The sequence below is a fragment of the Camellia sinensis genome, unplaced genomic scaffold (genome assembly GCF_055761805.1).
Source record: "Camellia sinensis isolate YWXY unplaced genomic scaffold, ASM5576180v1 Unanchor1, whole genome shotgun sequence".
In the NCBI taxonomy this organism is placed as follows: domain Eukaryota; kingdom Viridiplantae; phylum Streptophyta; class Magnoliopsida; order Ericales; family Theaceae; genus Camellia; species Camellia sinensis.
In genome coordinates this window covers 5,503,285-5,568,981 of record NW_028128987.1, presented here as the reverse complement: position 1 = coordinate 5,568,981, position 65,697 = coordinate 5,503,285, and the positions used below count along the sequence as shown (strand labels likewise).

At 36.7% G+C, this 65,697-nt stretch overlaps 2 protein-coding genes and 3 long non-coding RNA genes across 5 annotated transcripts in view; 3 read left to right on the top strand and 2 right to left on the bottom strand.

Annotated features, from left to right (window-relative positions):
* The first annotated feature begins 5,172 nt into the window (after positions 1 to 5,172).
* LOC145814245 (uncharacterized) lies at positions 5,173 to 6,617 on the top strand. The gene is made up of 2 exons (XR_014357591.1): positions 5,173 to 5,604; positions 5,701 to 6,617. It is a non-coding gene; the product is annotated as an uncharacterized LOC145814245 (long non-coding RNA).
* Positions 6,618 to 30,001: 23,384 nt separating this feature from the next.
* Positions 30,002 to 32,945, top strand: LOC114256473 (pentatricopeptide repeat-containing protein At5g27110). The gene has a single exon (XM_028196126.2). It carries the CDS (start codon positions 30,190 to 30,192, stop codon positions 32,272 to 32,274), a length of 2,085 nt encoding a protein of 694 aa, XP_028051927.2. The 5' UTR covers positions 30,002 to 30,189; the 3' UTR covers positions 32,275 to 32,945.
* Positions 32,946 to 41,809: 8,864 nt separating this feature from the next.
* LOC114301439 (uncharacterized) lies at positions 41,810 to 43,580 on the bottom strand. The gene is made up of 3 exons (XR_014357600.1): positions 43,431 to 43,580; positions 43,252 to 43,304; positions 41,810 to 43,102 (listed from the first exon to the last, which is right to left on the bottom strand). It is a non-coding gene; the product is annotated as an uncharacterized LOC114301439 (long non-coding RNA).
* Positions 43,581 to 55,234: 11,654 nt separating this feature from the next.
* On the top strand, positions 55,235 to 58,725 carry LOC145814049 (uncharacterized). Its single transcript, XR_014357503.1, has 2 exons — positions 55,235 to 55,604; positions 55,647 to 58,725. It is a non-coding gene; the product is annotated as an uncharacterized LOC145814049 (long non-coding RNA).
* A 2,703-nt stretch (positions 58,726 to 61,428) lies between these two features.
* LOC114269060 (putative disease resistance protein At1g50180) overlaps positions 61,429 to 65,697 on the bottom strand; it is an 8,192-nt gene continuing 3,923 nt past the window's right edge. Inside the window, exon 2 of the mRNA XM_082910578.1 lies at positions 61,429 to 63,284. Coding sequence (XP_082766704.1) covers positions 61,429 to 63,284 — 1,856 coding nt within the window. The remainder of the gene's footprint in view (positions 63,285 to 65,697) is intronic.

Sequence of the window (65,697 nt, the reverse complement as noted above, 5' to 3'; positions counted from 1 at the left end):
TAAAAGATTTTCAGACCTAAAATTTAGCTGAATTGCATTTAATGTGCACAAGAGCATGATCTTAATCCTAATAAATAATGTAAAAAGCATAACACAAGAGCATGATGTTAATTTTGTATGTGTTGTAAGATTTGTTTCTTAAAAAGCTAAAAAATCTAAAGCATTATCATTATTTTAACTCATATTTTAATTAAAAAATCAATAATGATTGTTGGATTACAATTGCTGATTACTTAAATAAAGTTTTTGCGTCACAAGTAATTGTAATTGAATGAGTTAAAATTCATATAATTCTTTTACAAGTACGAGCAGATATAAGTATATTGTTGCTATTTTAATATTTTTTGTCTTAATTGAAGCAAGTATACGGAGACTGTTCCAATTATTTTCTACTGGGGAAGAAACATAATTCGGGATCCCGATGAAGGCGTCTCATATGATGTTGAGCCGAAAGGGATATATGCGGTGCAAATTGGCACCACGCTTAGCAATTTAGAGGAGATGTTTATGTCAAAGGTGGCAAGTTACGGGGAAAGTGTCCGATTGACCTTCAAATGTAGATATCCTTATCGCTAGTGGCAAGCACACAGCAAATAAAAGACATTACCGATCAATGACGATGAGGCATTGAACACCGTATTAAGTATCGGTGCAAGTTTTCAAGCACCAAATTGTTTGGAAGTCTACATTGATAAAGCGGTTGTACACAATATCCCGAACATGACACAGATGGATTCTCGTCCGTTCACTACATTGCTGACGCATGGGATTAACACAACAGCGTTTCAGTCTCCTATGTATGAATCAGATCAATGTTATCCACTAGGCTACACACAATAGTCATTTGAGGGCCATGGTGTAGAATCAAGTTCACGTAGTGGATATGATTATGAATTTGACAATAACACACAAGATGTGCCCACATGCAGCCATCATACCGCTCTGGTTGAAATTGCTGGTAACATGGCAGCAACAGTGAACAATGTGCAGTTTGCTGACAGTGACATGTACGGTCCTGATGTCGCCCTAAACGATGATGACAATGAAATGTGTGATGAAGAAAATTTATTGGGCGGATCAGATGATGATGATGATGAAGAAGATGACGCCGAGGCTCCCGTTGACCCTGAAAATGCCCCCATTACACCTAGAGTTGAAACCCCTTTCTATGACAACATTCACATGGATGGTGATTTTGACATTAGTACCCGTGATGTCGTTCCCCGTAACTGGATCTGGAGTGCTGAAAATCCAGACTTGGACAGAGGAATGGTTTTTTTTGATAAGAAGCAACTTGTACATGCTGTGAAATTGTACCATGCAACAAATAATCGAGAGTATAAGGTCGTAACCTCCAAGCGAGACGTTTGGGTGTCTACTTGCAAGCACGATTGAGGTTGGTGGTTGCGTGCATCACTTAGTAGGAAACATGGTCTTTTTGAAATAAAGCAGTACATGGGTCCTCACCATTGTTTATACCCACGAATGAACAGGGACCACACTAATATTAGCTCCAGTTATATTGCTTCTCATATTTTGGGACAAGTTGCAGTTAGTATAAAAAATAAATGTTTACATATATATACATATTTGTTTGTTTATACTGTTCACACCCAGGTAATCCAACTCATATTGATTGTCGTATGCAAAATGAACCTGATATGCCAATTAAGAATGTCATCGAAGATATCGAAAAGACCATGAACTATAGTATATCATACAAGAAGGCGTGGCATGCAAGGGCAAAGGCAATTAAAATGGTATTCGGTGATTGGGATGAATCATATAGGCAGTTGCCTAAATTCATGCATGCATTACAGACATCTAATCCTGGCACCATCGTCAAATGGAAGCATAGATATACCGGGCATACAACCATTACGCCCGTCTTCCACTTTGTTTTCTGGTCTTTCAAACCCGTCATCGATGGCTTTAGATATTGTAGGCCTGTTATAACTATAGATGGTACATTCTTATACGATAAATACACTGGTGTGTTGCTTGTAGCAACGATTGTCACTACCAATGACAAAATATTACCGCTTGTATTCGCTGTTGTCGATAGGGAGAGTTTGGAGTCTTGGTCGTTCTTCATTCAAAATATCAAGGAACATATTGTCCTGGACCGACAGGGAGTGACTTTGATATCTGATCGAGCTGAGAGTATTTTCGCTGCTGTGAAGCGGCATTGGCTGAATCCCTCACTCCAATGTGTTGGATATCATCGGCACTGCCTTCGACATGTTTGTAGTAACTTTAACACAAAGTTCAAAAATAAGGAGCTCAAACAACTTCTATGGAAAGCAGGGAGTGCTGATCAACAACGAAAGTGTAATGGTTACTTAGAACAGATACAGGCTATTAACCAAGAAACCATCAATTGGGTCCACAAGATGAATCCTGAGGACTGGGCCCTTGCATATTACGGTGGATATCGCTGGGGGGTATTGACCAGTAATGATGCAGAGTGATTCAACAACGTCTTGAAAGGTGCAAGGAACTTACTTATCTTAGCTATGGTTGAATTTACATTTCGACGGCTCGTCAAATATTTTGACGAGATGGGAGCCCAAGCTGAAATAGATGTACGGAATGAGTTCCAATACCCTAGAGAGATACAAAAAACTATCGAGGAGGGTATCGCAAGGGGAAATACTTTCCAGTTGATATCGTATGACAGTTTAGTTTGTAATGTGAAAAAATTGTTATTATTATGTTGTTAAGTTAATTACACCTAAAAACATGAACTTGATTAGTTTGTATCAATATTGTCTTATAGGCCCCGCCACGTATTTGAGGTGCAAACATCTTTTCGCCGTGGACGAGGTCGCAATAGACAGATTGTGCGGATGAATCAACCCACGTGCAGTTGTGGGAAATATGAGATAAGACACTATCCATGTTCTCATATGTTCGCTGTAATGTTTGAATGCGGTGACAATCCATTCGAGTATGTTGATCCAGTATATAGGCTTCCTGTATACATGAGGGTTTGGGAAACTAAATTCAATCCAATACCACATCAAGATTATTGGGATAATCCGCAGTGGACCTTAATGCCTAATGTACTTCGTCTGCGAGAAGTAAAACGGGGTTGTACATCTGTGGCTCGTATTCCGAATGAGATGGATATATCAGACAGGTGTTTCACAGCTCGTTGCAGTCAGTGCCAGCAGACAGGTCATGACAGGCGAACATGTATGGTGCGACTTGGTCGATGAAGACTATGTAATACTTACATATTGTAATATATCATTTTGAAATTCTTTATTTGTAATAGATCATTTAATTATGTATTTTTAAATTCTTTATTTGTAAACGGGGTCGTACATTTAAAATGTGTATTACAAAATGTGTACTTGATTCAAAATGTGTAATACAAAATTGAAAATGTGTATAATTTATTCAAACTTGTATAATTTATTCAAAATGTGTACTAGTTTTTCACTGTGTACTTGATTCAAAATGTGTATCACAAGATTCTATACTTAATCACGTAGTTCTTCTACCATTTCAAAATTTCATATTTTTGAATAAATTTAATATCGAATGCTGCAATCATTGTTCACATTTTATAATTTAAAAAATTTACAAATTTTAAAAAAATTAACCTATTATAAATTAAAATTTTAAAAATTGGAATGCTGCAGTCATTGTTCACAATTACAAATTTTATACGTAATTTACAAAATTTATAATTTATTCAAACTTTTAGCATTACAAAATCAATATTTAAGTTTTGTCAAATATGCCATAAATGTAATCATTAATTTCGAATTGCTTCCATGTAAGTGGCACATAAATTTGTCTTTTCTCGAACCCATAAGATTTACTTCATTGTATTTTAAATTGTTAAGTACAAAATCAATAATTACAGTTTTCTTGTTATTATGTTATGATTAAATGAGATTTTGATATGGATGATCTAATATTTCAGTTGTACAGGCTTCATGGCACATGTACCTGAGGAGGTTCCACTGTTCAGACAGGCACATCGGGCTGACAGTATATGGGAGCGTCCAGTATGCAATAACGTTTGTTGAACTTTACGCTTACAATTAAAATACATTGCATTTTGTTGTATATTTCGTGATAATGCTATTATTTAAACTGGTCATTCTGTTGTGCAGGATGAGGCACGCACCGTGTTGACATGCCATCGGGCAGATTCTGGATTGTGGGAGCATCTATTGAATCATAGAGTCTTGCAGTATGTATTACGCACGGGATTCTATGGTGTGTATCGTATCGGGCACATTCGACTGGACCACGCACTCATTACTGCTCTCGTCGAGAGGTGGCGCACAGAGACTCATACATTCCATTTCCCGATCGAGGAGGCCACCATCACATTGCAGGACGTATCCGTCCTATATGGTCTTCGGATTGATGACCGAGCAGTTACTAGAGTTGACCCATCTTTCGCGACAGAGCAGTGGATAGCCCTATGTGCTGAGCTATTGGGAGTAGCACCTACACCAGCAGATTTGCAGGCAGGTAGACTGAGGATCAGGTGGCTGGTCGAGCAGTTTGCTCATCTTCCAAATCATGCTCCAGATGAGTTGGTACAGCAACATACCCGAGCATATATTATGTGGCTTATTAGGGGGGTACTTCTCCCTGATAAGTCACAGAACCTGCTCAAGCTGATGTACTTGCCACTGCTGAGAGACATTGACGAGATTGGACAGTACAGCTGGGGTAACGCGGCTCTGGCATGCTTGTATAGGATGCTATGTCGAGCAACTCAGGTGGGTACGAGGGAGATTGGAGGACCACTTGTGTTGCTACAGGTTAGTAAGAATTTTATTACATGTCAATTCATATTGTATGCCATATATCAGTATTGTAATTGTGTTCAAACTATTGCAGATTTAGGCATGGGAGAGATTGATTCGCATTGCCCCATCTAGGCGGCAACTGGTTGGTCCTGGTGAGCTTCCTATGGGTGAGGGGGACATGCAGTTGCCCCCCGGACCGCGAGGTAGCTGGTGAAGGGTTGACATGGGCCACGAGGTCGTCTCGACCCACGTAGTGGTAGTTTATAGAGACCAGCTGGACCGGATGATCGAGGGCGAGGTATGAAATTTTTTGATTACATTTTAGTTGTCTTCTTCATTGTATATGTTTTGAGTTCATGAGCAAAATGTAATTTATTTGTCATTATTGTAGTTTATCTGGCAGCCTTACATTGGGGTCCTCGGTACGCTCCTCGACTACTGCCGACTGGGTCAGGAGATATGGATGGCGAGAGTGCCACTTATTTGTTTTGACGTGGTTGAGTGGCATCTCCCCCATCGTGTCCTTCGACAGTTTGGTCAGGTCCAATCCGTGCCGGATCAGTTCGACACTGAGTGGCAGTTGCACGTCACTGATAGGCGTGGCCGAGCTGGCACTGACTGACATCTGTTTTATATGCCATATATACAGTTGTGGGATGCCCGTCGGGATAGTATTGTACAGGATGACTACAACGATGAAGTGATCCCCTCTTCCGACCCTTATATGTTGTGGTATCGGCGACATACACACCTACTAGTCGGGAATCCGAGCCACGTGTCTGAGTCTGGATATCAGGGACTTGGGCCTTATCTTGAGGCATTAGTGAGTATCATATTATGTGTCAGATAATTATTAAAATCATACTTGATTTACTTTCAGTCAACTGTAGCCTAATAATACGTCTGAATGTTTGTTCAGGTGGCTGGAGCTGGGAGGTCGTATCACTTGGCTGAGGACACCCATTTCAGACGTGATGGACAGCATGCCTTGCAGGCCGTTGCAAAGATCCGAGAGTTATTGTACCAGGCATTCCAGGTTGCCCATCGGGGAGATCGTCTGCATTACGGCCACTACAGTGTACATAGTTCAACAGCTGCTCCAGACACATCAGCGTCGTCCACGTCAGTGCCTTCCACTTCAGCGCCTGCCACATCAGCTCCTTCGACATCAGTCACCCCACCACATACTACCCCATACATATCTGGCATACCTTATGTGCCTGAACCTGATTGGACACCGCCCCGATACATGCATGACGTTGTTATCCCACCCACCTAGTTACCACCACCAGACAGTTTGACCGCAACCATGAGTACACATGATGCAGTTCTCACTGACATCTTCCACGTTGACAATGAGGCCCATATTGAGCCTCCCCCCCAGAGCGCGCGGGAGAGGCCGAGGTTTTGGTCGTGGCGGACGTTGCGGCCGAGGTCGGGGTGCGGGCAGAGGCAGAGGTCGAGGTCCAGCTGCAGATCGTGATACAGTTACACCAGATGATGGAGTTTCACAGTTCACAGCAGTATCCGATCTTTGGCCACAGACAGGATCAGGGGCAGCACATGCAGTAGAGGGGGGGTCACACTCACAGGCTCCACAGGATACGCATTTACGATTGGAGGATCCAGATATTCAAAGAGTCTACCGCAGGAGATCGAAGAGAGAGGTCCACGGTCGGGATTGTGGGACTAGGGGCAGGTTAGTGCATTAGCAGGTGTGATATGGAGTGTATTGTTTATTTTATTTATAGTTTTTGTTATAGTTTTTGTAAATCAAACTTGTACAGATGATGTAAATGTGTCATACTTACTTATTCCAAAAATATAATTTTACAATTTTTTATTCTTACTTGTTTTGATGATTTCCATAAAAATGAGAAGGAAAACAGAAAAAAAAGGATAAGAATTGATAGGATTTTATTAATGAGGGAGATTGGAGGACCACTTGTGTTGCTACAGGTTAGTAAAAATTTTATACAAAAAAAATCTGGAAAAAAAATGTAAACATTGCATAATGGATAGTTGTGGGGAGAAATATGAATAAAAAGAAACAAAATAAATATCTAAACAAACACATAATTTTGTTTTTCCTTTTCTTTCACTTTTCTGAATGATTGCATTCACTGTCTTTTTTTCATGTACAAACCAATGATAACCAAACAAAATGTAGACATATATATTTGTTGTTCATCTAGCTTAAACGTGTATTTCAACTATTTGTTATATGAACCTGTAGTTCATTAAGTATCATTATTATATTCCACATCAATAATGCATGAAATCATGAAAGTCTAGTTCAAGTAGCGTTCTTCAAAATAACAATAACGGATAGAAAGTAAAGGTAGAATTACAAGAACTATTCGAAAACAATTGAAATATCTCCCTTCATTGATAAGTCGTGAATGCATTATAGAAATGGTTTGGTCGTTCATCCAAAAAATTTCATTCATTATCATCATCATCTGATATCTCAATATCAGATTCATACATAACATCCATGTTCTAGGCGAAGTACCGGTGTGCATCATTCATTAACCCATCTTCGGCACACTCATTTGCGGTCTTCATTAGTTTGGACCTTTGCAAACGTTGGGTCATGCGAATAACCTCGTCGCGGATACGATGCAATGCCCTTTGCAACAACTGTGGAGTGTCAGTTGGCATACGCATGGCTAACTGGCGAGAAAATTTATGATTAACTTCACGACATAGCTCAACGAGAACGTTTGCTCGAGTTTTGCGAAATTCCCACTCAGCTCACATGGTATTGACGGTGGCACGTGAGTAACGCAAATTTGGATTTAATGAGTATTCAAATTCATCTCCATCTGCAATCCAATAGCGACCCATTGCTGAATATAGATCAACCATCGTATATCTCATGATGATATCGCTAGAAACAGCTATAAAACTTTTGTTGTAGTATGATGCGATATTTATACCATATATACACATGGTAGCTGTATGTATGAAATTATTGTAAACAACTGTGCATCAGAATTGTCACGTCAACTTTTATGACCTGAACAACTATGCATCAACTTGATAAGAGTTGTCACTTCGACTTTTATAAATTGCATAATTTATTGTTATTTCAAAACAAAAAGTAAAAACATAAAAAAAAAAGAAGTAAAAACGTCTAAATTAGTCAAATTGCTTAAAATATTTAAAAAAACCAGTAAAAACTTTGGAAAAAAAAACACGAAAATTAAGAAATTAGAATTTTCTGAAAAATATTTTATGAAAAATGAGAAGAACCAAGCTGATCAACCGACTAAACGTCTGAATTAGTCAAATTTCTCTGCTTGAATTTTTTTTTTAAAAAATAAATGTGAAATTACAATTTAAAAATATTTAAAATATTTTAAAATATTTTGAAATATTTTTTCACAAATTTGTTTTACTTTTTAGGTGTATTGACATATTTATTAATTTATTGTTATTGTGTTATGACACCCCTTCAAAATTTTAATAAATTGCATAATTCACAAGGGCACAGTAGGTATGGTACGATAATAAATTGTAACTCGGCGCAGTGATACGTCCAACATTTCTCAGTGATGCTCGCCAGTGACTTGAATAGACGTAATAATTTGGATGCTTTGTTTTTTTTCCTCAGATGCTATGTGACTTTGTGCAGTGATGCGGTGATACATGTGACTTTGTACAGTGATGCATGTCACTTTATGCAGTGATGCAGTAATGCATGTGACTTTCTGACTTTGCCATGCTTATTAGTTTGTGACTTTTTTCCTCACATTACGTGATGCATGTGACTTTTTGCAGCGCAAATAAACGCTTTCTTTTTTTCTCACATTTCAGAATTCATCTAAGTCACATCAATACGACCACATGGCAATAGTGTTGATAAATAATTATGTGATGGACTGAAGGAGTAAAGTGTAATTTACCGAATATAAAAAGAAGCAGAAAATGCAAAGAGGAGAAAATGGGATGACTGTGAAGTTCATTAAGTGAAAATAAGATAAAATATAAGCTGCAAAGTTCCAATCGTGTTTACATATCAGGTGACCATTTTATTATTTCGGTGAAAAAAACAATGATAGTTTTGCAAGTCGAAGTGAGTTGGACAGTTGTGTATTTACTTGCACTCTGTTTCATAGTTGTTTATGAAGAATATTACTTTAAAACAAAGAAAATTTAAGCATTTAATTTCATTTATAATTTTTTGAAAACACCAATTTGTACTGAAATCGTCAATTCCAAGTGACTACTTACTGTATTAAAAAAGTAATCATGAAAAATTAGTTTCATGTGGCGATGTGACAACTCACTGCATGTTGTTTTATTTGACAACTCACTGCTCGAATATGAAGGGATTACATTGTCATCCTCTAGCCTACAATTATGATTTTATCTGACAACAACGTCCGTGACTACATCACAGGTACACAAAGTCACGGGTACTTAGGATTGCATGAAATGAATAACATAAAATAATATCACGGGTATCACTTCTTGCATAGTGCCCCAACATGCATTATCGTCACTAGATCATCTCTAGTTAACCCTCAGTATGATGTCTATAAATAGCGACACCCCCAATATGATGTTTGTTCAAGTCATAATAATAGTAATATATCTACAATTACTATTATTATTTGTTTGTTTATTTTATGAACAATGTCTTCAAGAAGTGTAGGAAGTTCACGCCGGCAAAGAAATCCAAAAGTGTGGCTGCTACCTCCATTTACTTATGACTACAAGAGCGAAAAGTACTCGAGTCCGAAGGATTATTATGCTGGTATCCGAGCAGAACAGGCATTCAGGGTAACGGAGCAAAAAGGATTGTTTAATGATCTACGTAACTTTGGGGCATCGGTACCTCATCGTCGTTCATTGACCATGGCTAGACGAAATGTGAGTGACTATGAAAAAGCAATTAGCAGAATTAAGAAGGAGAACAACAGAATGTTGATGCGGAGATGTCGACATTTCATGCTTCAGCTAGCCACCGAAATGACAGAAGCAAGCAACAGAGATTTGATAGTGATTGAGCGAAATAATGTCTTAAACAATGAAAAATATCTCTCTGACTACTACATGTCAGATGAGGAATGAGAAATCAAACACCTTTATCTTTCATATATGTTTGTATGTAGTCTCATATCTTCGTTACTGGAGTGTAAGACAATGTTATTGTTCATCTACCGTACGGATGTATTTCAAGTATTTATTTTATGAACCTAAAGTTTATGAAATAACTACATTTATAACTGCACATTTATTAGTTCATGACTTTCTTTATTGAATTGCAATGAGTTAATGAATGTTCTAGATTAATGAATGGATTAATGTATGTTGAATTATGTGAATACTTAAAACACATAAAACAGAACAGATAGCTCGGTGAAAAGCTTCCCTTAACTGGGGCTCGTGAAATAGAGATCCTGTACGTAAAGAATTTCAATCTTCATCAGAAAAGAAGAAAGAGTCACCTTCCAATTCCTAGAAGTCCAGTCAAAATGATGACTCTGGTAAGGAATGAGGGGTTGATAGATAACTAAACTTGAGGGGCCGGACAAACAAGCTCAAAGCCAAGTGGTTGGTCCAGTTGGGGGACTAATAAAGTTCATACAAATGAACTACCGCCTTCAACAACACATAAAACAAAACAGGTAGCTCGGTGAAAAGCTTCCCCCTTAACTGGGGCTCGTGAAATAAGGATCCTGTATATAAAGAATTTCAATCTCCATCAGGAAAGAAGAAAGAGTCGCCTTCCAATTCCTGGAAGTCCAGTCAAAAGGATGACTCTGGTAAGGAATGGGGAGTTGACAGATAACTAAACTTGGGGGCTAGACAAACAAGCTCAAAGCCAAGTGTAGACACCCCATTTTTGACCGACCTTAAGACTCAGACGTCACCGATTGAGCGCTCGGTGATGTTGCATATTGTGCTCGTTCAGAAGTTTCAGAGTCTCGGCTGCGAGCCTTGTCTCCGGACTTCCGGACTCTTTTGTGCTCTGCCTCGGTTTGCGAACCAGGCTCTGTTTTCTCTGTTTTCTCTTCTCGAAGGGAGAGAGAGGTCTCGTAAATCATCTCTCAGTTGTCGTAGGCTACGTTTCGTGGTCGTAGGCCATTTTGCCCGTTTGGAGCCCGGTTTCCGGTTTTTCGGAGCCGTTGGCCGTGTGCCTCGGTTCGGGACCGCTTAACCACCTCCGTTTGCCTCAGTTTTTGGCATACATCTTATTTGCTCCCTTTTGAGGGACACTGTGGTCCGAGAGACCAACTTCGTGGTCGGACACCACTTCCGGTGCCTAACAGCCCACTTTCGGGGCCCCGAACTGCGTGTTTTGGCTCCCGAACCTTCATTTTGCATTTTTGGGCTCCGACCCGAACTTGAGATAGTCATATTTTGAGGTCCTTTTCATGTTTTATTAAGGACCTTTTGCTGTTTGAGATCTCCTCCTATCACTTGCTTCTTTAACACTCTTTTAGGCCTATTTTTGCGCGGTATTTTAGGCTTACTTGTGAGCTTTTTCGGACTTGGTCATAAACTACAAAGTGTCTTGTTTTGAGCCCCTCTTCAACTTTGTTGAAGGGCTCTTGGCCATTTGGGTCTAGCAGCTACCACTTACCTTTATATCCCACTTTTTGGCCTTTTTGGAGGGAAACTTGGATTGTTTTCCCTCCATTTTTCCCTCCATTTCCCCCCCCCCCTTTTCCCCCCATTTTTGCCTATATATCAGCAGCTCCAGCTTCTGGTTTAGGGTTAACAAAAAATCCCCCCTAAGCCCTTGCTTTGTATCTCTCTTTCTCCCTCTCTTCCAAGCTCCAATCCTTCAAACCCTACACCATTTTACACTACACCACCAAGCCTCACCCTTCCATCTTCCATTCCAGCAGCTGGAGGATGTTCTTCAAGGCCTAGGAGTGCTGCAAACTCAAGCCAAGAGCTACCAAAGACTTGTCTTCAAGGGTAAGTTCCATTTCTCATTTTTTTGTCCATATCTTGTATCATTTTTAAGCCATACATGCTTGCTGTTTTGAGCTCCGGCCCTAACTGAAAGTGGCATTTTTTTGAGCTCCTTTTCACTTTTGCTTAAGGGCCTCTCACTGTTTGAGGCCCTCTTGATGCACTTCCTTCATTATCCCTCTTGTATGCCATTATCTTGTGTAGTATTTTTGGCCTACGTATAATCTGTTTTGAGCTCTGTTATGAACTGAGAAGTAGCTTATTTTGAGCCATTCTTCAACATTGTTGAAGGGCTCATTGCTGTTTGAGGCTTTCATTCATCACTTGCCTTTATATCTCCCTTTTGGCTCTATTTTTGCATGATTTGTTAGCCTATTGTGCTTCTGTTTTTGGGCGATTTCAGAACTGAAAACAGTCTTATTTTGGCCTCCTCTTCATGTTTCATTGAGGGTCTTTCATTGTTTGAGGCATCCTTTCTATATTTTGTGTTATATCTCTCTTTTTGGCCATATTTTGCATAGTATTTTTGGCTTGTATATATGCTGTTTTGGGTCTGGCCATCAACTGTAAAATGCCATGTTTTGGGCTCCTCTTCAATGTTGTTGAAGGGCCCCTTTGTGTTTGAGGCCAGCAACCTTCACTTGCTTCTTTGTCCATCTTTTGGTCCATTTCTTGCATAAGAGCTTAGACATACCTGTGTCTATTTTTGGGCTCTTTTCAGAACTGTAAAATATCATATTTTGGGTCCCTCTTCAACATTGTTGAAGGACCCTCAGCTGTTTGAGGCCTACAGGTGTGGCTTGCTTCATTAGCTTGCTTTCGGGACCATTTTTGCATGCTAGTTTAGCCCCATTTGTGTTTGCTATTTGGCTCTGTTATAAACTGGAAACATGCTTGTTTTGGGGCTACCTTGAATCTGTCTTCACATGCCATGATCAAATAATGCATGCTTGATGTAGCTACAAGTCATTTCATGTGCTTAATCTTGCATTTCGGGACCATTTCATGCATCGGGTGCTATATTATCATGATTCGGGGCTGTTTCGGGTCGTATTTTAGCGCTGTAATTTTCATGTTTGCATATCATATTCCATGCCTTGCCCTGTCTTGTTAGAGTGGCATTTTGTGCCTTAGGGTCGGTCCTCGGTTTGCGTGCATGTGTGCACGCATTCCGAATTGTCTCATTTTCATCTGATGGCCTCTTATGTGAGTGTGGCTGAGGTCCACTCATGTTAGTGTAAGTCCATTGCGCATTGTGTATGCCATTTTATTTCATAGCGTTGCGTATGCTAGGGTGTATGTTAGCGCATTGTGTATGCCATGTTATCTCGTGCATCGTGTATGCCATTTCATAGCATGTTGCATGTTAGGTTGTATATTAGTTGCATTCATGCATATCATGCATATTGCATTGTGCTTGGGATAGGGGTTAGCCCGAGCACGGGAAACGAGGTACATTTCGTACTCCGAGTGACGGAACGTGTCTCAATTCCCCAGTCACCGACACTCCGAATTATCCATGATGGAGTTAGGTTTTAGTTGAGTTTTCATATGCATTCATTCTATATTGAGTTGCATAAGTCGACTCCTCGGCCATCATGCATCGATATGCGTGATTGGTGGCACGAGGATCGAGGCATGCATACATCTGTGAAAATACATTGCTATGCCCCTCTCCTGCTCTCTGTTGCAGCAAATCAAGAATCAGCAGTCTTCCGGAGCTTGGCGCGCTTCCCAAGAATAATTGCAAAACAGAGGCTAATTGGGGCATCCTAGTGAATTTCCGCGCAAGGCAGCCCAAACATACATCATTCATCAGAGTCGAGGCAGTCCCTGGCTTGTATGCCGGTTTATAGCTTTCTTAGATTAATTTGTAAATTAATTAGGATTTTTGTATTTATTCGGGACTGTATTATTCATTCATTCGGGACTGTATATTATTTTATTCGGACCCTCTGCGCGAGGGCACAACTGTAATAAGTGTGCGTGTGTGTGTTATATGTCTTCCAACCCCACGTCTTTCTTCCCTTTTATTTTACCTGCTTATGATGGTTAGATTAGGGCATGTTTCAATTAGCATACAGTATGACAGCATGTTTGCATCATTCATCTGTTTTGCATGCACCGGGCTCGGCGCATCATACTAACTGCATTGTATTTTCAATTCCAAGTTGAATACATGTTAGCTGTAGCATTTCATATGCCATTTTAGAATAGCCGAGCCTGCTATAGTTGCATTTTGCATGTGTTGCATTAGGCATTTCAGTATAATTAGGATCATGCATGGATTTCTAATAAGTTTCTGTTTTGGCTTGGAGTACTCGGTAAGTTTTATGCTTTAGCATCCTTGCATGCGTGTGAGTGACTGCCATGAATAGCATGCTTACCATGAGGCTATATGCTTATGTGATATAACTGCCTTGAATGCTTGTGGGTGAAGGTTGGGTTACTTGGATTGGAACAAATCATCAACTGTGAGTTTTAAGCCCACTAGATAGTGGCAAAACCATCTTTTCTAAGCCCACCCGAGGGTGGCAAAATCTGCATTTTAAGCCTACTTGCGAGTAGCAAACCATCTTTCAAAAACAAACACGAAATGTTTTGTTCCAATTCAGGCGACCCAGTCTATACTTGTATGCTGTGCGCATCACATAGTAAATCTAGGCTAATAACCGGAATAAGAACACACAATGTTTTTCAAAACTAGATATCATGGTTAGTAGAGGCCGATCTTTGATCGGGCGAGCGGGGGTGCTCACGAAGTGACCTTCCCCAATCGTACCCAAGTTCCCGAGCCGAGGCAACTTTGGTGATGACGGACACGTGGCCTTAGGCAACGAGTCAGGGTTTCCTAAATTTCCCAAAATAAAATATTTAGGTGGCGACTCTGTATCTGGTAAAGCAGTCCATGTTTGGCACTTCTTTCTAAAAATCTGTTTTCAAAACGATTTGCTAGATTTGGACTCTTTGGTTCAGACTTAGAACCGTGACAATTTTAGAGTCCTGAGTTGTAGTGACCCCAAATGAATAGAACGGGACTCACCCTCCCGGGGCGTTCGGGGACGTCTACACCAAGTGGTTGGTCCAGTTGGGGGACTAATAAAGTTCATACAAACGAACTACCGCCTTCAACAACACATAAAACAAAACAGGTAGCTCGGTGAAAAGCTTTCCTTAACTGGGGCTCGTGAAATAGGGATCCTGTACGTAAAGAATTTCAATCTCTATCAGAAAAGAAGAAAGAGTCGCCTTCTAATTCCTGGAAATCCAGTCAAAATGATGACTCTGGTAAGGAATGGGGGGTTGACAGATAACTAAACTTGGGGGCTGGACAAACAAGCTCAAAGCCAAGTGGTTGGTCCAGTTGGGGAACTAAATTTAAAACCCAATTGGTTTTACTTGATTTGCTTGTCAAAATCACTATTTACAATTAATTATACACAAACATATTGTTTTCTACGCATTTTTTAAGAAATTGACGATTCTCTTAGTATAAAATAGCAATCAACGCAAGGCCAAAAATGTAAGAAACTTGACTTGTACCCAAATGACAACAAATAATTCAAATAGTCATACTTTTCAATGAAATACACGAACGTTTGGTCGTAACAACGAATGATGCATAGCTAAGTGAAACACAACATTGCCTACATAAGCTTCATTTTTCATTACAGTCTCAATTCAGAAAGTCACATGGCAACAGTGAATTCACTGGTATACCTTACAGTGAGCATGCCATTATTTTGTTCGTATATGCAGATAGATTGTCAAGTCATGTGACTTGGTGCACATGCTTTGGTTTTCTCGATTTTTTGCTAGATTTTTTTATTACAGTGATAACTCATTTCTTATTAATATATGTGGGATTCTTAATTTGGAAAGTCACATGGCAACAGTGAATTCACCGATTTACCTTACAGTGAGCATGTCCTTATTTTCTCGTTATATGTAGATGGATTGTCAAGTCATGTGACTTGGTGCATAGGCTTTGGTTTTCTCGATTTTTTGCTCGATTTTTTTATTACAGTGACAACTCAACACCAATTTGATATATGTGGGATTCTCAATTCATAAAGTCACATGGCAACAATGAATTCACTGATTTACCTTACAGTGAGCATGCCCTTATTTTCTCGGTATATGCAGATGGATTGTCATGTCATGTGACTTGGTGCACAGGCTTTGGTTTTCTCAATTTTTTGCTTGATTTTTTTAGTACAGTGACAACTCATATCTTATTGATATATGTGGGATTCTCAATTCATAAAGTCACATGGCAACAGTGAATTCACTAATTTACCTTATAGCGAGCATGCCTTTATTTTGTCGGTATATACAGATGGATTGTCAAGTCATGTGACTTGGTGCACAGGCTTTGGTTTTATCGATTTTTTGCTCGATTTTTTTATTACAGTGATTCTCAATTCAGAAAGTCACATGCCAACAGTGAATTAACTTATTTACCTTACAGTGAGCATGCCCTTACTTTGTCGGTATATGCAGATGGATTGTCAAGTCACGTGACTTGGTACACAGTATTTGCTTTTCTCAATTTTTTCATTCTAGTGACAACTCATACCTTGTTCTTATATGTGGGATTGTCATGCAGGGGCATCTTTCTAAAGCTGTTCATAACCAACTATATAAACGACTAAAGGTGAAGAGACAACCTTACAACTCATTTCGCCCTACGAAATTATCATTCATTTGTTTTAAAAAATTAGCATGGCTACATGGTTCATGGGAGGGAGTGGGAATCGCAGAGGTGGTAAGAACTTGCAAAGGGGTGACAGTTCATGACGACGAGGGGGAATGGGACGTGGCGATGCTGAAGACGATTCATGGAAGGGAGTGGGAATACCTATTTTAGATTATGCTTGTGGTTATCGTGATAGGTTTGGGAAGCGACATTTTTTGATGCCCAAGTATTATCCAGTTCAAGGAGGTTCATGTATGGATCCATCATATAATCAAACAGGATATGGTTTAGCAGACGCTAGACTTCTGAAGTGGCCCACACTATTTATAGAGCGAGTGCAAATGGAAAGATTATGTCGGGAAAATCGACTGAAGGTGCCAAAAGCACGTTCTGTTGAGATCCAAAAGGAAGATCCTGATAATGTTGATTGACTATGTGAAAGACTACAACGTGAGATTTCTCAAATGCGCCGTAGGTTAGCCCGCGATATGCAGCTATACATAGTTAAGAAGGATGCCCAGAAGAACAGAACAGAGCAGAACCAAATGTTGCGGCTATCAAGGGTATCATGGAGGATCCTGAGCTTGTCTCTGACGCTGAGCTTTCGGATTATTCAGACTCTGAGCCACCTACCGATTTAAGCGCGAATTAGGTGTTAATGTCTACACTTCGACAATATTAGGTCATGCATTAATATGTAATGTCTGTGTTAGACTAAGTGTTTTCGTAATGAGTTTGTCAGATTATCTGGCTAATATTTGTCTGTCTAACTGTTATGTTTATGTATGTATTGTATGTTCAGTTCATGGTATCCAGAATGTATTGTTGTAGGAGACTTATGTCTATACTACCTATGTATTTTTGTGGGAGACTTATGTGTTTTTTCCTCAAGGTTTTCTGAATTACATTATCACCTTCTAACCCAAAACAAAGACAACAGAAAAAAAAAATTATTTAAATGAAAACGGCTTTAGTAAAGCCAAAACAAATTTCTGAATAACACCTTCTAACCCAAAACAAAGACAAGAGAAAAAAATAAAAAATAAAAAACTTTACATGAAAACGGCTTTAGTAAAGCGAAAAGAAATTTCTGAATTACATTATCACCTTCTAACCCAAAACAAAGACAAAAGAAAAAATATATATATTTAAATGAAAACGGCTTTATTAAAGCCCAAACAAATTACGGAATAACACCTTCTAACCCAAAACAAAGAGAAAATAAAATAAAATATTTTTTACATCAAAACGGCTTTACTAAAGCTCAAAAAATTTATGAATTACATTATCACCTTCTAACCCAAAACAAACACAAGAAAAAACAAAATAAATTTACTTTAGTAAAGCCAAAAAAAAATTTTAAATTACACCTTCTAACCCAAAATAAAGACAAAAGAAAAGAAAAAAAAAATTAACATGAGAATGGTTTTAGTAAAACAATTTTAACCCGAAAAATTATTCTGAAATACATTATCACCAAAACAATGACAACAGAAACAAAAAAAAAAAAAAAAAAATTTATTCTTCAGAGTTCAGTTAAACTGAAACTAAATAATTGGTGTATTTATGTAAAAAGCGTGGTTCACAAACACGCTTTCACAAGAAAATTTTTTTTGCCAAAAAGCGTGGTTCATAACCACGTTTTTAGAAGAAAAAAAATTAAGCTAAAAGCGTGGTTCATAACCACGATTTCAGAAAAAAAAAAAAAAATTTAAGTTAAAAGCGTGGTTCAGAACAACGATTTCAGAAGAAAAAAAAATTAATTAAAAGCGCCTTTCATAACCGTGCTTTATTAATTAAAAGCGCGTTTTGTAACCACGCTTTTAAGACTTCCTAATTTTCACACGGGACAGGCACACAGACGTTGAAAGCGTGGTTGTGAACCACGTTTTAGCTTATTTTGGGAATTCTTTCAAGACTAGGCTTAGTTTGAGAATTGAATTGATAATTTGGCTTATTTAGGGAAATGGCCCTACTAAATAAGCTAGTTGGCACTTTCCCCAATATATTAGTCTTCTTAACCACTTATGATTTCTAAGTTAAAGATTATGATTACTTATGACACATAATAATATTAGTTATGATAATACATTAGTTATACTATTTGTAATAATTAAATTTGTAAAGGACATAATTTATATATAATACACTTCTATAATTGTTTTTGTATATGATTCATATAGTATTAGCGTCTCTTCCAAATAATGACTCTTTTTTATACTAAAAATTTGGTGCCATTTCCCAAAATAAGCCTAACAATTAACCTATTTCCCAAACTAACTTTAGTTTAGCCGAAATTCTCAAAATAAGCTGAACGCTATTCGAAACCACACTTTCACCATATTTCTGTCCCAACCATGGAAAGTTGAAAAAATCATAAAAGCGTGGTTACAAACTACGCTTTTAATTAAGAAAGCGTGGTTACAAACCACGCGTTTAAGGAAATCTGTTTTGTATAGAAAGCGTGGTTAGAAATCACGCTTTTCAAGAAAACTATTTTGTAAATAAAACGTGGTTAGAAACCATACTTTTAACGAAAATTTGGTTTTAAAACCACACTTTTATAACATATATAAAAACGGAAAAATTAGTCTAAGGTCCCTCTCCCAATTTTAGTAATGGAAGAGATCCACAATATTATTTTATAATGTCTAAGGTCCCTCAACCCCACACCCATGTATTACAGAGAAATTTGGTATAAGTTTCAAACCTTCACCCTTCTCTCTCTCAGACTCACGCCTCACCTCTTCCAAACCCACCACCCAATTCAGAAATCCGATCCCACACATCATTCGGAACCGGCACAACGGCCAATAGCACGAGAGCTTATTAAATACTATAAAACTATTGTACAGTAGGTTTCTTCACCATAACAGAGTGCGAGAAGTGAAGAAGGTTCAATGGCTAGTCAAACCAAACCCAAACCAGCCCTTCCATGGAAGATCAAACTCTTACTCTCCGCCTACACCTTCGCCGTCAACACCTCTCGCCGCCCCAACGGCACCGTCAACCGCCGCCTCACCACCTTCCTCGACCTCAAATCTCCTCCCTCCGCCACCAAACCCATCCACGGCGTTGCCACCTCCAACACTACAATCGACTCTTCTCTCAATCTCTGGTTCCGCTTCTACACCCCCACCGCCATCACATCCACCGCACCACCATCGTTTTCGTACCATTCTCGGACGATGGAGACTACGCCGACGATGCGGCGGGCTTTGGGACTGGAGTGGTAGAAGAAGCAGAGGTCGCCGAGGCGCATGGACTTGAGGTTCTTCTGGGCTGTTTCTCTTTCCCAATTTTCTATTTTTTGCAGACTCTAAATTCCAAGGATTACTTTATATGTTGAATTCATTATGAATATAGACATAAATATGGTTATTGGATCAAGTCTCTTTTTGTAGTATAAAAATAATGTTGGATCAAATCACTGAAGCCATCAAACTGCAGACAACAAGTGAATTTCTCTGGTTGGAGGGGATTTTCTCTGGGATTGAGTAAATTTCTCTTGAGTGGAGAGGGAAATTTCTCTAGATTGAGTAAATTTCTAGTTTGTTGAATTAAAAATGCTCTTGTTTTGAGAAAGTCTTGCAGATAACAAGCAGACTTCATAGTTTTGGCTATAGAAAACACACCTGATAAAAATTGATGTTATTACTATATTCAAATGAGCAATTCATTGAGAACAATGCCCACCAAGTGTTTTCAGAAAAGTACCAAAGCTGTGTTATCTGAACTTATGTCTTTAATTTTCTTTCAATGGACTCTTTGGCTTCTAAGAAAATCAGAATTTCTCTGGTGATGGATCCAAAATTTCTCTGGTGATGGCTTCTGAGAATATCAGAATTTCTCTGGGAAGAGAATTTCTCTAGGATGGATCCAGAATTTCTCTGGGAACAAAATTTCTCTAAGATGGATCTAGAATTTTTATTTATTACAGATATGTGACATATTCTCAGCTGTGAATATGGACTACTATGAGCGCTTGCCTTTTAGAAGTGCTTGAGCTCGTAGATTGGAAGGAAATTTTCTTTTGCATGCTAGGGTGGCTGCTTAGAGTGTAATTTGTGCTCTGCTATTGATATATCTATAAATAGGTTGCTGGAGCTGTGTCAAGTAGCTCTTGCTGTTGTTGCTGTCAATGGTAGCCCAATTTTGAAGGTAATTAGGTTCTTGTCATTTTGTTTTGTAACCCAGTATATAGGTGGTCCTCAAGACAACCTTGAATGGCTTGGGGTTTGCCCTTGTAGATTGTACTCTTTTTTCAACAAAATCGAAATTTCTCTGGAGAGAAACAGAGAATTTCTCTGGGTTAGAGAGAATTTCTCTGGACAGAATTTCTCTAGATCAAATTGAGGGACTTTAGACATTATGAAAATATTAGATGTCCTTTATACTATAAAGTCTTAATACCAAGGACCCTAAAAAAAACCCCTATAAAAACACCCACCCACCTCATTTGCAACCACGTTTTTTACACTTCGTTTTTTTTGCCCTCCGGACCACGCTTTGCTCTCTCTCACTCTCTCTCTCTTTGTGGGTTCTCTGTTCTCTCTCTCTGTGGGTCGCTCTCTGCTTCCTCTCTCGTTGGTATGACTGTCTGTCTGTCTCTCTCTCTCTCAGTTTGAATTTTATATGTGTTTATTTTGTTTGTGAAAATATGAATGTGGGTACAATGTGGGTAGAATAGGGTTTGTGAATGTGAAAATATTGTGAATTGAAATTGACATCAATGTGGGTAGAATAGGCTTTGTGAATTGAAATTGTGATTTTGAATTGGTAAAATCTTGTGGTTTTGAATTGTGAAAATGTTCTAGGGTTTTCAATTGAATTTGAAATCAGAAATTAGGGCTAGGGCTAACCCAAATTTTTGTTTGAATTTGTCTGACAATTCTAGGGTTAGGGTTTCATATCCGTATCTATATATGTATATTTGATTTGTTTGGTATTATTATTATTATTATTCAAAATTAAAGAAAGGTTGACACACTTATATAATTTCCATTTTAGTGCAAAAACAATTTTTAAAATTAGAAAAGAACTTATTATTGTTTCCTAAAATGTGAATTGGTATAAAAAAAAAAAAAACAAAAATAGCATACAAACTATAATTTTTGAAAAATAAAAACAAAAAACGAATACAGTATAAAACAAATAATTACGTTGTATTTAAATCTTAATATTTTAGTCCAGTTCTATTGCATACACGCATTTTTTACTCTACTTGTTCACAATGGGTGTGCGACCCAAATCAGAGGTGGGGTGGGTGCTGTGAAGGAGTTCACAGCATTGGTGATGTGCCCCCTAAACGACGTAGTTTGATAGATATTTTCGAACTCCTCATCAGGTCTACGTTCGTAGGCCAAATCCACTGTTTTTGGCTTATGCTTACTTCCATTTGTTGTCCATAATGCCAAATCCATTTTATGCCATAAATTTTGTGAATATTATATGAAAAAAGACATAACTAAAGGCCTTTTTGTCACGACCCAAACCCGGCCCTATGGGTTTAGTACCGTAACCGGCCAGTAATCCGAGATTACCGAAGGCCTGCAGAACAGTAATACAGTAAAACAGAGTACAGGGCCTGGCGGAAGCCAATACAGTAATTAAATAGTGTCCATTGAGCTGTGACAGTCTGTATGCAAAAAGGCTTTTCATACATTCACACATAAACAGTACAGAACAGTAAGTACAATATTTACATCCATTCAAACTAGGGACTCAACCCTATAGAACAATACAGAAAACATTCCGTCTGTACAAAACAGTACGGTCTATACAAAATTTACAGTCACCCAGTACAGGGACCTAATCCCTTGATAGCAGTACGGTAAACAGTCAGTCTATACAGTACAGTTAGACAGTATGAAGACAGGTGGGGGAAAACAAACAAAACACCCCCAAGCCATAACATGGCAACTCGGAACCTCGCAGTGAGGCACAAAGGCTGGCTTGACAAAACTGGAGTTACCCTGACGCTCCTAGCTCCGTTCTGGTGCCTGTACACCTACATATATATATGAGCAGTGAGCTAAAGCCCAGTGAATAACATAAAGCATAAAGGGGTTTAGAATGAATGTCCTTACAGTAATGAAAACAGTTCAATTCAATCAGTATTTCAGTTGTTCAGTACAGTAAACAGTCATATGTGGTACATCCATTAGCATAACAGTAACAGTAGGTCTTGAAAGACCGAACAGTAATGATGGCCATCAGTCAGTAAACAGTAGTGGTCCCACGAGGGAACCGACAGAGAATTCTGTCGCAGTAACAGTAACAGTAAACAGTAAGTACTAAGGATGCCACAGTACAGTTCAGAAATAAAGGACATACATTCATTCAGTAAATAATACCAGTTTAATAAACAGTTCAGTTCAGTATTCAAAAGATAATCAGTTGAACATATCTTTACACAATTGTTACTCACAGAGTTTGGGCTACAGTATTCTAGAGCGTGTCTCCCCAGTTGCCAACCCTACACAGTTCACAGGTTGAACACACTAAGCTACACAGTTGGGAAATTTCATAACTTAATCCCTAATTTGCCTCGGTGTGTTCTACAATGATATCCTCATCAAGATGCCTTAAACTAGGCCTAAGAATGCCTAGGATGGGATGAGGATGCAGAAATACACTTAGAAAATATTTTGCAAAGTTTGCTGAAAATAAGAGCCTCGCTCGAGCGAGACTTTCTACGCTCGAGCGCAAGTCCAAAATCAAAGGCTTCGCTCGAGCGAGGAATCCTTCGCTCGAGCGGTCTGCAAAACAGTAAAAGTACTGGATGCTGAAATTTTACGCGCGATCGTCGCTCGATGGTCGCTCGAGCGGAGCCCTGGACAAAGGTGCTCGCTCGAGCGGGGAATCCTTCGCTCGAGCGAGGAAGCCAAATCTGGAATTTCCAGATTTGCCTCCCAAGCTCAAACCAAGCATTCAACCACTCCAAACTCGACCTCTTGGGCCCAAATTCTGGAAAACATCATTAAATTCAATGTATAACAAGTTTCAAAGCTCAATTTATGAATTCAAGCCCCAAAGGTGAGTCAATTAAAGCCTCATTCAAACCCATTTTCAAAAATATGAAGAACATGCAAACATGCATGGACTTAAACCAAATCAAAGCTTCAAAGCTTGTTCAAATGAGCTCATTCTTTTCAAAACAAGATGAAAACATGGTCTACTCTTACAACATGGACATGCATGTAACCATTTACCATGAATTCAACTCAAAACTCATTAATTCAACCATGCATGCAAGAAATGAGCTTCAATTCACCATTAATGACCCAAATCATGACTTAGTTCTACAATGAAGCATGAACCATGCAAGAACTAGTTCAATAGCATCAATAAGAAGATAAGATCCTTACCTAGAGCTTGAATTAGAAGACTAGGAGCTCAAATATGCAATCTATACTTCAATTCCTTCAATTCTCCAAGCAAAACCCAAGGTAGAATTCAATTCCTCTCACTCTCTCTCCTCTCTTCCCTCTTGGTCGGCAATGAGAAGGAAAATGGCTGAGGAAATGTTGTTCTTGGCTCAAGTATGTGTGTGAGATAGTGGCCCACTCAATGGCAAAACGGTAATTAAGTCCAACTCTTCAATTGGCTTATTTTAATCTAATTTAATCACACCTAATCAGTTTTTCGATAATTATACCATAAAATCACATAAATTATGAGGGTCACGGAACATCAATCGGTTTCTAATTCGGCCGCCGATAAGGCCTTCAATTAGCAGTTTAAACATATAAACATGAACAGATAATCAGACAATCAAACAGATAGAATGCAATTTAACTAACATATACTCAATCAATTCAGTTTCAATTTCAGTCAGTCAGTTATCAGTCATTATCCGTTTCGTTTAACAGTAATCGGTGATTATCGGTAATCGGTCAGTCATTAATCAGTAAACAGTATGAGGGTTGTTACACTTTTGGATCACCACTACAATAATGTCATCACTAACACCACAATAGGTTTTCACCAAAAATCACAAATGTCGTAACTAAGGCATATGATAGATACATTTTTAAAGAGTGTGTACCGTATAATTCTCCATTGGTTTTATTTCTATATCATTGCTCTTATCATATATGTACATAATCAAATACAATTGTGCCACGTACCCAAAAACATTATCCAAAAATTAAATATGTAAAGAAAATTTATTTTACACATAACTCACACCACTCTAACTTTAACTCTACACCTTACGTTTTATTTTTAGGATAAATTTTGATTACGTTTTACTTACATTAGGATTGAGTTGAAAGGCTCGTGGGGCTCAATAATAATCTCATTTCAATGATTTAAATCGTTAAATTTTTTAGGCATTTCATATATTTCATCTATAAAAAATTACATTTATCTAATAATTGTAGCATTTTTATTTTATGGTGTCTGTGTCCAAAAAAATAAATAATTTATTTTCAAAACATGCATGTTGTCTATTTTTTTTAGAAAAAAACGCAATAAAATAAAATGGTTACGATTATTAGATCGACTTAATTTTTTTTTCATGGATGATATACATTGAGAATTCTAAGAAATCAATAATTTGAATTATCAAAATATGATCTATAATAAACCCCACAAACTCGTCAATTGAACTTGTTAAAAAGTTAATCCATTGAGTTAATCTATACCCAACTATCTAATTACATTATTTGAAGAATTTAAAACATGAAATAGAGTTGGCATTGATAATTGACAGAAAATGGACGTTAGTATGTTGCCGTTTGACAAAAAAAAATTTAGTTGATTTTTTAGAGTTGAGATTTTTTTAGCTTGGAACTAAAAAGTTTGTTTGGCAATTTTTTTTTTTTTTTTGAATGTTGTGAGAAAAAATAAAATAATTATTGTTTAGATGTAACATTTTGTTTTGTTAACTTATTTAGTCTATTTTATTTTTTTTTATACTTTTTTAATCTCAACCAACTTAGTCAAACGAAACCTATATTTGTTTAAATAGGAAGAAACGGCGAGTTGGCCTCACCTCAGGAGGTAGACTTGAGGGAAGAATTCGAAAATATTCGACAAACTGCGTCGTTTAGGGACACAACACCAATGCTATCAATCGCCTCACAGCACCCACCCCTCTCCCACCCAAATCACGTGAAATTAAATGCATGACTTAGGCTTGAAGTTATTTGTATAGCTTTTCTTCATAATATAATTATACTTTCTCCAAAATTTTAACAGTAATAAGTCCGAGAATTCATAATCTAAACATAAAATTAGACACAAAAAATAAATAAATAGATAAGATCTTGTAAAAGTAGGTTTCACCAACAAGTCTTAAAAGTATTCATCTATACACCTTTGTGGCCGATTCCATACTTGATTTTTGTATTCGTAGCATTATTGAAACTGTAAAGCCCGATCATTTGATATTATTTTTCTTGGTTAATTACACCAAGATTACTTTAATTATTAGCAAATATTAGTTTACCACTCCTTATTTATGAACTTATATACTTTGACTCCCAATTATAAAACTTGTACAAATGGTTTTTTTTTTTTTTAAGATAGGACAAATGTCATTATTTTTAAGAGGTGAAAATTATGAATTTTTATAATTGAAGGATAAAAATATACGAGTTTAAAGATGAGTAGAATCATTAATAGTTGAGAAGGGTTTTTATTTTTTGATTGTTAGACAAATGTTTACAACAATAATGAAAAATAAAAAATTTAAACTCGCTTAAAACAGATAATAAGAATCTTATAAAAATTGTAAATTCTGTATAAAAATGAGTGCAAGAGAGAATGAATAATTCTTTTAAACTCCCTTAAAGACTTTTTTTTTAAAATTATTTTTTATATTTATTAGTATTGTTTGAACATAATTACTAAAATTTGTGTATACAGATAAAGATATTAAGGAATCATTTGAAGAACTGAAAAAGATAAAAATAAATAAATAAATGATTTTGTTACTTCATGGTTTACCAAAATTCCGTACACAATTTAACCCATGATTTGGGAGTTAGTGATGTCCATGTGGAAATAATTTGTAATTATAAGTATAAATTGCTAGCACAATTAGGGTTTGAATTATCAGTCGTTATTTAACCCATTTAGTGCCGAGATTTTAGATTTTACACTTTGAATACCGTTATTTATCAATATATTAACTGACATTGTCGGATATTGATTGATATATATGATTGTATTGGTAATATCAATACGTATATTTTGTTAAATGTTACTTCATAGTTTACCAAAATTCAGTACACAATATTTAAAAATATAAAATTATATGAAAACAATAATTTAAATGCAACAAAATTTCACTTAAATGTTACTCTTCTTATATTTTTAATTGCAAAGTTACTAATTAACCTTGCATAATGAAGCTTATCTATTATATCCTTTTCAATGGATAATATAATAAACTACAAAATTACTAATTAAACATTACTCTTTTTAATTATTATTTTTTTTTGGTTTAGCTGGATTAAAAATAATAATTTTGGACCTTTTGGAGTTGGATTCCGTTTGAGTGAGGCTTATTAAGAATATTTTAATTTTGAACTTAGTATAAAATGTAAAAAATTTAAGTGTTTTAGTGTTATTGTATTTAAAAAAATGAAATCATATATATTATATAAAACTATATTTGATTAATATAATGGAGATGGAGGTGAGAAGAGGAAAATGCGTCTCCACAAGTAATTCTATTTAAACATCCTTACTTATCTTAGTATATACCATTTATTCATTTTACACCATACACAAATTATAACTTTTAATTTTGTCTCAATACACATCATTTTACACCATACACAAATTAAAACATTGATTAGTATAATGGAGATAGTCTATGTAATGGATGCCGGGCAAGAGGAGAGGAATGCTATGAAGATGGTGATGATCGGAAGAGAGGGAGGTGACTGCCGGTGGTAAGAAATGGCAAAGGTTAGGGTTGAGTTGGGAGGGAGGGAGGGAGGGAGGGAGGGAGAGAGAAAAGGAGGGGTGTGTCGTTAATTTGATTGAAGGATAGAAATGTAATAAAAAAATTTATAAAAAAGATGTGTATTGAATTAATTAAGTGTGTGAAATATAATTTCCCCGTCCCCATCCTATTTTTTCATTGAAGTAATATTGGGAAAAATTACCATCTCTATTCAAAACTCAATTAAGTTATTATATTTGAATTTTGTATGTAATTTATTTAAATTTTGTATGACCTCTTACCATAAAAATTGTTGAAGTGGACAAAAAGGGAGTTTTTTTTTTTGGTAGTGTACCAGTTTTCTAACAAATGTTAAATATACCTAATTCATGTAATTCAGAAGTAGGTGCAAATGTTATGAATTTGTAATTTTATATTTAAATTTGTAGATAGATTTTGATAAATAAAAAGAATTAATTAACAATGTTAGTCGGTTTGATTAATAAGAAAAAAAAATCCTTAAGCAATATTAAATGTGATAGTGATTGTATGCAGAGAGCCTTTTTTTTTTTTTTTTAATGTGATATCCTTCATTTATATAACAAAATACATTGCATGTCTATTTGTGTCAAAATCACAATATCAAATTTAAATTTTAGTACAAGTTTTAACAGAATACATAGATTTCTTTAAAAGTGTGGTTTGTAACCACGCTTTCTTAATTAAAAGCGTGTTTCGCAACAGCATTTTTATGATTTTACAATTTTACCACGCCTGGGACGGAAATATTGTGAAAGCGTGGTTTCTAATAACGTTTCAATTTATTTTAGGAATTTCGCCCAAACTAGGCCTAGTTTGGGAAATAGGTTACTATTTTAGCTTATTTTGGGAAAAGCCCCAAAAATTTGTGCAAAAAAACAACTTTATTGGAGAATTTAATCAAACTTCAGAGACAAAAACACATTTTTTTTTTTTTTGAAAAGTTCAACACATATCCACTATTATCAAAACATCCTTAATGACTAATTTAATATTTTAAACTTTAAAATGATATAACTTTTGATTTAAATGTCTTTTTTTTAATAAAATTAGTACTTTTAGAATACTTGGGTCAAGATTTATCAAATAAGATCTATGTCGGTTATGAAATTTATTTAAAAAAAAAAATAGTAAAATTTTTACTGTCGAAATTAACATCAATTGTAAAATTTTACTCTATCTCACAATAAAATTTTATTTTGAGTCATAATAAATTTTATTATTTAAATAGTGAAATAATTATCAGCGCTAAGCATCGGTCTCTATAATAGTTAATAAACAATTACGAAAACATAACTTTAACGGAGTAAAATTTTACTATTAATTTAAAACAACACGTCATCAAATAAATGACATATTACATATTATTATAACAAAAATGTCTAAGACCCTTTTTTTCTCACTCCCATTGACCCCCTCTCTCTGTCATTGGCTGGATTTTCTTTTTCTTTTTTCCTTTGTCCTCCAATCACCACCTGTCACGTGTGTGTGTGGGGTGGTGGGGGTGGTGATTGGATGGAGGGGGTCTCCATCACTCCTCTTATTATAATAAATCAGAGTAAAATTTTACACACTTCTAAACCGATCATAAAGTAAAATAAAGTAAAATTAATCTAATGGTAACAAAAATATTATCATTCAATCAAATTCAATAAAAAATAATCATAATAAACGAAATATACATTGTTCAATTTTCAATCTTATCTAAAAAAGTTTCAATAATCATGTACTCTTCATCAAAATCAAATTTGATTTTTTTCCCCCAAATTCAGATGAATTGTAAGGTTTATAATTAGTTAGGACTACGAACTCTATGGAATACTATCGATGAAGAAAAGAGCGCGTTGAAAGATTTTATTCAAATCCATACCATATATATCGAATGGCAAGATCCTGAATGAAAAAATGGAAACATTTTTTTTGTCACTGAGGAAGAAAACGCTACTTCTTGAGAGAGTTTATAAAGTAAAATAGTTGAGATTGTCATTTTCACTAAAAATGGACTCAACAATGGTGTGTTTGACCAAATAACCCATTCATTTATTTATGACTAGTTGTGGTCCGAGATGGATCTACAAAACAAAGTGAGGTAAATTATAAATACATTTTTTTAGATTTGATTAAAATACGAATCGTCTTTTGTGTTTTGAAAATTACATTTTACTTTTTGAGATTTATAATTTCCTAATAAATTGCCCATTTTATTAATAAATTATTAAGTCAATTAACAGTTTTTAATGCGGTGATGCTACATGTACTAACTAGTGTACCAACATTAATTATGACATTATTATTGACCCCACTTATTAATCAAATTACAAATACAAAAAACCTCTTAAATTATGTCACATCATTAATTAGTACACTAATTAATACATTAACTAGTGTATATAGCATTATTCTTTTTAATGATGCTAGAAACATATTTCAATTAATAATTTAAGTAATTTTATTATTATGTCGGAGAGTAATTATAAATTTTATTTTTATAATTAATTCTATTAAATAAAAATTTTTGACAAGAAAATATTTATAATTTTTTAAATCATCAGAAGTAATTTATATTTTAAACAAATTTCGGAACGTATTTATAATTTAGCCAATAGATGTGGAGTATGGTAGTATTATGCATGGAGCAAAAAATAGTCCAAAATAGTTGCAACGCCCTGCGCCCGAAAGCGCGTGCAGTTCCTTTCCGGGAATCAAAATCTTCTACATGGGGTTGAGATTTGTCTCACAAACATTTCTCTCTCTCTTCTTTTATTTTGTTATAGGAGTATTATTTTTAGGGTAATATTCTTTTATTTTTGTTTTTGTAAACATTATTTTGGATGGGCACCCAAAAGCTATTGACTCTATTAAGAGTGTGCATCAGTTCTAAGTCATTGAAACAAGGCAAACTCATTCACCAGAAAGTAATTACTTTAGGCTTACATAACAACATTGTCTTGTCCAAAAACCTCATCAACCTCTACTTCTCTTGCCAATTCTTTGAATCTGCTAGGCTAGTTTTTCAATCCATTGACAACCCATTAGATATTTCTTTGTGGAATGGCCTTATGGCAGCTTGCACCAAGAACTTCATGTTCACTGATGCTCTTGAGCTCTTTGAGAGGTTGTTCCACTTCCCTTATCTAAAACCTGATAGTTATACATACCCAAGTGTTCTAAAGGCTTGTGGTGGATTGGGCAGAGTTGATTATGGTCAAATGGTTCACACCCATGTGATAAAAAGTGGAGTTTTAATAGATGTTGTGGTTACTAGTTCTATAGTGGGAATGTATGCAAAGTGTGGTATGTTTGGCTTGGCATTGCAATTGTTTGATGAAATGCCTGAAAGAGATGTGGCTTGTTGGAATACTGTAATCTCTTGTTACTATCAAAATGGGCAATGTGAGAAAGCACTGGAGTTGTTTGAGAAAATGAGGGTTTTTGGGTTTGAGCCTGATTCAGTGACAATTACGACTGCTATGTCGTCGTGCGCAAGGCTTTTGGATTTGGAAAAAGGGAAGCGAATTCACAACGAATTGATGAAAAATGGGTTTGTGTTGGATGGTTATGTTAGCTCTGCCCTTGTTGACATGTATGGAAAATGTGGTTGTTTAGAGACGGCTATGGAGGTTTTTGAGCAAATGCGAACGAAGAGCTTGGTTTCTTGGAATTCCATTATAGCAGGATACAGTTCAATTGGTGATAGCAACTCATGCATTGAGCTATTTGGAAGAATGAAAGAAGAAGGAATTACACCCACCTCAACCACGTTAAGCAGCTTACTTATGTCTTGTTCTAGATCAGCTGACCTCCTACTTGGAAAATTTGTTCATGGATATATAATAAGAAACTGCGTGGAGACAGATATCTTTGTTAACAGCTCACTTCTTGATCTGTATTTCAAATGTGGAAGTGTTGTCTCAGCTGAAAGTGCCTTTGAGAAGATGCCAAGAACAAATGTTGTAGCTTGGAATGTAATGATTTCGGGATATGTCTCAGCCGGATCTTACTTTCAGGCTCTTCGCATCTTCAGTGACATGAAAAACGCTGGAGTAAAACCAGACGCCATTACATTTACTACCATCTTAACTGCTTGTTCACGGCTAGCAGCCTTAGAACAAGGTAAGGAGATTCACAAGTGTATCATTGAATGTAAGTTTGAATCCAATGAAATAGTCATGGGAGCTCTACTAGACATGTATGCTAAATGTGGTGTGGTTGATGAAGCTCTTCATGTTTTTAGTCAATTACCTGAGAGAGACGTTGTATCATGGACTTCAATGATCACGGCTTATGGCACTCATGGCCAACCTTTTGAAGCTTTGAAGCTTTTCAGTAAAATGCAGCAAACCAATACAAAACCAGACAGAGTTACTTTCCTTGCATTAATGTCTGCATGTAGCCATGCAGGATTAGTGGATGAGGGGTGTTATTATTTCAATTCAATGGTCGCTGATTATCGAATCAAACCCACAGTTGAAGATTATTCATGCTTGATTGATCTTCTTGGGCGTGCTGGGAGATTGTGTGAAGCATATGGGATTCTCCAAAGAACCGAAAGCATCAGAGATGATGTTGGCTTGCTAAGTACATTGTTTTCTGCATGCCATTTGCATGGAGAATTAGAATTAGGGGAGGAAATTGCAAGATTTCTTATTGAGAAGGATCGCAATGACCCATCAACTTACATTGTATTAGCAAACATGTATGCTTCTGCCAAGAGATGGGATGAAGCACGCAAAGTGAGACTAAGGATGAAAGAGCTTGGCTTGAAAAAGAACCCTGGCTGTAGTTGGATTGAAGTTGGCAAGAGGATCCAACCTTTCTTTGTTGAGGATAAATCACATCCAGAAGCTGAGCTGGTATATGATTGTCTAGCAAGTATCGCGGTTCACATGGAAAAGGATGAACTGGAATTGAATTAGATATAATAAATAGCATGTACTGTCTAGCACGAGGTGCTTGTATTCAAATTTCAAATTGGACAGAAATTTCTTCATGATGGAGCAACACAAATGAGAATTTTAGAGAATGCAAGTGGTCAGCTTTACAAATCTTTAGAGGTAAGGAGATGCATGAGAAATTGTTTGGTTTCATTAATTTGAGTCCTGCTCAAAACAGAAGAGGAAAAAATTAATTGGTCCTTGATTGGATTATAAAATTCTCGAGGGCATGAAAATTGATTAATAGCCATAATTCATAGCCTTTTTTTTGAACAAAGGTTTTGTTATGGTATTGGGTTTTGCAAATGGATCTTCCCATTTGTCAATGAAGACAACGTGCTCAACAAAAAACTCTTCGAAGGCACAGGGAGTTCGGTAGAAGAATAAGTTACACTAGCAATGTGAAAGAATGGAGCCAGACTTCTGTGGTTCCAAGTATCTCCTCAGCTGTCAGGCACCGGAGAACCTGAAGGTGAGTACAATATTTACTCTTCTAGTTTCATCAAATGACACCAGGATTCATAGGCCAGTGTTACAAATAAACTTTTGACTGTCATTTAAACACTTGGAAGTTGGAACTGATTACAATCAGCATTTGTTGATAGACAAATTTTGTACACATTTGTGACAAAGATTTCCGTTTAACAAATCCAATTAAATGATAAGACACATGATGCAGTTGCAATTCCATTTCCTGCTAAAAAGAGGAGGAGGGGGGGGGGGGGGGGGGGGGGGGAAGAAAAATGAAAAAAAGAGGCAAACTATGAAGTACACCCAGTTAAGTCCTTAATAGATGGGGGTTTGGGAGGGGTAGATTGGGTACATACAGACCTAAACATTGACATAATTTGCTCAAAGTTGCCATCACCTCAGGTTTGAACTCACAACCTCGACAGTGGTTAAAACTCGTCCTATCAGCCTTGAGGTTGTGGGTTTGATCATGAGGGCAGTCACTTTGTGCAAATAACGACGAAGGTTTGGTCTGTACCAATTTATCTCTTCAAGTCCTCAATCCAATGGGGACTAAACTGCAAACAACTTAATAAATACATATTTTAAGTAGGTAGGAGAGCAGAGAGAATTTCATTTTAACAAATTAAACATTATTGAGTTGCTCATTTAGTGCAGCTCCCATATTCAGGGAGTCAGTGCTAAACGTATTTTCAGCAGCATTTTCAGTCATTTTAATTTTCTTATGAGCTTTGCAAGCAGCAAATGATAACAGGCCAGCACTCTCTTCAGTCAAATATGCATGCTAGAGATGAACTCTCAGCTTATTCCAACCTTCGAAACTGACCTGACCTAGGACTTTGAAATACAATGTAACCTAAAGTGAAGTGCATAAGAGGTACAACATGCTAAACAATAAAGAAAGAATAAAGCACACTAAATAATTGTCTATAGCATGTTCAAAAGAAATAAATTATGAGAGAAATTAATCCAATATAATGTTTCTTAATCATTTACACCCATCTCAATTGTGTGGGAACAATTTGGGACCTTTAGGGTAATTTCACCCAGCGCATTGTCCACCCACTAGGCCAGGATTTCGTTTAGGAATTTTCACCCAAGGGAGGTGTTGAAGTGGAGAGAGAAAAGATATTAGAAGAACAACCCTAAACCCGAGGTCCAGCTCTTCTGATTATTTATAGTAAGAAAAATGAAAAAAAGAGGCAAACTATGAAGTACACCCAGTTAAGTCCTTAATAGATGGGGGTTTGGGAGGGGTAGATTGGGTACATACAGACCTAAACATTGACATAATTTGCTCAAAGTTGCCATCACCTCAGGTTTGAACTCACAACCTCGACAGTGGTTAAAACTCGTCCTATCAGCCTTGAGGTTGTGGGTTTGATCATGAGGGCAGTCACTTTGTGCAAATAACGACGAAGGTTTGGTCTGTACCAATTTATCTCTTCAAGTCCTCAATCCAATGGGGACTAAACTGCAAACAACTTAATAAATACATATTTTAAGTAGGTAGGAGAGCAGAGAGAATTTCATTTTAACAAATTAAACATTATTGAGTTGCTCATTTAGTGCAGCTCCCATATTCAGGGAGTCAGTGCTAAACGTATTTTCAGCAGCATTTTCAGTCATTTTAATTTTCTTATGAGCTTTGCAAGCAGCAAATGATAACAGGCCAGCACTCTCTTCAGTCAAATATGCATGCTAGAGATGAACTCTCAGCTTATTCCAACCTTCGAAACTGACCTGACCTAGGACTTTGAAATACAATGTAACCTAAAGTGAAGTGCATAAGAGGTACAACATGCTAAACAATAAAGAAAGAATAAAGCACACTAAATAATTGTCTATAGCATGTTCAAAAGAAATAAATTATGAGAGAAATTAATCCAATATAATGTTTCTTAATCATTTACACCCATCTCAATTGTGTGGGAACAATTTGGGACCTTTAGGGTAATTTCACCCAGCGCATTGTCCACCCACTAGGTCAGGATTTCGTTTAGGAATTTTCACCCAAGGGAGGTGTTGAAGTGGAGAGAGAAAAGATATTAGAAGAACAACCCTAAACCCGAGGTCCAGCTCTTCTGATTATTTATAGTAAGAACAATTTGGTACATTTAGATAAATACGCTCAACTCTCCCTTAAACTGGTGCATATAAATTTTATAAGTTTGACATTGACAATACTTTATGAGGAGACTGCTAATATAGGAATATTATGAATATATAAGGAAAGAAATTGAAATTGTTTTTTCAAAGAGACTGCTAAAACAGTCTAATTATTATGCATGTTATCTACATTTTCTATCGTGTTTTGTGGGATATTATTAAGATGAGATAATCATCATGATACTTACCAAAGTCCATGTGCAATGTCAAGTGTCATGTATGGTGACCTCGCTATGTTTATATGCTTATGGGACAATATATGTGTCAGCCTTGCATTTTAGGATGTGTGGCCATGGCCTTCTTGTATACATCTTTTCATAGCATTTATAGTGTTGAACAAAATTGGATATGATTTATTTAGAAATTTATGTTAGAATCTTTGATCCAACAAAATCATCACTTAAGGAATATAAAATGATTAATATCTATAGTGTTGGCTTTTGATTCCATAAACTTATGTGATACCTTTTACTTTTAAGGAAAATTATTTGATACTTTTTGTATGTTTTGATATTACTGCTATTAGCCATGATATGCCCTTAGGCATTAGCAATAGAGGGCATTATGACCAACCTTATATGCTCCCCTTAATTTTCAATTTTAAGCATTGTTCCTTCTTGTAAAACCAATTATAGAAATACTCTAATTAAAATGGTGAAGTTTGGAAACCGTGACATAGTTTAACGTGTTTTATTAATGAAATAAACATTGCTAGGAGGTGCTTACAAGTTTATGAAGATGCTTTGGGAATCATGACATAGTTTAACTTGTTTTATTAATATGGTGCCCAACCACCACTCCCAGATGCTGCCACCTCCTCCCCTCCCTGTCATTTCTGACACCACCTCCTTTTCCTCATTCTTCTTCTTTTCTGCCACAACTACCTTTTCTGCCTTTGCCGCTATGACTCATACCTCGAGTGACACCCCAACCCAGTACCCCTTGCCATCATGAACCAACCTCCCAACCCTTCTCTCGTCATGAGCCCCCCTCCTCTTTTTGCCTCCTCCGTAAACCCTAGATCTAGTCTAGGATTTAGGGACGAGGGGGAGTAAGAAGATGAAGAGAATAGGAGGGGGTGGTAGATGGGGGTCGCTAGTGGGGGGAGTGGTCGCGGAGAAGAAAAAGAAGGGATAGGTAGTTGCAGATCCATGGGGAGGAGATTGCGGGTGGCAGAGAGGGGTGATGGGAATGGGAAGTGATTGTAGGCGATAGAGAGGGGTGGTAGAGGTGGTCCCAGTTGTGGGTGGGTGGGTGGGTGGGGTGTAAAATTGGGATTAATTGGGGTGTCTAACAAAAATGAGTAAAATTCAAATTTATAATTTGGGTGTCCAAAGAAGTGGGGTGCCCAATCAAATTATTTGGTTGCATTTAGAGCTACCTCCCTTCTTTGCTATGGTTTTATAGGTAAATTACTATAACACCCTCAATATTGTATAAAATATCGACATTGCTCTTCATTATATAAGGTTTGGTTAGGGTTTCTCATCTTGTCATTCTCACTCTCACATTAACCCTAGCCTTTCTCTACTATAATCCACAATGGCCGCTAAGATTAGCTATACCTTTAATCCTCACCAGTCTAGTTTGCAAGGGTATGTGTCCTTTGGCATCTACTCTCTCTGTCTCTCTCTCTCTGGGGGTATAGGTGTGAAGTAGACGGTGACATAGGTTTCTTCAGTTTGCCCTCTCTAGATTGTTCCAGATCTGGAAAATGTTGATTTGTTATTCATACATATTCAACTTATTCAGTTTTCCTGATTTTTGCAATACATTCTAGTTGAGCACATAATTTTTGTTATTTGATCTAGATTTGTTATTCATGCTCATTCCACTACTTTGGATTTCTAGATTTTTATAATACATTCTAGTTAAGCCCGTTATTTTTGCTATTCACTCTAGTTCTTTGCTATAGTTTGTCAGATCTGGAAAAATGTTGATTTGTTATTCATACTCAATTCATCTTTTTTGGATTTCCTGATTTCTATAATACATTCTAGTTAAGCACGTTATTTTTGTTATTTGCTCTAGTTCTTTGATATATTTTGCCAGATCTGCAAAATGTTTTCAACATGGCAGAATTTTAATTTTGTTATGCATACTCTCAGTTTTTTAGGTTTTTCTAATTTATATACTGCATCCCAGTTAGGCTTCTTATTTTATTTGATTTTTAATTTATAATTTTCAATTTACCTTTTTATTTTTATTTTATTATTATTATTTATAATCAAAACAAAGTTTGGATCTCATTTCTTAAATTATTGATTGTTGATTTAGTTTTGCTTTGGGGATTGGAAATCTATTGTGTCAAGATTAGAGGAACTTAGTCAAGGGAAGAATTCTAGTTTAGTCCTTGTGGATGATTTGTAATAACTATGGGCTTGATTGGGATAAATAAGGCATGGGGATAGGGGGCAGGTTTAAGGGGAAATCTAAGCCTGGGGACTGGATGAAACTTAAGATGGATACAAGCTGAGGGTACTTGCCATGGAGGCTTATCAGGGTTAAGTTGGGAATACCTGCTAGTTAGGCTGCTAGGGCCTTCAAGTTTGCTTTCCAATATTGCTAGAGCCCAAAATTATTCTTGCTTAAAAACCATGCTTTTTATTTAAATTTCCCATTTGGTTCAACTAAGTAATCCACACCTAAAGGTCAATACATCATTAGGTAATGTTCTTGTTGCTCGTTTAACATTCCCCTTCATCCCTATTCTGATCTCACTTTCCGGGGTTTCTTTCTTTATTGTGTGTTTGATTTGTTTCATCTTCTGTTTTCTTTTTTTAAAAAAATTCCTTAACACCTGAAACCCCCATATTCACAAGATCATCAAATCCATTCATTCAAGCCTTAAGGTTTTTGTACATTGTGGTCTTCCTTTTCTCTGTGTGTGCCTACTGAAATAGAACCTGCTGCAATGCTACTTCTTTAACAACGAAGGTCTTTTCATATGTTTCTTCTTGAATGAATCTCTTTCTTTATAATTCTATGTTTCTTCTTGAATGACATGTTCTCTTTCTTTATAATTCTATCTTTGGCTTCAACGCATTTAACAACAAAGGTCTTTTCCTATGTTGCTTGTTCTCTTTCTTTCTTTATTTATGTTGTTTATGTGTCTTTGCTGTAGATTAGATTGGAATGATAATTTCTTGTATATGGGTGTTGTGAGATTAAAGGACCCTGCTTGTGGTGAATATTCCTAGCATGCTTCACGGGGTTGGGTTTTAGGTTTTTATTGTATATATTATTAGTATTATTAGATATATTAATGAAAACATTCTAATGTCACAGTTCAACACGTTAAACTTCTGATCCAGACTGTTTTATAGTTTGTTCAACAGACCAGGTTTGAAAGATGAGAGTTGCCTTTCCTATACCTCCCTCGTTGTGATCTTTATTTCTTCTATTCATTAATGAGAGTTGCCTTTCCTATACCTCTGTCATTGTGATCCTTATTTCTTCTATTCATTATTCACTTTTCAGTCTTTAAATCTCATCTCATCATTCTTATTTCCTCCATTCATTAGGCATGTTGTTAATCTTTAAAATCTAATTGACCAAGTTCTTTCATTAACCCACTCCATTTCATCTATAAAACTCTTCTAGCCACTGCATTGTAGGACCCACATATGAGAAAGGAAGAGAGCAGTTTTGTGTAGCTGATAGCCAATGCAAAACATCCTTTAGACTCTTATGGACGTATCAGTCGTGAAAATATCTGAACAACTGCTGGGGAGACTATTTATGGCCGTAGATGGAACATGGTGAGGTAAACAATTCATGTAGCTTCCCCAAATAGTTGGAGTAAGTTTTTTTTTTGACTTGGATATCGTCTATTGACAAAAGGCTTGTGTTCCTCCAATTCCTCTTTGATTAAGGCCATATATTGGAGGATGATACGTGCCAACAAAACCTCATCGCAATTATTTGGGGTCAGCTACATGAATCTTATATCCCCATTATGCTTTGTCTTTGGCTATAACTGCCCTAGCGGTTGCTCATATATTCTCATGATTTGTATGCACGAGATTGTTAAAAATTGTTAAATCACTCAATGACTTCATCAACTTGCTTCGAGTCTAGAGCACTTCTCTCAAGAAGTGTAATGGTTGGCAAGTGTTCCGCATGAAGATATTGTCGAGCTGCAGTTCTTGGATGGATTTTTCTCTGGAAGATATCTCCGTTTTCTGCTACTTGACTTTTGATGCAGCGTGATTTTTTCCTTCCATTTCAAAAATAAGGGTTTCTTTCTACTGGATGACCAGTATTTGGGAGATTAATACGGGGACTGGAATTCAATATGTTCTTAAGCTGCTGGAAGCATTTTATTTCTCGCAGGAAAGTTTGCTAATAACTTGCTCTGTAGAGCTTAAATCTTCAACAAAAGGCAGTTGCTCAGAAGCCTTTTCAGTTGATTTTAATTTGCAAGGAGCTGACCAACAGTGTGTATACTTCATTATGTTGCTCTAACTCTGATGTGTTTGCTGGTGTTGAAAATATAATTTGGGTATTGGTTGTTTGATGTATTATATCTCCAGTTCCTACTATTTGTGCTCAACTTCATTTTTATTCCTTATTCCTTATTGCATATAGTAGATTTGTTTGATAACATTTTTTGTTACATACGCTGCATTTATTTGGGCAGAAAATATTTTCTGATAGTTGTTTTATGTATTTTTTTGTGTTTAGTATAATGGAAAATGAAAGTTAATGAAAAACATTTTCCCTGATCAATGGAAAATAAGTTTATTTGGGTAGAAAATATTTTTCACTTTTAAAAGGCAGAAAATATATTTCGAACTAAAATTTTACCAATGCCACCACACCACCACCATTCTCATCTCCACCACCCTCACTTTCACCGCCATCACCATGGCCAACGCAACCATCACTGTCGCCATCACCGCCCGACTACCTCTACCTCCACTTTCGTTCCACCACCACCACTTTCAAACATATAAAAATATTTTTTTCGAAAAACATTTTCTCATTGTTACAAGTTAAGAGAAACCAAAGCTAATGTATGAAAATGTCTAATCACACCCCAAAATTCAGGGTGATAAGAAGGTTAATAAAAATATATGACTGAATAATAATACTAATAATGGTCCAAGTTCAAAAGCCAACTTGATTTTGATTATAGCTATGTCATTACCAATTAAATATTCCAGAGTTTCCATGTTAATTTCATCTACATATCATCAAACATTCTATTAATACACAAACAATTAAATTCTGGGATCTCACATGTCTCATAATTGGTCAATGTACTTTTAGTAAATAATTTTATTCTCTTAGAGGTAGTAACACTAACATGGAAATTGTTTTGGGTAATTGAAAATTAAGGTTAATTAATATAAATTTATAAGTTTGACATTGATAATACTTTGCGAGGAGACTGCTAATATAAGAAAATTTCTTAGTATATGTAGGAATAAAGTTGAAATTGATTTTTCAAAGACACTGCTGAAACAGTCTAATCATGTACTGTGGTACCTTCCAATGTTTATGTGCTTATGGGACATGTGTTATACATCTTTTCATAATATCTTTTACAATGTTGAACACCACTTGTGCCATAACTCTAAAATCAGCTTCTGCACTTGACCTGGCAATCACATTCTGTTTCTTACTTCTCTAAGTAACTAGGTTGCCTCCAACAAATGTGCAATACCCTGAAGTTGATCTCCTATCAGTTACTGATACAGCCCAGTCAACATCTATATAGGCTTCCACACGAAGATGATCATACTTTGAAAAATAAAGACCCTTACCAGGAGCAGACTTCAAGTACCTCAAAATTCTCATGACAACCTCGAAATGAATCTTATGAGGAGCATGCATAAATTGGCTAGCCACACTAGCAGCAACAACAATATCAAGATGGGAGTGAGATAGGTAAATGAGCTTACCCACTAATCACTGATAGCTTCACCTGTCAACAGTTGCTCCTCCTTCATCATCTCCTAGTTTCTGATTGGGCTCCAATGGAGTGTCACAGGTTTTGCAGCTAAGCTTCCCAGTTTTCTTCAACAAATCAAGCACATACTTTCTTTGTGAGATAAATATCCAATCTTTGGAGCGAGCAACTTCAATTCCCAGAAAATATTTCAAGCACCCCAAGTCTTTGATTTCAAACTCACTGGCTAAATATTTCTTCAATAGAGAAATTTCCTCACTATCATTACCCGTAAAAACTATGTCATATATATAAACAATGAGTGTTGTAGTCTTACTAAGTGGGGAATGTTTCACAAACAAGGTGTAATCTGCCTGACTCTGTTTGAAGCCATATTTAAGCATAGCCTGAGTGAATCTCTCAAACCAAGCCCTTAGAGACTGTTTGAGACCATACAATGACTTCCAAAGCTTGCATACTTTGCCTTCTGTCTAATGATCCTTAAACCAAGAGAAATGTCCATATATACCTCTTCTTCAAGGTCACCATGGTTTACATCAAATTGATGAAGTGGCCAATCTAGATTAGCTACTAGAGAGAGAAGTACTCTGACCGAATTCATCTTAGCAACGAGTGCAAAAGTCTCCTAATAGTCAATGCCATATGTCTTAGTGAACCCTTTTTCCACAAGTCTAGCCTTGTAATGCTCAATAGGCCCATTCGCTTTGTGTTTCACAATATACACTCATTTGCATTCCACAGGTCGTTTGCCCTTAAGTAACTTAGTCAATTCCCAAGTGCCATTCTTCCTAAGTGCTTTCGTTTCTTCAATCATGGAAAGTTTCCATTTAGAGGTAGCAAGAACATCCTGAAAATGGTTAGGAATGCTAACAGAGGAAATATTTGACACAAACGCTCTATAGGAGGACGATAAATGGGAGTAGGACACAAAATTTGAGATAGAATGGTGAGTACAAGATCTCACACCCTTTCTCTTGGCAATAGAAACATCAAGATCAATAGACTCAAGAGATTCAAAGTTACCTGGACTCTCATTAGAAGCAGGAGATGGCAGTGGAGGAACAGAAGTGGTCTCTTGTATCCAGTTAACTTTCTGTCTGTCTTTGTCCCTGACATAAACTTGCCCTTCCCTATCCTTGGTGACATTGGGTTCTGTAATCCCAGTAGGAGGTGGTGGTGCAAGAACAACTGGTTTCACCATCGGAATCACATGAATCACTTCACACCAAGGCTCCCCCTGAAGGGAGGACTATGACACCAGAGAGGACAAGAAATAGGATTGGGACTCAAAGAATGTGACATCCATAGACACAAACCACTTACAAGAAGGAGAGTGGTAACACTTATACCCCTTTTGAGTAGGAGAGTACCCAAGGAAAACACATTTGAGAGAGCGAGGGTCCAACTTACCACGAGTAGGAAAGTGATTGTGGACAAAATAGACAGAGCCAAATATTTTGGGAGGAATAGAAAACAAGGACTCGAAACCTAGGAGGACTTGAAGGGAAGGTTGTTTTTGCAAGACCTAGGTAGGAAGATGATTAATAAGATAGGCAGCAGTGAGAACAGCGTTACCCCAATAGGACCGGGGCACACTCATAGAAAAACATATGTATCGAGCCATGTTAAGAAGATGACGATTCTTGCATTCCGCCACCCCATTTTGTTGAGGAGTATTGGTGCAATGGATAATGCCATGAGTAGAAAAATATTGCCCTAACCTAGAATCTATGTATTCCCCCCTTTCCCCCCATTATTAGAACGGAAGATTTTGACAATGGCTCCAAACTGAGTACAAATCATCTTATGAAAATTGCAGAACACAGAGAAAACCTCACTCTTGTCTTTCATGAGGTACACCCAAGTAGTACGAGAAAAATCATCAATAAATGTAACAAACCATTGATAACCTTTCACAGACATAACACGAGATGGACCTTAAACATCAGAATGTATTAATGAAAAAGGAACTAAACTTTTATTAAAAATGGAAGCAAAAGAAGCTCTGTGTTGTTTTCCAAGTTGACAAGACTTGCAAAGAAACTCAGACACATTATTGTTTGCAAAACTAGATGGAAATAAATACTTAAATAAATAAAAAGAAAGATGCCCAAGACGTCGATACCACTGCCATAAATTAGCTTGGGTAGTAGGACTTGTGGTAGAAGAATGAGCAAGCTTGTCCGGTTGATCCAGGAAGTGAAGACAATTTTTTACACTACCACTACCAATCGTCCTCCTCGTGACAAGGTCCTGAAAAAGGCAATAATTAGAAGAAAAAAAAAATGTCACATTACAATTTAAATCCTATGTAATACAACTCAAGGATAACAAGTTAACAAAAAAATTGGGAACATGGAGAACAGAAAAGAGAGGTATGGTAGGAGTGACATGGACTAAACCTTTTCCAGAAATGGAAGAAATAGACCATCTGCAATCCTAACTTTGTCCTGACCTGAAGAGGGCTTATAGGCAAAGAAAAGGTTAGAGGAGCTAGACATATAATCTGAGGCACCAGAATCAATAATACAGGGCAAAGACTTATGAGACAGAAAAACACAAGGAGAAAAGGCTAACTTACCTGAGCGGGCAAACGATGAGGAAGATGTACTGAGAGTAATAGAAGACCGGCTGTCCAACAAGTGACGCAGAACATCCTCAACCTCATGAATAGTCATGCTAGAGAGACCATAAAAGGATGGCCAAGGGAAGTGGAAGTAGAATCAAGTGTATCAATGGAACTAGACTGATGAGCCCATGGATGAGAACCCCGTCCTCTACATTGGCCTGAACGACCTCCTCTAAAACCAAACTGACCACCTCGACCCCCGGATGAAGTCCCATGAAGCTTTCAACATGTCTTATGAGTATGCCGCGATTTTTTACAGTAATCACATAATACAGATTCCTTGGCGGCATACGGAGGGATGGGAGTCAGGTTAAGGCCATCTTTAGGAGTAGACAATAATGCAGAGTGGTTAGTAAAGACAAGGGACATCATTGCAGACCGACGACTCCTCATTCTGTACATAGGTAAATGCCTCCTGAAGTGAAGAAAGAGTGTCCTTATTCAGAACCCGACTTCAAACCGAATCATACTCCACATTGAACCTTGCCAGAAACTTGAAGACCATTTCTCGTGCAATGAACTTCTTGTACCCGACTGAATCAACAGTGTAAACAAGCTTATAGTCCTACAGGTGATCAAAGCGTTTCCAGCCATTGGTGAGGAAGGTGAAGTACTGAAGAACTGTCTGTTCCCCCTTGAATAGAGCTCTCAATAGAGTGGCGTAACTCAAATGCTTGGAAGTAATTCCCTTTGCGGGAATAGGTAGCAGCCACAGTGTCCCAAGCATCCTGGGCAGTCTCCATAAACAAGTAGCCTTTGCCAATGTCTGGTACCATCGAATGAATAAGCCAACCCATAATCAAAGAGTTAGTAATCTTCTATTGGTCATAACCCGGGTCAGTGGTGTTGGGTGCCTGTATCTTGCCATCAACAGACCCCATCTTTCCTTTGCTCTTCAAAAACATAGTCAAACTCTGCGACCACGCTAGATAATTCTGACCGTTGAATGGAGATGTGGTGATTTTAATACTAGGGTTGGGGTTATCAGTCATAGTAGTAAGTATAATGAACTCTCACTCTTAGGTGTCAATACACTGGTGGAATCTGCCATAGATACTGTACTACCGAACCCTTAACAAACCTAGTGCCAATCACAAATCCAAAAGGTGGAGGAATACAAACTCAATGACCATTAAGAAAATTAAAGACTTAAACACTCATCAACCCCCCCCCTCTTTTTTTTTACTGATTTTTTTTTTATAAAAAAGAGTCAATTAAAATTGGGCCTGAATAGTAGTAGAAGACTTGTAGCAAGGAGTAAACTATGAATAGATGAGCCAATCACCACATAGGCTTGATTAGAAGCCTCTAGACAGAAAAGAGGGGACTAGCGAACTGGAGCAAGGCTGTCGAAGTCCTAGCCCATCATCAAGGATGAGCCGAATAAGCCCTAGGAGTATTCGGGGTGAACAGACCACCCTAGGGAGATAGTCTGGAGGTGTGACAGGCCCTAGAGAAGTTGTAGGTTAGCAGCGAATGGCCCCTGAAGGTCGCAAGGAAATGTTGAGTTACTGCCAGATGATGGGTAGTGACGGGGAGAAGATTGGGTGCTGTTGGAAGTGGTTGTTTGTTAATAATTTGCTTCAGGACTGCTACATTGAATTTTTCTTTGATTAGTTTCAGTCAATAACTAGAATTTGATTTTTTTTCCAGTCAATAAGTCCTATTCTTTAGGATATTGTTAGTGTTATCAGAAATCTTGGTTTGTTACCATAATTTTTGGGATTCATTATCTTTTCAGTTTAGATATTCTTACTATAAATGTAATGCACCAGTATGAATGAAAATGATCACTCTTTGCTGCATCATATCAGCTTTTATCATTTCCTGTTTTTTATTCTTTCATTTCATTCAATTTCTATTCTTCATTTTTTCTGTTTTTCTTCTCTTCTCAAAAACTAACATTTGGTATCAGAGCTTCATTCTTACGGGACCTGTGAGTATCCATGGAAGCAAAAACTGATTTTCTTAATTTTTCTCAAGCTGCTCCACATATTTTTGATGGAGAAAATTACCAACTTTGGGCTGTTAGAATGGAAACTTATTTGGAGGCTTTGGATCTATGGGAAGCCGTCGAAGAAGATTACGAAGTTGCTCCGCTGCCAAACAATCCGACGGTAGCTCAGATGAAAAGCCACAAAGAGAAGAAGACCAGAAAATCAAAGGCCAAAGCAGCGTTGTTTGCTGGTGTTTCAACAACAATTCTCACGAAGATCATGAATCTCAAATCAGCAAAAGAAATCTGGGAGCATCTGAAGACGAAATATGTAGGAGATGAAAGAATACGAGGAATGCAAGCACTCAATCTAATAAGGGGATTTGAGCTGCAAAAGATGAAAGATGCTGAGACAATCAAAGAATATTCAGACAGATTGCTTGGCATTGCCAACAAGGTAAGGCTTCTTGGCACTAAATTTGATGATTCAAGAATTGTTGAAAAAATTCTTGTTACGGTGCCTGAAAAATATGAAGCCTCAATAACCACCTTGGAAAATACTAAAGATCTGTCCAAGATCACCATGGCAGAATTATTGAATGCTTTGCAGGCTCAAGAACAAAGGAGACTTATGAGACAAGAGTGTACCGTAGAAGGAGCCTTGTCAGTCAAACACCAACATGAAAGTTCTGGGAGTAGTTCAAGCAGTCGCACTCGAAACAAAGGTGGAAGCTCAAGGAGAAATTTCCCACCTTGTGAACACTGTGGCAAAATAGGTCATTCTCCATTCAAGTGTTGGAAGAGGCCTGATGCAAAGTGTAGCAAGTGCAATCAGCTTGGACATGAAGCTGTGATTTGCAAAAGCAAATCTCAAGAACCAGAGGAAGAAGTCTATGTAGCTGATCAAGATGAAGAAGATCAGATGTTTGTGGCAACGTGTTTCTCTACAAAGGTCTCCTCAGAAAGTTGGCTCATTGACAGTGGTTGTACAAACCATATGACCTTTGACAAAACTCTTTTTAAGGAGTTAAAGGCTACTGCAATGACTAAAGTCAGGATAGGGAATGGTGGTTATATCCCTGCAAAAGGAAAAGGAACCATTGCAATGACAACCAGTTCAGGTACAAAAACTATTTCAGATGTTCTTTATGTACCCGATATTGATCAAAATCTGCTGAGTGTTGGCCAGTTAATTGAAAAAGGATTTAAGGTGTCCTTTGAAGACTTGTATTGTCACATCTACGATGCCGTTGGAAAGGAGATTTTACGTGTCAAAATGAAAGGGAAAAGCTTCTTATTTGATCCTACAGAGGAGGAGCACACAGCTTATTCCACCAATGTCAACATCACTGAAGTCTGGCACAAAAAGCTTGGGCATTGTCATCTTCAACGAATGCTCAAGATGAAGAAAGATGAAGTGACAAGAGGATTACCAGTTCTGGTTGATCACTTGCCAAATTGTCATGCTTGTCAATTTGGTAAACAAAGTAGGAAACCATTTCCTAAATCATCCTGGAGAGCATCACAGAAGCTGCAACTAGTTCATACAGATGTGGGAGGACCTCAAAGAACACCATCTCTTCAAGGTAGCCGGTATTACATTCTTTTCATTGATGATTTTACAAGAATGTGTTGGATTTATTTCCTAAAGTTCAAGTCTGAAGTTGCTGGAGTATTCTGGAAGTTTAAAAAATTGGTGGAAAATTCAAGCGGTTGCAAAATTCAAATCTTAAGGTCTGATAATGGAAAAGAGTACACTTCTGCAGAATTTAACCTGTTTTGTGATGAAGCTGGCATAGAACATCAGCTCACTGCTCCTTACACTCCACAGCAAAATGGAGTGAGTGAAAGGAAGAACAGATATGTCATGGAGATGGCTAGATGCATGCTGCATGAGAAGGGGTTGTCAAAAAATTTCTGGGCAGAGGCAGCCAATACTGCAATATTTCTGCAAAATCGACTTCCAAGTGTAGCCGTTGAAGACAAAACTCCATTTGAAGCTTGGTATGGGTATGTACCTTCACTAAGTTTTCTTAAAGTATTTGGTTGTTTGTGTTTTGTCCATGTTCCACAGGTTAAGAGAGACAAGCTTGACAAAAAAGCAATTCCAGGTATCTTTGTTGGCTATAGCACAATTTCTAAAGCCTACAAAGTATATCATCCTCAAACAAGAAAAATGGTGATAACTAGAGATGTTCACTTCAATGAGGATGAGCAATGGGACTGGGAAAATTCACAAGAAACTAACAGACCTTCAGAAGAATTTAGAAGCAATTCTTTTGAGGAGGAGACAACAGACCAGTGGGAAAATAAATTGGTAGATGATCCATCAGTTAGAGGAACAAGATCACTTTCAGACATCTATCAAAGATGTAATGTAGCATTATGTGAACCTGCTGATCATGAAGAAGCTCTTAAAGACCCGAAGTGGAAGAAAGCAATGGAGGAGGAGATGTCAATGATTCACAAAAACAAAACCTGGGAATTAGTCAACAAACCAGAAGGCAGAAGGATCATTGGAGTAAAGTGGGTGTACCGAACGAAGCTAAATGCTGATAACTCCATCAACAAACACAAAGCAAGGCTCGTCGTCAAGGGCTATGCTCAAATTTTTGGTGTTGATTATTCTGAAACGTTTGCTCCTGTTGCTAGACTAGACACTATCAGGTTGTTGTTAGCCTTATCAGCACAAAAAGGCTGGAAAGTGTTTCAACTAGATGTCAAATCAGCTTTTCTAAATGGTGTTCTACAAGAAGAAATTTATGTGGAACAACCAGAGGGTTTTGTTGTGCAAGGTGAAGAGGATAAGGTCTATTTGCTCAAAAAGGCTCTTTACGGCCTAAAGCAAGCTCTAAAAGCTTGGTACAGCAGGATTGATGAACATTTGCTAAGCTTAGGCTTCACAAAAAGCTTATCTGAAGCTACTCTTTATGTTAAACAAAAGGGTAGTTATGTTCTTATTGTATCTCTTTATGTTGATGACCTTTTGGTAACAGGAGATAATGCACAGATGATTGAGGAGTTCAAACAAGAAATGATGCAGGTCTTTGAGATGACAGATCTTGGTCTTATGACTTACTTTCTTGGCTTGGAGGTCCAGCAAAGCCAAAATGAAGTTTTCATCTGTCAGAAGAAGTATGCAAAGGAAATTTTGAAGAAATTTCAGATGGAGGAGTGCAAAGCAATAAACACACCAATGGGTCAAAAAGAGAAGTTGAGCAAAGAAGATGGTGCTAGTAAAGTTGATGAAGGCTATTACAGAAGTTTGATTGGTTGCTTGATGTATCTTACAGCAACAAGACCTGATATTCTATTTGTTGTAAGTCTCTTATCTCGTTTTATGCATTGTGCTAGTGAAGTGCATTTAAGAGCAGCAAAAAGAGTCTTAAGGTTTATTAAGGGCAGTCTTGATTGTGGTGTCAAGTTTGAGAAGAGTCTGAACTTCAAGTTGAGTGGTTTTTCAGATAGTGATTGGGGTGGTTCTGTTGATGACATGAAAAGTACCTCAGGATACTGTTTCAACCTAGGCTCAGGTGTTTTTTCATGGTGTTCAAAGAAACAAGAGATTGTAGCGCAATCCACTGCAGAAGCAGAGTTTATTGCAGCAACTGCAGCAGCAAACCAAGCTCTGTGGCTAAGGAAAGTTCTATCTGATTTACACATGGTGCAAAATGAAGGTACTGAAATTTTTGTTGATAATCAAGCAGCAATTGCAATTTCACGAAATCCAGTATTTCACGGAAAAACAAAACACTTCAACATCAAGCTCTACTTCTTGAGGGAAGTGCAACAAACTGGAAAAGTGAAACTTGCTTACTGCAAGTCTGAAGATCAGCTGGCAGATTTGTTCACAAAGCCACTTCCAGTTGGCAAGTTCGAGTTACTAAGGAAGATGATTGGAATTTGCAACGCCTAAAGCAAGGAGGAGTGTTAATAATTTGCTTCAGGACTGCTACATTGAATTTTTCTTTGATTAGTTTCAGTCAATAACTAGAATTTGATTTTTTTTCCAGTCAATAAGTCCTATTCTTTAGGATATTGTTAGTGTTATCAGAAATCTTGGTTTGTTACCATAATTTTTGGGATTCATTATCTTTTCAGTTTAGATATTCTTACTATAAATGTAATGCACCAGTATGAATGAAAATGATCACTCTTTGCTGCATCATATCAGCTTTTATCATTTCTTGTTTTTTATTCTTTCATTTCATTCAATTTCTATTCTTCATTTTTTCTATTTTTCTTCTCTTCTCAAAAACTAACAGTTTTGGGTGCCGGCTACTCTGTGGTGGTGTTGAGTGGTGCTGTGCCTGACTAGTAAGAGGCAAACGAAGGTTAGAAGCTAAGGTTTAGGTGGCTCTGATACCATGTTATTTTAGAGAATTTCAAGATTAGGGAACGATTAGGATATTATCCCTATTTATATTAATGAAGTAAATAATTACAAGAGAAGCCCTAAGGCATAGAATAATTATAAAATAATAACTTAAATAATAATATATTCTAACAATTTGAGCATAGCATAAGCTTATCAAATTGAAACGTGACAGTACTAATGAATATGAACATGACATTTGTAATAATCAATAAAAATTTTGAGTGTAGTTCACTATCTCTTTTGTTTTATTTTCTAAGAGAAATTTTCTTAATTTTTTTAAGAGTAATTACCTACTTTCATGATTTTGATGGGCCTGCAGAAATTCACAGAGGGTATTGCTGTGTAAAAATAAAAAAAATTCTTCCTAATTTATTACATAACTAATTCCAAAGCTATGTAAAAAGAAAGGATAGGATGTAATTTAAAAGTTAAATCCCATGTTAACTAAAGTAGGTTTGTGACCAATATGTAAATGACAGAATGAGAAATTCACCAACCTAATTTTTTTTTCCTTTCAATGTAGCCATTGATAACTTCATTTATATAGCACTCCATGGTGAGAAAAAAAATTAATTAGTAAAAGAGAGATAAATAGATGTTCCCAAAGTACTACTGGGAACCAAAAATACAGGCATGAAAAAATATGAACAAAAATAATGTGGAGGCATAGGTACATTCTAAATGTGGGCTCCACTGTAAGAATTGAATTATTTTTCTAGATAATTTTTTATTTATTTATTTGGTCAGGAAATACTAAATGGTGTCTATCATATGCAAGTTGTGCCATTTGTGAGTTTGATCATCACAAATAACTAACAAAAGGACATACCAAGTTTGATGTTGATGCTCTTAGCTAGAACATGAGGTGCATGAACAGTCTACCTAGTAGCTTTAGTAACACAAAAGTGAAAACCAAACAAGCAATTGAATTACATACAAATTTAATGTCTTGCACTAAACCAAACAAAGTAGAGCTATATGTCAACATGTGCACCTCAGATATCTCCGATATGCTTGAACCATCAAGGCTGAGGAGCATAGAGGGATGAACAACTTAATTCGTTATAGGGCTCTAAGACACTGTCATCCATCCTGCAACAAATTAGCAGATTGGTAAGTGAAATTCCCCGATTTGGATTTTGATTAGGCCTAATCATATTCATTTGGGTACACTTCCATCAAACTTTTCATTACCAATTACTAAGTTTCAAAAAGAAAACATAAAAAGGTATTAAAATAATAATAGTGTACAGCTGCATTGGTTAAACCAATTTGATATGCAACAAGAAAGAATGAATTCCTGATTTCATCCTCTTTCATTATCAGCATAAGTCCATGGACAGAGAATTTTTATATAACCTAGGCTAGTTTCTTTCTTTTCTTATTGTAGTTTCTTCAAATAGATTTGCATTTTCTAGGCTCCATTCTATAATTCCTTGTTCTGCTTTTTTCTTCTATTTTATCTAACATAAGTACATATGAGATTGATAAGCAAAATCCTCAGATTTGAATTATTATTAGCTCTAACCAATCAATTTAGTACACTTCTCTAAAACTCTTCATAATGATTTCGTAAGTTTTAGAAAGGGATTAAAAGCATTGTATGAAGATGATTAAAGCAATGCAATAAGTATCGAGAAATACTGAATCCTTGATTTCATCCCTTTTTCTTTTCGTTTCCTTTTTTTTTGTTTTTTTTTTTTGTCACCAAAAGAAAATTTTATTGAAAAACTAGATGAATTATAACCAAGAGCTTCCTGGTGCAATATCTTCTAGTATAAACACAACAAGAATTGAGAAAATATCAAGTAAATATATGACAATCATCTACCACAACCTTTGTGTCAACACCAGTTCTATGCATGACAAGAACCACCCAAACAGCATCGCGTTCAATTCCATTCAGCTGGAATTGATTTGAACATAAGCATACATATGCATATAAAATTGAAACATGACAATACTAATGAATAGGAACATTACATTACTAACGATGAATAAAAATATAACAGTACTACTGTCTCAGTGTTAGTACTTATTTAATGCCAGTTGAAAGGGGCAAGGTTTCTCTCCAATTCTAACTCTACTTCAATATATTTTAGCTTTTATTTCTATTTCCTTAAGTTTATTTAAAGAGAAATTACCTACTATTATGATTTTGATGGGTTATTCATGGTGGGTAATTGTCGTGTAGCAATAAAAAATTTCATCCTAATATATTAGTTAACTAATATCAGAGCTAAGATGTGAAAGGAAAAGATAAGATGGAGATACAAGCTAAACCTAAACCCCACATTAAGTTAAGTTAAGTAGGTCATGATCAATATGTAAATACCACAATCAGAAATTCACCAACATAATTTTTTTAAGAGCAATTACCTGTTTTCATGATTTTGATGGGTCAAACTTGTGTGTAAAAATAATTTTTTTCTTCCTAATTTATTACATAACTAATTTTAGAGATATGTACAAGGAAAAGAAAAGATATAGATTTAAAAGTTAAATCCCGTGTTAAATAAAGTAGGTTGTGACCAGTATGTAAATACCATAATAAGAAATTCACCAACACAATTTTTTTTTCCCTCTTTCATTGTAGCAGTTGATAACTTCATCTATATAGCACTCCATGCTAAAAAATTAATATTAAGAATAAGAGAGAGATAAATAGATGTCTTGAGAATAATGCTAGAGACTAAAAATTTGGACATAAAAATACCAACAAAAATATTGTGTGGTGTAGATACAATTATATACTGTGAGCTCCAATATAGGACTTGGGAGCAATAAGCAACTGAAAATAAATGAGATGTAGATATAATTTTCAAATATATATGAAACAAGTCTACTCCCAACAGAAGAACAGCTTGCATGTGAATATTCAAGAGAGGAAAAGTTATTGGCATATGTAGAGCATATGTAGAAAAGGGGAAAAAAAGAGACAAAGAGGGAGAGAGATGGGTGGAAGAAGTACTAATCTTCACTCTCCTCTGTTTCTGAAAAATTCTTCTAATTTCTCGTCTTTGTCAGTTTATCTTAATATCAAAGACTAAAGCCTGTCATTGAATCTTACTGTTCCTCTCCTTCTTGGCTATCAACTACTTGAAGCCTGTCATTGAATGCTTTAGGCATATAGGCAATCTCCAATTCTTGGAGGGTAGAGATGAATCTCAATCCAAAATTTATTAGGGGTCTTCCTCTTTTTGTGTTAATTACTCTTGGTTTTATGTTTACACATTGTTTAGGGAAAGGCTTAGGTCAAGAAAAAATAAAAATAAAATAAAGAATTGTGTCTTTTTCTTCAAACATTTCTCCACCTCAAAACTTCTTCTCATGAATATATATATTTATGTTTGGTAATAAAATGAAATAAAAACAAAGAAAACAAAACAAAAAAACCCGACACAAGGTGCAAACATCATATTTGTTTAACCCATGCTGGTTTTTCCTTCTCTCATTGTAATTTCTTCAAATTGAGATGCACTTTCTAGGCTACTTATTTTTTTTTTCAAAACAAAAAAGTTTATAGGGCAAATGACACGTGTAGTCCCCAAAATGTATTTCTTCTATCAATTTGGTTTTTCTAGCTCTAAATTGCATCAATTTTACCACTAAGTAATTTATATTGTATCAATTTAAAAAAAAAAAAACTGTCAAACTATCATTAAACAGGCAAATGGGATACATCTGAAGAAAGAATAGAATTTAGGGCAATGGGGGGTTGACAACCCAATCAAAGGTAAAGAGTTTGTGTACAAAGCCTTTGCTATCCAATGGGCTGCGCCATTCTTGACTAAATCCAAAGGGCAAAATAGCACATTCACCATAGAAATTTGACTAAATTCAATAGGCAAATAGCACATTCACTATTTTTAGAGTGATTAAGGCATTAATATCTAATTTGAAAGAACTTATTCCCTTTTGAATGGACCATTTGTATGCTCTCCATTTCTGTCAAATTTGTTAAGGAATTCAATTGCACTAAATTGACACCATATGAAACTAAAAGGAAAAATTAATAGAGTTGAAATTACATGGACCAAATTGGTTCCAAAAGCAAATTATAGAGACACAAATATAATTTTACCCATAAATATATAAAACTAAAAAAGTACACAACAAGCTAACTAATCTTATTGAAAGCAAACTTATTAGGTAGAACATGAGTTGCATGAATAGCCTACCAAGTAGATTTAGTAACAACAAAATAAAAACTTAAACAAGCAAACAAATTACATATAGTTTTAATGTCTTCCAATAAACCAAACAAATTAAAGTCCACATAAGTCTCCATCCAAAGTAACTTCGCCAAATTAAGTAAAAGTATATGTGTCAATAGGTGAACACCACACAGATATCCCTTGATATATGCTTGAACCATCTAAGAGCTTCCAGACAAGCTATTTGCCTCTGCCATCAAGGGTGAAGAAGCAGCATAGAAGGAAGCACTAAGTTCATATCATCATCCTACAACAAATTAGCCGATTGGTAAATGAAATTCCCCATTTTGGATTTTGAGCATGAACTCCTAAGTTCAAAAATAAATAAATAAATAAAAATGATTAAAATCATAGTATACAGCTGCACTGATTTAACAAATTTGATATGCAACTAGAAGGAATGAATTCTTTATTACAAACTCTTTGAACTATTACTTGATTTAAGCTATCAAATCATATCTAGCTTTCAAATTTTCTTTTGGAGTTGATTTTGACATAACATGAACATATAAAATTGAAACATGACATTACTAATGAATAGGAATATGAAAGTACTACTAATGAATAAAAAAATGACAATACTAGTGTGTCAGTACTTATTCAATACCACTCAATAGAGGCAAGTTTCCTCTTCAATTCTAACAAGAGTGAGCGTCTTTTCTTCACCCATCATAAAAAATTAAAAGATCCCTGTGTTTAAATTGGGTATGGGTGTCTTACAAAGAATTTTTATACAACTGAGGCTGGTTTCTTCCTTTTCTTATTGTAGTTTCTTCAAATAGAGTTGCATTTTCAAGGCGTCATTCAATAATTCCTAGATTAGAAATTTAGCTTCTTTTCCTTGTTCCGTCTTTTCTCTTATTTTTTATCTAACATAAGTACATGTGCAGATTAATAAGCAAAATGCGCGAATCTGAATTTTTGTTAACTCTAACTAATCAATCATGTAAACTTCTCTTGAACTTTTCATAATGGTTTCATAAGTTTTAAAAAGGGATTAAAAGCTTTGTATGAAGCTGTTTAAAGCAATGTAAGCAACGCAAAATAATGAATCCTTGATATCATTCATTTTTTGGTCCCCGAAAGAAAATTTTATTGAAAAACTAGATGAAGTTAAAACCAAGAGCCGCTTGCTGCAAGATCTTCTAGTATAAACACAACAAGAATTGAGAAAATATCAAGTGAATATATGACAATCATCTACCACAACCTCTGTGTTAACACCAGTTCTATGCATAGAATTTATACTTGCAGTGACAGGAACCTTCCAAACAGCATTGCCTTCAATTCCATTCACCTGGAATTGATTTGAACATAAGCATACATAAACTTATAAAATTAAAACATGGCAATACTAACGAATAGGAACATGTAAGAAATAATGTATAGAGAAAGAGAGAGAATAAATTGTATGTATTATTATTGATTGATATATTGATATCTATTACAATGATTCATGATTCCTATATATAGAAGAGGGTGAGTGTGTAGTAGGTAAGGAGTAGGTGAAGTGGAGGTGGTAGTGGTGTAGTGGGTTAGGTTTAGTGGAGTAGGTGAGGTGGTAGTGGTGTAGTGGGTTAGGTTTAGTGGAGTAGGTGAGGTGGTAGTGGTGTAGTGGGTTAGATTTAGTGGAGTAGGTTTAAGTGGGTGAAGTAGGTGGAGAGTAGGTGGATTTTAACAGCCCCCCGCAAACTCAAGGGGGATAGGAACTAACCAACTTGAGTTTGGAGAGAGTAACAAAACAAGAAAATACATAAAAATAAAAGAGGATAAGAGACACTGTATGGTCGTGTCAGACCATTGGTGAAGACACTGGATGGTGGTGTCATAACGTTGTAGAGGACACTGTATGGGGGTGTCATAACATTGTAGAGGACACTGTATGGGGGTGTCATAACGGTGTAGAGGACACTGGATGGCGGTGTCAGACCGATGTAGAAGACAGTTTATGGGGTCATGTCGGACCGTTGTAGAAGACAGTTTATGGGGTCATGTCGGACCGTTGTAGAAGACAGTTTATGGAGTCTTGCTGGACCCTTGTAGAAACTAACCGGAATCAATGTCGGGACAGTTTATAGAGTCTTGTCGGACCCATAAAGGAGCTAACCGGAATCAATGTCGGGACAGTTTACAGAGTCTTGTCGGACCCATAAAGGAGCTAACCGGAATCAATGTCGGGACAGTTTACAGAGTCTTGTCGGACCCTTGGAAAAGCTAACCGGAATCAAATGTCGGGACAGTTTACAGAGTCTTGTCGGACCCATGTAGAAAATAACCGGAAACAATGTCGGGACAGTTTACAGAGTCTTGTCGGACCCTTGTAGAAACTAACCGGAATCTATGTCGGGACAGTTTACAGAGTCTTGTCGGACCCTTGTAGAAACTAACCGGAATCTATGTCGGGACAGTTTACAGAGTCTTGTCGGACCCTTAAAAAGTCGCACCCTCAAAAGATGTGCCCAATCTGTCAAAAGGCGTGCCATCAAAAAACGTGCCCAATCCATAAAAAGGCGTGCCATCAAAAGTTGCGCCCTCAAAAGGCGCGCCCACTTCATCAAAAGTCGTGCCCGACAGAAAGCGTCGAGCCATCAAAAGGTGAGCCGGAGACGCGGCGAGGCACGTGAGCGACAGTGCGCGTGTCGGCCTCTTTGTCATGTTCTATATAAATCAATGCGGAGGCTGAGGCAGAAAACCTGCTAAAATCTTCTGAAAAACTCTTCCTTGACTGAGAGAGAAACTCTGTAATACTCTATAACCAACCCGTCTCTGAAACACTCAGCAACATGGCCTCTTCTTCCCGTCCAGCTACCCAAAACAGGGCCTCCTCTTCCCGTGGTCTGCTCACGCTCTTTCCAGAACTGAACGAGCCCACAAGAGAAATAACTGGTGCGGTGGCCAGTGAACCTCAACCAAACACCTCTGGTTTTGCTCCGTTGAACTTTCCGATGCGGTCGGTGGAGCAAAAAATGGCGGTGCAGTCGGATGTGGAGGCCAATCAGTATACCTTGAAGTCATGTGTGGAAACCATGACTGCGGTTACAAATTTGTCGAACCGGCTGCAGAGTAGGACAAATGAGGTGCAGCAGTTAAACGCCCAACTGGCTCTGCTCCAACGCATGTATAAGGATGCGCGAGCAGAGATAAGTGTGCTAAAGGCGGAAAACAAGGAGCTGAAGCGGAAGGCCAGTTTTATGTTCCGATTTGGAGGGCCGCCATATGCTGCAGTGGAGGAGCAGGGAGTAGTGATCATGCCCAGTGGAGTGGGAAACACGGAGGCAACACCGGCAAGGGCCGCCCAAGAAGGTGGCAAGAAGAAAAGACCGGCGGAATAGGCGAGAAGAAAAATCCCACTGTTCCGATTTGTGTTGGTTGTGTTTTGTTTTGTTTTGTGTTTTTTTATTTTTATTTTTTTTTTTTATGGTGTAAAATGCTGATCGGGGTTGATCCCCGGCATGAAGAAATGACAAGTTTGTAAAATGTTGTTTTTTTTTTTTTTTTTTTTGTTTTTTTTTTTGGGAGTGTTTTGTTGAAAAAATAAAAATAAAATGAAAGAAAACAAGGGAGAAAGAAAATAGATAAAAAATATTTATAGATGGATTATATGAAAAACATCAGTGCGATTGTTTCAAAATAAAGTGGGGTATTTAAAAAAGAGGAAAAGTGACTTGGAAAAAATAAATAAAAATAAGTGATTTTTGAAATCAAATGGAGGAGAGAGAGGGACAAACCCATGTGATAAAGTGGAGAGAGAGTCGGTGAGTGGGGTGCAAAAGGTGAAGGAGAAATGATGGATTGAAAATGGTTTGGGTCAAAAGTGGACACTGTTAGTGGGGAACATGAGTGCATTGATTATTTGATATAATAATAATAATAATAAAAATAAAAAGTTAGAACAGTTGGAGAGAATGAGTGGAGTATGGTAAGGGTTTCATCCAAAGCCAAAAATCCTGCAGCGAATCACTTCGCAAATCCTAGCATGAGCTTTTTCTCTTTCCAGGCTTATTCATGAATTTCCTGGTGATTTCAAGAGCCTCTGGTGGCATTGTGGCAGAGAACACCCCAACCTGGATTTTGGGTGGCAGCAACTGAGAACACCCCAACCTGGATTTTGGGTGGCAGCAACTGGAAAATATCACAGATCTGATTTTTAAAAACCTCGTGACAGCATTTCATCAGCTTCATCCAAGACAAACATTTTGATGTAAACAGGGCGAAGTGATTGTCTCCGCAACATGTCAAACACACGACCAGGAGTACCAACAACAACATGAACCCCACTGGAGAGAATGCGCTGATCTTCGCGCACACTAGTCCCTCCAACACAAGCATGAACCTTCACACTTTGCTGGGCAAGTTCAAGAGTGGGTGGAAGAACCAAAGCTTGGCACTCAACCAAGCTATAATCTAGCTGCTGCAGAATTCCAGAGCAGAATGTTGCAGTGTTTCCAGTTCCAGACTGTCTCGTCATATGAGGTGAAGAATTCTTCTCCATCAGCCTCACACATGACTACAGTTGCACAAATCTTTGTTGATTTTATCAGCGGAATAGGTTGAGGTCCGGCGGGCGGCTAAGGTGAGGTTGCCGCCCGCCGGGGAAGCGAAAATACTAGGTTTTAAACCAGCTCTGATACCATGTAAGAAATAATGTATAGAGAAAGAGAGAGAATAAATTGTATGTATTATTATTGATTGATATATTGATATCTATTACAATGATTCATGATTCCTATATATAGAAGTGGGTGAAGTAGGTGGAGAGTAGGTGGATTTTAACATACATTACATTACTAATGATGAATTATTTAATGCTAGTTGAAAGGGGCAAGGTTTCTCTAAAATTCCAATTCCAGTTCAACATGTTTTAGCTTTTATTTTTAAGTCCTTAATTAATTTTTTTAAGAGAAATTACCTGCTGTCATGATTTTTATGGGTATGTAGCAATTCACAGTGGGAATTGTCGTGTAGTAAGCAAAATTTTCATCCTAATTTATTACCTAACTAATGCCAAAGGTAGCATGTGAACGGAAAAGATAAGATGGTGATAGAAGTTAAACCACATGTTAAGTTAAGTAGGGCTGTGATGAATATGTAAATACCAAAATCAGAAATTCACCAACATAATTTTCTTTCAATGTAGTAGTTGATATCTTCATCTACAGATTAGAATAAATGTTGAACATACTTTAAAGAGGTTACTAGTTAGTAAATTATTTACTATTGATGATTGGTTTCGTGAAAGTTATGCAGCAGACGTATCATAAATTATCACAAAAACTTGGATAGTTGGCAATTTACAGCAAACAGTGTGATTGGCTACGCAAATAGTTTGAACAAAGAATTTTCTTTATACCATGCTGGTTCTTCCTTCTCTCATTTTATTTTTTTCAAATTGAATTGCACATTCAAGGGTCCATTTGATAATCCTAGATTAGAAGAAAATCTCTTTTCTTTTCTTTTTATTTTTTTTATTCTATATATAGCTTTAGCTATGTAATTTGCATACACTTTCGTCAAACTTTTCATAACAGCCTCATAAGTTTTAGAAAGGATTAAAATCATAATAAACAGTTGCGAGAAAGAATGCATTCTCTGATCTCATTCTTTTTTTTGTCAATCAAAGAAAATTTTATTGAAAAACTAGATGAAGGTCAAACCAGCCTAAGATCAGCTTGGATACATGCCATATCAACCATAGAAATTACATTCATAGATAGAGCAAACTTGGCTACTTCATGATCGTGGGCCATCTGTTTTACATAAAATTTAACTAATGAACAACTTGCTAAGCTTCAATTTCAACCATTATTACCTTGAACCCTTCAACTTCAACAGAGATGAGCCTCTCTAAACATAGCATGAGCATGTGAAATTCAAACATGACAGTACAAATGAATAGAAACATGAAATTAGTAATGAATAGGAACACGACATTAGTAATGATCAATAAGAAATTTTTTAATGTAGTTCAGTATCTGTTTTTCTTTATTTTTAAGAGAAATTTTTTCTTAATTTTTTTAAAAGCAATTACCCGCTTTCATGATTTTGATGATTGGTTTGCAACAATCCACAAAGGATAAACTACTGTGTAAAAATAAATTTTTTCTTCCTAATTTATTATATAACACAATTTTTTTCTCCTTTCATGGGAAATTATTCAATACTCCTGGAGCACCACGTGTCCATACTCCGGGAGTACTGAATAATCATCCCCTTTCATTGTAGCAGTTGATAACTTCATCTATATAGCATTTCATGGTGAGAAATAAATATTAAGAGTAAGAGAGAGATAAATAGATGTCTTGAGAGTAATGCTAGAGACTAAAAATTTAGACAGAAAAATACTAACAAAAATATCTTATGGTGTAGATACAATTATATTATGAATTCCAATATAGGACTTGGGAGCAATAAGAAACTAAAAATAAATGAGATGTAGGTATAAATTTTCAAATATATATGAAACAAGTCTACTCCCAACAGAAGAGCAACTTGCATGTAAATATTTTTCAAGAGGAAAAGTACTGATCTTCACTCTCCTTCACTTTTGAAAATTTTTTAGCAAAAATAACCAATAAGTCCTATTTTTGTTCTTAAGATTACTATGAAGTCCTATCAAGTTTCAATATGTACAACTAAATCCTATTTTTTATAACATATTTTTAAAAAGTTTATTGCTCCATAATGGTGGATGTTATTTCAATTTTACCCCTAATTTAATATGAAAATATTTTTAATCAAAGTACAATAATATTTTTAATTGTAAAAATTATGATATTGTATTAAAAAAAAATCATAAATCACAATGTAAAAATTATCAAAAAGTTCTATTTTATTTTGAAAAATTATTATTGAGTTATATCAAATTTTAATATTAACAAATAAATCATCTTCTTCTTCTTCTTTTTTATTTATTTATTTTAAATTGTTATATGTTAAAAAATTCAATTGTTCATAAAAGTATATTTTATTTTCATTTTATCTTTTTCATTAAAATATGAACAAAAAATTTCATAAATTATTTTAATTTATTAGAAATTTTATAATTAAATTATTTTTAATTGTTAAAATTAAATGAATTTTAATAAACAAAATTATAAGTATAAGATTAAAAAAAATTTAAATTAAAATTTAAAATTTTAATTAAGTTAAAATTATTTAGAAAATTGTTGTTCATATTAAATAGGAAGGGTAAAATTGGAATAAGGCGTCATTATGGAATAATGAATCTTTTGGGAACGTTTTATTACAATAAAACTTAGTTATCCATACTCATTAGTAATCTTAAAAATAAAATAGAACTTATTGATTATTTTTCTAAAATTCTTAATTTTTTTTTTTATTTTTGTCAGTTTATTTTAATATCAAAGTTTAAATACAAAAACTGCGGTATATTAGAATTCTTACGGTTCCCTTTTGGATTCATCTAGAAAAAGGAATTGTTTTACCTTCAAAATGAATGGAAGGGATGTGGCTAATTTTGTGAAAATCCTCTCCTTGTTGGCCATCAACCACTCGAAGCCTGTCTTTGAATGCTTTAGGCATAAGGTAAATGTTCAATTCCTGGAGGGTAGGGATGAATCTCAATCCATTCGGAAGCATCTTCAATTTCTTGCAGGATCCAATCTGTAGATGAGAAAGTTTAGGCATGGCTCCGTCATCCACCCTCCATTCCTCAATTTCTGAAGAATTGAGTGCTAGGTAGTTTAGACGAGGAAAACCATGAGCAGAGCAAACCATTTCCTTTCCTACAAAGGCATTACTAAATAAGTATAGATTCCTCAAGTTAGGCAGCTTCTCCAGTGTTACCATTGGGTCTTCCTTGAGTCGAGATTCACATAGGAATAAAGAGGTGAGGCTTGGGCATAATAACTGGTGTTCGTATTGTGGTAACTTACCTATAACCCCATCTATATTCAATTCAACAAGGCAAACACACCCAAGCAGTTGTCTCAGGAGGCTTAATCCATCTTCTGAACACAAATCACAATTTCGAATAATAATGGATGTGTGCTGTAGTCGATGGTTGCTGTTAAGGATGTAGTTATTGACCATCGTTAGGTCCTTTCCCACTATGCGTGCATTCGCCAATCTCTGGAGATTGATTAATTTGAAGAGATCTCCAACATTAACCTTATTTGAATCCAAGTTTTCTAGCGTCTCCAAATTCCTCAAACCATCTACTCGTAATTTGCCTTTTGTACAAAAACGACCAAAAAAAGGAAGATAAAGATGTACCAATCCCTCCATCTTCCATAACACATTTGGAACACGGATGATCTCACCATAGAAGGATGTTCGCAAATCAAGGGTTTGCAAGTGTCTAAGGTTGCCTATTGATGATGGCAACTTTGTGAATCCAGTCCCATTTAGACCCAAGTGCCTCAAAAGGATTAGGTTTCCTATTTCTTTTGGTAACTCTTTTGTTCCTTTTCTGCCAAGTAAATTTCCATCAAAATTTATAACTCTAAGAAATTTAGATTCTTTGGAGAAATGGGTCAATTGTTCTCCAAACGGATAATTACAATCATCACCTCTGAAGAATAAAATTGTCCGAATATGCCGAGCTCTTTCTTCTTGCTCAAAGAGACGAAAGTTACTATTCTTCTTATCTAGATTGATGATAAGTCTATGTATTTTACTGCAAGTGTTACCACCAATTGATGTCACCATGGATGAAGAAGATGGATGCTCTTGCTGATTTCTATGCCCATATTCAATGATCTGATGAAAATTTTCCTCTTTGGCCTTTGACAAACATAAATCTCTCATGAGATCATGAAGTCGACAACTTGGAAACCCCCTGATTTCTACATTTATTGAATACTCCTCTGGCTGCAATTCCACTTGAACCATGCACCTTTGTGCTAGTTCACCCATGTAACGTTTGGCCACATCCATCATGGTTTCATCTTCTCCTTTTTCTTCTTGGGATATGAAGCCTTCAGCCAGCCACAATTGATATAGTCTCTCTGTATCGATGTCGAAATCCTCAGGATAATTGCCCAAATAAAGGAAACATGCCTTGAGCTGATATGGTAAGTCTTGGTAACTCAAAGCTAACACATCCAGTACTCTTCCATCTTGTCCTCCTCCTCTTCTCATGTATTCTCCTCTTTTTGGATATGAATTGAAATTTTGTTGCACTTTCTGCCAATGGCTCAGGGTCAAGTTTGTTCCTAGAAGTCCTCCAAGTACTACAATGGCTAGTGGTAAGCCCCCACATTGTTCAACCATTTCTATTCCTGACTTCTCCATCATTTTGTCAACTTTGAATTCTGCAACAAACCAAAGTGTAAATTTATCAATGCACAGAAGACCTCTTGTCTTAACTAGACAAACACAGGTATGCAAATTTATGTTATGCACTCTGAAAGAATTTGCAAAAATGTTTTACATTATTGTCTGTTGTTATGTTATGTTTAAAATTCTAGAAATAATCTACTAACTTGCCATTTAATATGCCTTGGAAAAAATATCACGGCATATTAAACTAATAAACAAGAGAATAAATCCCAACCATATGAAACAATCTATCATCCATGATTTGAAGATGTAGAGAAATAAACTGATAGAGAGAGAGCATAAATTGTGTATATATTATGATTGATATATTGATTGATTTATTGATATATGTATTGAATGTTACAATGATTCCTATATATAGAAGAGTAGGTGGTAGTAGGTGGTAGATGGAGTAGGTAAAGTGGAGGTGGTAGTGGTGTAGTGGGTTAGGTTTAGTGGAGTAGGTGAGGTGGTAGTGGTGTAGTGGGTTAGGTTTAGTGGGTGAAGTAGGTGATAGGTTTTAACAGCCCCCCGCAAACTCAAGGGGAATAGGAACTAACCAACTTGAGTTTGGAGAGAGTAACAAAACAAGAAAAATACATAAAAATAAAAGAGGATAGGAGACACTGTATGGTCGTGTCAGACCATTGGTGAAGACACTGGATGGTGGTGTCATAACGTTGTAGAGGACACTGTATGGGGGTGCCATAACGTTGTAGAGGACACTGTATGGTGGTGTCATAACGGTGTAGAGGACACTGGATGGCGGTGTCAGACCGATGTAGAAGACAGTTTATGGGGTCATGTCGGACTGTTGTAGCAGACAATGTTGTGACAGTTGTTGTGACAGTTTACGGAGTCTTGCTGGACCCTTGTAGAAACTAACCGGAATCAATGTTGGGACAGTTTATAGAGTCTTGTCGGACCCATAAAGGAGCTAACCGGAATCAATGTCAGGACAGTTTACAGAGTCTTGTCGGACCTATGAAGGAGCTAACCGGAATCAATGTCGGGACAGTTTACAGAGTCTTGTCGGACCCATGTAGAAGACAGTTTATGGGGTCATGTCGGACCGCTGTAGAAGACAGTTTACAAAGTCTTGTCGGACCCTTAAAAAGTCGCACCCTCAAAAGGTGTGCCCAATGTTGTCAAAAAGCGTGCCATCAAAAGGCGTGCCCAATTCATCAAAAGGTGTGCCGGACATGATGGCGAGGCACGTGGGCGCCTTGGCTTGCGTGCCCGTTTGTCGGCTGGTGGCAAGAGGCGCGCGATGCGCGTGGCTGCCTTGGCTATTTAACGGAGGCTGAGGCCGAGGCAGAGAAAAACTGCGAAAAACCTCTGAAAAAAACTTCGTTGTGCTGAGAGAGAGAGTCTGAAAAACTCTTCGTTGTGCTGAGAGAGATTCTGTAACACTCTGTTTTCTGAGAGAGAATTCTGAGAGAGATACTGTGTAACACTCTGGTGCCTAGAAAATGGCTTCATCGTCTTCCCGCGGGCTGCTCACCCTCTTTCCCGACCTCAACGAGTCAACGAGAGAGAGAACTGGTGCGGTGGCACTGGAAACTCAACCAAGCGCCCCGGAGTTTGCTCCGTTGAACTTTCCGATGCGGTCGGTGGAGCAAAGAATGGCAGTGCAGTCAGATGTGGAGGCCAACCAGTATACTTTGAAGGCATGCGTGGAAAGCATGACGGCGGTCACAAACTTGTCGAACCGGCTGCAGAGTAGGACAAATGAGGTGCAGCAGTTAACCTCCCAGCTGGCTCTGCTCCAACGCATGTATAAGGATGCGCGAGCAGAGATAAGTGTGCTGAAAGCAGAAAATAAGGAGCTAAAGCGGAAGGCCACCGTGATGTGGCGATTTGGAGGTCCGCCATATGCTGTAGTGGAGGAGCAGGGAGGAGGCAACTTGCTTGGTGGTCTAGGAAGCACGGAGGCAACACCGTCAAGGACCGCCCAAGACGGAGGCAAGAAGAAGAGACCGGCGGCAGAGTAGAGAAGAAAAATCCCACTGTTTCGATTTGTGTTGTTGTTGTTGTTGTTTTTTTTTTTTTTTTATGTAAAAAGTGTGATCGGGGTTGATCCCCTGATATGAATAAAATGACAAAAATAACAAATCATCTTGTTTTTCCACAATAATAAGAAAATTACAAGCTAGGAGAACAAAAGTAATAATAATAATAATAATAATAACAAATGTAATCATGCTCCTGAGAAAGTTCAGCCTGCTAAGCCTTGTTTTTATTTGATTTGATTTTATTGTATTGTATTGATTCACGTGGGTGGCGTGGCCCATGGTTGGTGAAAACCTGTAATGGGTTGGAATTGATTTTTTTTTTTTTTTTTTTTTTTTGTGTGTAAGAATAATAATAATAATAATAATATAAGCATGTGCCCTGTGGAGCAGC

Excerpts from the sequence above, each read along its gene's own strand:
- LOC114256473 (XM_028196126.2), top strand. The coding sequence starts at position 30,190 with ATGGGCACCCAAAAGCTATTGACTCTATTAAGAGTGTGCATCAGTTCT.